Source organism: Gadus morhua, chromosome 16 (genome assembly GCF_902167405.1).
Source record: "Gadus morhua chromosome 16, gadMor3.0, whole genome shotgun sequence".
Taxonomy (NCBI): domain Eukaryota; kingdom Metazoa; phylum Chordata; class Actinopteri; order Gadiformes; family Gadidae; genus Gadus; species Gadus morhua.
The window spans coordinates 31517017-31589105 of record NC_044063.1 but is presented as its reverse complement, the minus strand read 5'-3'; the positions used below and the strand labels follow the sequence as shown (position 1 = coordinate 31589105).

Genomic DNA, 72089 nt, shown 5'->3' with positions numbered 1-72089 from the left:
TATTATTATTATTCTTCCCCCCGTACTTGTGGGACTACAGCCCAAACCGTAAATGGTGCACACGCGCCAATTGCATGGCTAGATCCAGGTCCGGCACCGCTACTCAGATAACCAAATCCAGACACGCCGGCCACTAGGTGGCGCTATACCAAGGACAGACGCGTTTGGGGCTATAACTCCCACACCGAATCTCCCACATTCAAAAACTTGTACGCACAGATTCACTGGAGTCTGCTGCATCTTTTGGCATAGGCCACGCCCATTTGCGTCTATAATTTTTTTTCGCAAAATCGAGAAAACCGCAAAACTGCTTTTTCCCTACTCCTCCCACATTTCTTGACCAATCGACACCAAACTTTGCACACGTCATCTTCAGACGCACGCACAAAGAATGCAGGAAACACTTTTTTGATGCGACCTTTGACGACGAAACGGTAGCGTTTTGAATATTGGTTTATTAGCTAAATTAGACGTGGAAAATCAAAAATCCAAAGAAATCCAAAATTAGACATCGGATCGAGTCCAAATTTTACACACAAGATGGTGCTAACCTTAATGTCGTTCAATAAAAAAATCTGAAAATTCTGCCATTAGGGGGCGCAATAAACGAGGAAATTGTATATCTTCTACAGAATTTTGCCGCGAAAACGCTACACTGACTTCGCGCTACTCCTACCACAGTCAAATCCTTTGTATCCACAGGTTCAGGGTAGCGTTTTGAACACATGCTTCGCTTTGTGCCGGCGAAACGCACATTTCTTGTCGCGTTGTGCCGGCGAAATGCACACTTCTTGTTATTATTATTATTATACTTCCTACCAAGAAAGTGCTACTACAGCCCAAACCGTAAATGGTGCGCACACGCCAATTACATGACTAGATCTAGGTACGTGAAGACTATGCAGACGACAAAATCCAGACACGCCGGCCACTAGGTGGCGCTATACCAAGGAAAGACGCGTTTGGGGCTATAACTCCCACACCGAACCTCCCACAGTCAAAAACTTGTACGCACATATTCACTGGAGTCTGCTGCATCTTTTGGCATAGGCCACGCCCATTTGCGTCTAGAATTTTTTTTCGCAAAATCGCGAAAACCGCAAAACTGTTTTTTCCCTTCTCCTCCCACATTTCTTGACCAATCGACACCAAACTTTGCACACGACATCTTCAGACACACACGCAAAGAATGCACGAAAGACTTTTTTTATCCGACCTTCGACGACGAAACGGTAGCGTTTTGAATATTGGTTTATTAGCTAAATTAGACGTGGAATAGCAAAAATCCAAAGAAATCCAAAATGAGACATCGGATCGAGTCCAAATTTTACACACATGTTGGTGCTAACCTTAATGTCGTTCGATAAAAATTTCGGAAAATTTCGCCATTAGGGGGCGCAATAAACGAGGAAATTGTATATCTTCTAATTGGCCAAAGGAATGTTCTTCAAACTCAAGGGAAACCATCAAGGGGCAAACCCGAGTCTATATAGAAAATATGGCCAAGAATTATTAATGTGGGCGGGAGTTATTTGGCAAAGGAAAATTGTCCTTGGAAAATTTCGCCACAGGGCGGCGCCAAAAAACGACGACATTGTCTATGTCCTATTTGGCCAACGTTCTGAAAACGCGTTTTAGGTTATAACTCCCACACCGAAGCTCCCACAGTCATAACCTTTATATCCACAGGTTCAGGGTAGCGTTTTGAACACATGCTTCGCGTTGTGCCGGCGAAACGCACATTTCTTGTCGCGTTGTGCCGGCGAAATGCACACTTCTTGGACCCCTGCATAACTGCTTGCAGTTCTAGTTATTATACTTCCCATCTAGAAGTGGTACCACAGCCCAAACCGTAAATGGTGCACACGCGCCAATTGCATCACTAGATCCAGGTCCGTGAACACTACGCAGACGACAAAATCCAGACATGCCGGCCACTAGGTGGCGCTATACCAAGGAATACGCGTTTTGGGCTATAACTCCCACACCGAACCTCCAAGAGTCCAAAAACTTGTACACACAGATGCACTGGAGTCTGCTGCATCTTTTGGCCTAGGCCACGCCCATTTGCGTCTAGAAATATTTTTCGCAAAATCGCGAAAACCGCAAAACAGTTTTTTCCCTACTCCTCCCACATTTCTTGACCAATCGACACCAAACTTTGCACACGACATCTTCAGACGCACACGCAAAGAATGCATGAAACACTTTTTTGATGCGACCTTTGACGACGAAACGGTAGCGTTTTGAATATTGGTTTATGAGCTAAATTAGACGTGGAAAATCAAAAATCCAAAGAAATCCAAAATTAGACATCGGAACGAGTCCAAATTGTGCACACATGTTGGTGCTAACCTTAATGTCGTACGATAAAAATTTCGGAAAATTTCGCCATTAGGGGGCGCAATAAACGAGGAAATTGTATATCTTCTACAAAATTTCGCCGCGAAAACGCTACACTGACTTCTCGCTACACCTACCACAGTCAAATCCTTTGTATCCACAGGTTCAGGGTAGCGTTTTGAACACATGCTTCGCGTTGTGCCGGCGAAACGCACATTTCTTGTCGCGTTGTGCCGGCGAAATGCACACTTCTTGGACCCCTGCATAACTGCTTGCAGTTCTAGTTTATTTTCTTTTTTCTCTGCTCCCTCTACTTCCTCTGCTCTCTCTTTCATTATTCCAGATGTGCCCACCCCCGCCCCCCACCCTGCTCACATGGCCTGTGGTGTGAGTCTATAGGACGACTTCCTTAGGACCCTATTTCTCGATCATTTGGGAGTAATGAGGAAAACAATTTCTCCAATTGGTCCAGTATTGAGCGAGAACGCTACAGCTGTAATCATGGAAAAGGGGCTGCGATTTAATCCTTTAGGGCCACAGAGCCCTGTCAATGCACCTCTAAAAGGGCTTTTTCTGGCGACTGACAGGCTCAGATTATATTCTAATATTATGGAAAGGATCCATACATAGGAATCATACTTGTTTCTTTACCTTTCGCATGATCCACTCTGTTTGGTATTGTGTACAACCAAGTCACGCTCAAGAAGTCTCACTCTGAAATGTTGCTGCTGCGTCGTTGCAGGATATTTCCCTGCAGTCATCACATCATCAACTCACCCAAATAGTCCATGTAACCCTGAGCTACGCTCAGGAGTCCAACACAAAAAACTCTGGTCTCTCCACCTCTGACTAGTTTCCACCCTGCTCTTCCTGCAACAACTCTGCAACCTAACAATAACTTCCGCAATCAAGCGAAAGGTGAAGAAACAACTTGTGTTTCTCTGCAGGGATCCTTCTATCATGATAGAATACAATGTGAGTCAGTGGCAGTGGCAGAAACAATCGATCTGAGAGGATGCAGGTTGACCGGGGGCAACTCCCTGAGGGATTACAGAGCAGACCCTCATAACGGACTGCAGCTGCAGCATTCCCGCTCAATACTGGACCAAATTCACAAATTGTTGTCTGCATTAGTCCTGTAGACCCATAATGGTCGGGAAATATGGTCCAGGTAGTTAAATCTGCGAACAGCAGCCAGTACTTTCACTCGAGTCCGTGTGTATCCATGTGTTTATGTCTGACGGGATGTGCGTGTGTATAGATGGGTGTTACGTGCCGGCAGCGGTAAAGTGCCTGATATGCGTTCCTCCCCCCTGGTCTTCTTTCTCTCCCTCTCATGTTTACGGCGGCAGTAGCTCAGGAGGTAGAGCGGGTTGGCTGGCAACCTGAAGGTTGCTGGTTCGATCCCTGGCTCCTCCAAGAGTGTCGAGGTGTCCTTGAGCAAGGCACCTAACCCTAACTGCTCCCGACGAGCTGGCAGTCGCCTTGCATGGTTGACTCCGCTGTCGGTGTGTGAATGTGAGCGTGAATGGTGAATGTGAGGCAATATTGTAAAGCGCTTTGGGTGGCCAATGGTTAGAAAAACGCTATATAAATGCAGTCCATTTGCATTTATTAACATTTGCTCTTTTATTCCTATAGGATCCTGACGACTTAATTGGAGCTCACCTGTAGAGCCTGATCCGGACCAGGAAATTGGCATAAAACCTTGCCGGTCGGCCGTCGCTGGCCCTTCCTTGTTTTGCTCTTGGCTGTTAGCCATATCTGTATTTGAATAGGGCCTACAGAATATTTTGGGAGAGAGAGAGGAGACAGAGACGGAGGACAAGTTAAGTTGGGGTCCTTATAGTCCCTGTTAGCCCAGCCGACATGCAGGCTGGGTTTTTTCTTGATGGTCGTCTGTTTGAAGAGCCAGGTGCTTCTGCTGTTCTCGATAACGAGGAACAGGCCGCAATGGCTACTTCTCCAGTTAACCTGGGACAATGTGAGAAGCCTCCCAGTACTTTGCCTCGTTTTGAGCCGTTCTCCCCAGAGTTCTGTGGATCCAGTGCGGATGCCAGACTGAAGGTTCGCCTAGCCCGACTTCAGCTGGAGACAGAGGAAAAGGAGATGGTGCATAGAGCGGATTATGACCTCCGAGATAGATGCTGAAAAATAAGTCAAGTTAAAGCAGCTTGAAGTGGAAGCGATGAGAATCTCAGCTGTACAGCCACATCCTTCGCAGGCAATTGGCTCCAAAGAAAGCTTTGAAGTCAGCAAAAATATTGCCTTGGTGCCAACGTTTCGGGAATCAGAAGTTGACTCCTACTTCAGTGCATTTGAAAAAATTGCTACCGCACTAGACTGGCATAGGGACTTGTGGCCTATACTACTTCAATGCAAATTAGTAGGTAAAGCACAGGAGGTAGTGTTGTCTCTGTCCTTGGAGGAAAGCTTGCAATATGATGTGCTTAAAGGGTCAATTTTCCGTGCCTATGAGCTTGTGCCAGAGGCCTACCGGCAGAAATTCAAGAACCATAAAAAATCGAGTGGTCAAACATTTGTTGAGTTTGCCCGAGAGAAAGGAGTTCTCTTCAACAAATGGTGCGTAGCGAATGATGTCAAGGACAGTTTTGAATCCCTTCGTCAGTTACTGTTACTGGAAGATTTAAGAGGGGGTTACCAGAGAAAATGGTCATATTCTTAAATGAACAGAAGGCGATTTCTCTGTCCAGAGCAGCTGTCTTGGCCGATGAGTTTGCTCTAATGCATAAAAATGTGTTTGTGTCTTCCTATCGCCCAGACAGAGCTTCAGAGTTGCATCCCATGAGACATGGTCCTGGCTACCCTCCTTTTTAAAAGGCTAAGGGACCACCATCGCCTCCACGAGGGGGTCGTGGATATAGGGAATGCTCCTACTGTCATATGAAGGGTCACATTATGGCTGATTGATTTTCTTTGAAGCGTAGACAACAGGGTCCGCATGGTAGTTTACCAAAGCCAAAAGACATGGGTCTGGTTAAGAGCGTGTCACTACCATGTATTGAACGGTCACAAAATGAGGACGATGAACCTGATCCCTGTTTCAAACCCTTCATTTCGGTGGGCTTTGTTTCACTAACGGGGGATCCTAAAGATCAGCAGCCAGTTAAGATGCTGAGAGACACGGGAGGCTCTCAGTCTATTATTAGAGAGGGCATCTTGCCTTTATCAACCAGATCATCATGTCGATCAAGAGCTGTTGTTCAAGGCGTTGGGATGGGTTTCATACCTGCCCCTCTGCACAATATTCATGTTCAGTCCTCTATGGTCAGTGGAGTTTTTAAAGTTGCTGTTCATCCTGCTTTGCCCATTAAAGGGGTTGATTTCATTCTGAGCAATGACCTAGCCGGGGGCAAGGTTATGCTAGTCCCAGAGGTACTAGACAGCCCTGATTTTAAATCTAGATCTGAGAACCCGGCACAATTTCTTCCTGAAATTGTTCCTGCTTGTGTAGTTACAAGAGCTCCGTCAAAGAGATACGGTCTTGCGAAATGTGTGTTCGGGAAAGGTACTGTCCTCTATCTTGGTCAACAGGTTGGTCAAGGAAAAGTGTGTCCTGTCGATGCAAAGGTTGCAGTTATGGCTGTATTTCCAACCACCAGGAGAGCGCTGCGCCATTTTCTGGGGATGATTGGGTACTATCGCCTGTTCTGCAAAAACTCTTCCTCTGTAGCTGCCCCACTGACTGCTTTGACCAGTCCCTTGAAGCCCTTTGTGTGGTCTAGTGAGTGCCAACAATCTTTTGAGAGCCTTAAAGGTATACTGAGTTGCACTCCTGTTCTCTCTGCCCCAAATTTCTCTTTGCCTTTCAAGCTGGAAGTTGATGCAAGTGCGGTTGGGGCTGGGGCTGCACTTCTACAGGAGGACGACCAGGGCATCGATCACCCTGTGAGTTACTTTTCACGCAAGTTTAATAAACAGCAACTCAGGTATTCTACCATTGAAGAGGAAGCTCTTTCACTAGTGTTTGCCCTACAACATTTTGAGGTATACCTTGGATCAAGCGTTAAGCCTATTAAGGTCTTCACAGATCATAACCCCCTTGTGTTTCTCTCCAGGATGTACAATCACAACCAACGACTTAGGCGTTTGGCCCTGATAGTTCAAGACTTCAACTTTGAAATCAGCCATAAAAAGGGGTCTGAAAATGTGCTGGCTGATGCTTTGTCACATGCTATTTAGTAACATGGTAGTTGGTAGTCAGAGGACATTCCAAACATTGTGTTTGGACTTATATGGGTGGGGGTGTTACGTGCCGGCAGCGGTAAAGTGCCTGTTAGGCATTCCTCCCCCCTGGTCTTCTTTCTCTCCCTCTCCTGTTTATCATTTTTTCCTATTGGATCCTGACGACTTAATTGGAGCTCAACTTGTGCAGCCTGATCCTGCTGCTGATTGGTTGCCTTGGACCAGGAAATTGGCATAAAACCTTGCCGGTCGGCTGTCGCTGGGCCTTCCTTGTTTTGCTCTTGGCTGTTTGCCATTTCTGTATCATATCTGAATATTTGAATGGGGCCTACAGAATATTTTGTGCAAGGTATGTGAGGGGAGACAGAGGACAAGTTAAGTTGGGGTACCCTGTGCATACATGCAGAAATCAACCACTGTTAGAAACACTAGTTAGTTTGGTCGTGCCATGTGATTGTTTTGTAAATTGTATTTTTAGATAAGCCAGATAGGCCTTTTTGTTGTGTTCCTTTTTGAGAGGTAGAAGAGGGCCAGGCCTTGTTTTGTTCTACTTATTTCTTTGTTTTGGCACGGTCACTATTCTTCCGGTCTCTCCCTCATATTTTGGTAACCTTTTTATGTTGATCATGATTTAAACCTTTGGAATAAACCCCTGTATTTGACACTTCTCCTCTGGACCCTTCAAAGATTTGGTTGTTGTGTTATTGTGTCCCGCATTGCCACCGCGGGGACGTAACAATGGGTCACACACACAGACATTTATATATATATATGTGTTTGCCTGTGTGCATTATACATTCGTACGCATTAAGAGTGCATAAGTTTCAGTACCAGTTGCCATCTGTGTACGTGCTTGTCTGCATAACTTTCAGTCTTTGTAAAGTCCCGTGACGTTAGCAGGCAGAGTTTGAGTCATGAGTCAATGGTTAGCATCCAAACCAGTAATTGGATGATGAATTTACTTGTTTTTCAGTGCTATGTAGCGCGATTGGTTTATCAAATACCACCTGGTACGGCCAGCTTGTATAGGTGACTGCCTTACTTCCCTGCATGGTGCCTCACTAGGCCGGAGGATTTATTATTGCCTGCATGTTTGTTTTTGAATAAAAACTGCTTCTCAAGGTAACTTGGTAACCCCTGCTTCCCTCCCACTCACCGTACACATCCCCCAGCACCATTATTTATGCATCCACTATTCTCCCATTACTTGTAATGTATCAAGGTGAATAAGGGTGTTTCAGACAACAAACTACAAACAAGAACCCTGTCGCAGTCATGTTCCCCATTCAGCTTTGTTATTACTACAAAGCTGACTCAACCGCTGCACAGGCAGCGGTTGAGAGGCTGAAAATAGCAGGTGTCTTGCTCACAGACACATTAACACTCTAGGAGTAGCTGTGGATTGAACTAGCAACCTTTCGGTTACAAGACAACTGCTCTACCTCCTGAGCTAAGCCGACCCCACAACAACAGCACACAAAAACAAAACTGGTGACAGCACCATGCTCTTTAATGTGTTTACGGTGCTGTATCATAACAGCAAGAATAAGGAAAACTCACATCTGCCTGTGCAGCGGTTGAAAGGCTGAAAATAGCAGGAGGCCTGAGGGACATGGGGGGGCCCGTAGGTTTTTCTGTTTTTTTTTTTTCACCAGCAGCTTGTTGCCTTTTGGTGAGTACATTAGTCATATCTCTTTGGTCATATCTCCACATGAGTCATCTTTCTATGGTCCTTCGGTGGCATTACATAACAGCCATTAGCCTTGCCTCCCGCCCGGTCCCCGGTGTTAATATCACCATTGTGTCCCACGTTGTTCATGGCAGCCAGCGATGTTCTGCAGCCGACAGGCTGGGGGCCACATCACGCATAATCTCCTGAACAGGTTTTCATCAAAAGCGCTGTTTTCCCAGTGCCCTGTGTCCTTTTTCTAAGAATGGAGCCCCACTGCCCGGAAGGGTTGCTATTCTGACCAAGGAAATCATACCCTCCCCCCCCCGCTTCTATTTCTCTTAAAAAAAAAAGGACATGGAGAAATCATTTAGAACGTTTTTTAACAACAAGCCCCGTCTAAAGGTCTAGCGTCTTACATATATAGTCTATAAAAAGAAGCTGTGCTCTCTGTTGCCAGATTGGGTGGAAAATCTTGCCCAATCTGGCAACAGTGGGTGTGCTTCCTACATTGATCTGCGGCATGCACTTCAATAATTGTCCAAAGTTTAATTGAAACAGTGAGCACGTTCCTGTTGGTCAGCAGATTTCATTGTGACGAATTGGCCTGTGACTCCCATTCGGCTCAAACATCTGTGTGATGGCACAGAGACAGCCCCTGTGTTTGAACGTACAGTATTTCACTCTCGTCCACACATACAAATATGCATTCAAAGACCCTTTACACAGATGCTTTGTGAAAATAATAATTATCACAGGCAATGAACTCAAAAATCGAGAATTTATTAAGCTTAAATATGCATAAAAAGAAAGTTGAATTATGCCGGAAAGTTAAGCAAACTCTGGTTGAACAAAATACTTGTAAATGTGGGTGAATTATCCCACCGTGACTTCAGATTTGTCTCACTCGGCGAAACATCATGAACTGAGGAGAACATTTCCCCTGCTGTTTTAATGGAGGATTTATTATGCAAAACGATTAATCAGAGGTGTGATGTTTTCCTTTTTGGAATGCTCTATTTTCTACGCCTTAAAATCTCCCTGCATGATGTATTGGATTAGTAATCACAGAAGAAGACTTCCAAATTACCAGTTCTCAATTAATTATTCGATAGTATTTCGAAACACAAAATGTCCCTAACCCTAATAATGGTTCACTTAATAGGTAATGGTTATGTAAGAAGTGGCAGCCGGGATTAAGCCATTAAGGTCACATTATGAATAGCCTTACCTTTTTCTGTGTGTCTACAGTCCAAGGGAAGAAAAATGCATTTAAGATGATGTGACATTTTCTCAGTGTATACAGGAAATGTGCAAATTAAAAAGAACAAATGCATTTTGCCATTACTAATATGGGGAAAATCACACACGTACAACTACCATTTAAACGTTGCATTAACTTGACATGTTTACCAAGGCATGAACTAAATCACCTCTATACCCCTTCAGGAACTAATTAAATATAAAACCTTCTGAGCTTCAAAAAAGTTCAAGTTCATCAAACAAGCCTCATCTAAATATGTGTGGTAAGATTGACCTTGTATTTCTTTCTCCATTAGTATAATGATTATGAGGTTTCCACCCAACCAAGGATAAAGATGAATTATAAAGTAATCAAAAAGTACTGTGAGACAATTTCTAGTTTTTCCCTATCTCTGTTCTGCCTCCTGCAGATCTCCGTAGTTCTTGTATTCCTCATCTCTAACCTCCTGGCCCTTTCTCTGCTCTTTCCTTCCTTTTCCATTTTTTCGGCGACATTTAGGGTTTTTAACTCGCCCAACTCCAGAGTGTTCTTTGGACCAAGGAGAACATGAGCACTAAAAAAATCCTTTGCATTATTTATCCATCTGTGCCGAAGTTGTGTCCAAGAGTGCTTTAAAAAGATGGGTGTGGCTGTCAGACAAATAGTATCAAACTACTTTCAAGGTCACCAGGGCATTGCCGTGGTTTAGCAGTGTTTTCAAACAACTGTTGGACCCAACATTTAAAATTGGATTCTGAGTAGAGGCTTTTTTCTCTCCTTTATGGAATAAGAAATCTGGTCCTGCAAAAACATCAAAACATAATTTGTCAAACATTTGAATTGAGAAATAAAAAAAATTACACATCACATCACAAATCTTAACGTAGACATGGAAATGTATGTATTGCTTACTGTATGTACTATTTAAGATATTTCAGATTTGTTTCCTTTTGGTGAACATGGCAGTGCAGAGAAACAGGAAAACAAGAGAGTGAATCACGCTCATGTTGCACTTGATCTCATGCCTGTTCCAAGGCCGTATGAGATGACTACATGGCAGTTGCTGACAGGAAGACTGGCCATTTTAAACATACTTTCTTGGACAGTACTTGGAAGGTACATTGTTTATGGTCAATGAGCACAGTGGATGCAGCTGGCAGAATAAAAAGAAGGATGCAAAATGAATGAACGTATCTATCAAGCCTGACCACCCCTGCAGTCCTGTCGCCCTTCACTCCCTAAATTCATTCCTACAAAAGAGACCTTACTCTGAGAGGCTGGAAGATGCCGCCCATTTATAATTTATTTCCATTTGTCTGTCCAGTGAACCTTTGTTGCTCAGGGACACAAGACTACACACACAGGGTTAGAATGCAGGAAGACACACACACACACACACACAAACACACACATACACAAACACACACACACAAACTTACACACACATTTGTCCACACACACTCAAATCACAAAAACACACAATAAAAACAAGCAGGCAATCACTGCAGCACGTAAATCCCAAATTGAATCTGTCTTTTATTTAGACTCCCTTGGGTTTGTTTGAGCTCCGTAAAAGCAGCAGAGGCAGCAGTTCACACAGAAGTATTTAGTTAGTAAGGTCCTGTGGGGATAACAGCCGCATCTCCATTACCTTCTGGAGGACCTGACGAGATTAACCAGAGATGGAGACATTGCACCAACACGACACAAAAGCACAGGAAAATAGGGGGAGAATAATGTGCCGGGCAGAACGGAGGGAGGGGAAGGGGCAGAGTGAGAAAAACACTCCTTGAGATTGGATCTGCAGTGGAACATATTCTGGTCACTGCTTTCATGCCTTTGGAAAAGGCATGAAAGCAGTGACCAGAATATGTCATATCTTGCTGCATTTTGATATTGTGCTAGAACCGCTTTCCCATGATTGTTGTTTTACTAAAGTCTAAATACTTTATCTCACGTTGTTGGCAGAGAATGGCAGCAGTCATACAGGGAACCCGGTTTTCCTCACACTTAACTTGAAGTGTGTGTGTGCTACCTTCCTGTGTGTATACGGTTATCCACAGGGATTTTTATTCAGTTAAATCAGCCCTGCGCTCAATTCTGCAAATGTGCAAATTTGAGCATTAATGGTGTGGGTGTGTGTGTGTTCCTGCAAGCAGGTGGTGTTAGTGCTGTTGCATGCATTGGATTGTGCATACCTGTGCCCTTGTTTGGCTGGTTTCGCATGCATGCGTGCATGTTTGGTTTTGCGTGCCCAGTGTGTGTTTGTTTGCCTGTGTTTGTGTGTGTGTGTTTGTGTTAAACAACCTGGTGAGAAGCATCTCCCAGGCTACGTGTTGTTTACCACATGACTGAAGAGAGAGAGAGAAACAGGGAGAGAAAGAGAAAATGGGTTATAGACGGGGATGAAAACTCAGATTGGGAAAGAGGACAGATTCACCGAATGGAAAATAAATGCATGACAAAAAGCCAGAGTAGTAGCGAATGAAAGGGCTGCTGTTGTGACCTGCATGACTGCACCCTGGAGATGAAGGATATAGGGCGATGGCGGGATGGAGATTCCACCAATAGCAATATGGGGAGAGGGGTGAAAAGAAGAGAGGTCGATTCAAAGATGATATAGGAAGCATAGTGAGAAGGAGAAAAAGCTATGTTGAATGAGTGTGTTATTAACTACACAAGCAGCCATAGGAAACGGAGACAAAGAGGACTGTGAGGCCTAAAAAATTGTTTTGTTTGGTTCCGGTTTCCAACCGACCCTGTCAATGTATGTGCGACCCAAATTATTTTATGAGTTTTATAAAAAAAATATATATATCTTTTTTTTTTTATGTAATTACGTTTTGGTACAGCACCTCTATAATTACGTTTTGGTACAGCACCTCTTCATTCTGTACAAGGATGAGCGAATTTTCTCGTTTTTAAATGAAAACAACCTACCTATCATTCGCTGCCGCTGGAAAAAATAAAATAAAAAAATAAAATAAATTCCCTACCTACCCATGACCTCAACTGACAACCAACAGGAACCAAACTTTTTTTTTTTTTAGGCCTGAGATGAAGGGAGAGGTTATCAGATGTCAGATGCAATTGGAGAAGAGAAACATTGGGCTTAGATGCATTCCATCAGCCAAACCCATCCAGAGCTTTATCACAAACAAGTGACAAATACTCTGATCTTGTTAGTTCTGCTTATAACTTGTTGTCTGCTCTGAGTTCCGCAGAGACAGAGACTTGTTTTATAAAAACCGAAGAGGCTTGTAAAAGGACATGCTGCCAGATAACGACAGGCGGATCTGTTGTACAATCTGACGAGGAATATGGAGGAAGAGCTGAAAACACTGACAAAAAGGAACCCAGTGGATGTTTTGTATTATAGATCATCCAAATATATATACATTTATACAAACCTCAATCATTCTAAATATACAATACATGATTCAATAAAAATATGTATAATATATATACTGTATATACTAGAGCTGTCAAGCGATTAAAATATTTAATCGTGATTAATCGCATTAATGTCAGGCTACTGCTTCTTTGTTTTGAGCCAAAGGAAAAAAATATATATATATATATATTTTTTTTTTTATAAAATAATTGCGTTAATCGTGCGATAAAAAATTTAACGCCGTTAAATTTGGTTTGCGTTAACGCCGTTAATAACGCGTTTAACTGACAGCTCTAGTATATACCTAACAATATAATATATATCAATCAATCTAAATATATATGTATATATTAGATTAGATTAGATTAGGCTTTATTGATCCTTTTGGGATGACTCCCTAAAGGAAATTGATTGTCCAGTAGTTTACAATATATATATATGATATATATATAAAAAAATCTATTTAAATATATATCCTAGAAAGAGGAAAGATGGGGCTATCACTGCAAGCCCTTGATCAGTGCTAATGGCGTCCGAGGGAATCAGGGCACTCATTGACTCTGTATGTCATTTACATACCATCACCCGCGGCAACCGGAGTGTAGGTGATGAGAGGGCGAATCAGGGCGAGTGTTTGTGGCTTTTCCTTTGAGGATGAGTGCATTGTAAACACTGCTAGAGCAACCAAATAATCACGCGTTTAACCCCAGCAAGAACTACTAAGCACACACACACGGCACACATGCCCACACATGACTGGAGAACAGGTTGAGCATGAGGTAAGAGTTAACAACGCAGAAGGAAACAGACGCATATAGCAGAAGGTTTTTAAACACATATTCTGTGTTTAAAAAACCCTGAAATCAAACCATTTACATGTAATTCATCTTATTGAATTAAATTATAGTGGCTACAATGCACTTTTATAATCAAGGTTGTCATGCAGAATGCTCACCGGCTCCCATTTCCAGATGTGTTAAAGGACAATTTTGGGAGTATTTATCTGGAGTGTATTCTGCTGTCATTTGGGGTCTTAGGGACTAATGCGGACAAAATTCTTCGACATCGGTCCAGTATTGTGCCAGAACGCTGCAGCCACATTTAGCTAAACTGGTCACAATGTCATCCTTTGGGGCAAATGCATCCTATGAATGTAGATCCTCTAATGATGTTTGTTTTGGAAGTGACAGGCTCAGAATTGTATTATAACTGTCTGACAACATTTTCAAAAAGATCCCTACAGAGGATTACAGCTTTTGCTTTCCCTCTGGCTTGATCCGTTATGTTTGTTATCGTGCATAACCAAGTCTTGATCACGGCAAAGCCCCGATCTGAGAGAGAGAGAGAGAGAGAGAGAGAGAGAGAGAGAGAGAGAGAGAGAGAGAGAGAGAGAGAGAGAGAGAGAGAGAGAGAGAGAGAGAGAGAGAGAGAGAGAGAGAGGCTGTAAGGGGGTTGAAAAGGATGATGGAAACGCCAGTCAGGGTTTGAGAGAATCACTGTATGGCAAGAGTTTTTGGTTACCCCTCCTTTTACAGTCCCCTAATTACTAGGTATTTAACTGGTAAATGCATGGTAAATAATAGTATATTATTGGGTAACTAAAAAATGCATTTCCTGCAGGAAATGTGGTGAGTGCTTTAGTGCAAAGTGAGGTTGAAAATATTTTTTAACAAAGCCAAGCCACATATATTAAGACATAAAGAAACGTTAAATGGCTTAAATTGTCTAAATGAGGTAAACAATGTACACCATTTAAGAAAAAGTAAATGGTTGGAAACAAATAAAGTTACCCCTGAATGATAAGCGCAAAGCATTGCTAAAAATGTGGAAAAAAATTGGGAAAAAACGCTAAATCTGGCAACACTGCCTGAACGTCCTCCAAAAGTAGCTCAATCTGGTGGTTAAAAACGCCCAAGCTGGCAACGCTGCTGAACGTCATCACACTCCGGTATGAAACTAAAACTGTAATTCTGAATAAAGTTTAAATGTTATCGAAATTCCGTATCAATAATACAAAGATACAAGTGTGTAGATTTGTTAAATGGTTTGAACGAAGGTAAACTGTTGGAATTTGACTGAGTTACGACGTCTTAAGTAATTTAAGTGTCAGAATGGGCATACGGCTTTAATGGGACCAACTGTAGAATATGACTGTTTGAAACTAAAACTGTGATTCTGAAGAAAGTTTAAATGATATCGAAATTCCGTTTAAATATTATTGAAGAAACAAGTGTGTAGATTTGTGGTGGATGAACAAAGATAAACTTGTTGAAAATTGATTTAGTTATGTCTTAAACTGTTTAAGTACCAGAGAACGGCTCTGCCATCCTCCAATTGACTCCCATGTTAAAAAAAAGATAATATTTTAAAGTAGAATTTCTTAAAAAGTATAAAATATTTAAAAAATAAGAAGAGAGCAATTCCAACATTTTAGTATTCGAATGGAGTCTCTCGGTGAAAAATTGAGGAAGGAGATAGGTCCCAAAGTTTGTAGAGAATAAGAAAAGAAAGAAAGAAAGAAAGAAAGAAAGAAAGAAAGAAAGAAAGAAAGAAAGAAAGAAAGAAAGAAAGAAAGAAAGAACTAGAAATTGCATTTCCTGCAGAAAACGCGTGTGAATGCTGACGGCGGAATAAAAAGCACCAAGCATTGCTGATAATGGAGAAATGTAAAATCAATTGAACTGAAGAATCTGAAAGTAGTAGTAGCCGAAGTAGTAGTAGAAGTAGCTGAAGTAGTAGTAGTAGCTGAAGTAGTAGGTAGTAGCTGAAGTAGTATTAGGAGTAGTAGTAGTAGTAATGTTAGTAGTAGTGGTAGGAGAAGTAGTAGTGGTAGAAATGTTGAATAGCTTTAATCAAGTGAGATATTAAATCAAATTGGAATAAAGCTGTGTATGTTTGTGTGTGTCTGAAATTGATTTAGTTACGTCTTAAACAGTTGAAGTTCCAGATGAAATGTAAGCTGAAAGTATGGTGGAGGAGTTGAAGACCAAAAAATGGCGGAAGAAGAATAATAACTTGCATTTCCTGCAGAAAACGCATGTGAATACTGACGGCGGAATGAGAAGCCCAAAGCATTGCTGATAATGGAGAAATGTAAAATCAATTAAACTGAAGAATCTGAAAGTAGCAGTAGTAGTAGCTGAAGTAGTAGTAGCTGAAGTATAAGTAGTAGTAGCTGAAGTAGTAGTAGTAGCTGAAGAAGTAGGAGTAGCTGAAGAAGTAGTAGTAGCTGAAGAAGTATAGTAGTAGCTAAAGTAGTAGTAGAAGCTGAAGTAGGAGCTGAAGTAGTAGTAGAAGCTGAAGTAGGAGCTGAAGTAGTAGTAGTAGTAGCAGCTGAAGTAGTAGTATTAGCTGAAGTAGGAGGTAGTAGCTGAAGTAGTAGTTGTAGCTGAATTAGTAATAGTAGCTGAAGTAGTTTTAGTAGCTGAAGTAGTAGTATTAGCAGCTGAATTAGTAGTAGAAGCTGAAGTAGTATTAGAAGTAACTGAAGTAGTAGGTAGTAGCTGAAGTAGTAGTAGTAGCTGAAGTAGTAGTAGTAGCTGAAGTAGTAGTAGCTGAAGTAGTACTTGCTGAAGTAGTAGGCTGTGTGTGTGTGTGTGTGTGTGTCTTAAGAGAATGGCGGAGCCGTTGCGTGTTTGTCTGTGTCTCTTTAAGAGAATGGCGGAGCTATTGTGTGTGTGTGTGTGTGTGCCTGACCGTCCACAATTTCTGACGTCAACGGAAATCAATGAGAGAAACTGAAAACTATGCCGGTGTTACACCGAATCCTGCAACCCACCGAAAAGTGTGACCCCAGGGGGCGCTGTTGCACATTTTCTGCAACATGCACGTTTGCATTATAACAAAAGACAAATAACACATAAGATCTCCCCCCACCGGTGGGTCTTTCTTTTCTTGATAATAACATTAATTCTAAACAGCGTTTTGCACAGTAGCCTATAATAGGCAATGCTCAATCAGCGTAATTTAACACTGACTTTAGCTTTTTATGGGTAAAGAAGCAACGTTGAAGGACCTTACTAAACGCCCAATCATTGTATGAGTCTGTCAAATGCTAATCAAATCAAAACAAATGTATTTATTAAGCACCTTTAATAAAAAGGTAATTGGTTGGGGGAGATCTTATGGTTTATTTATGTTTTTGTAATGCCTGTCTACGCTTCAAACTCGTGCATTTTGCAAAAAATATGCCCCCTGGGGTCACATTTTTCGGTGGGTCGCAGAATTCGGTGTAGCACCGGTTTGAAACTAAAACTTTGATTCTGAATAAAGCATAAATGCTATCGAAATTTCGTTTGGATATTAGTACCTATTGAAGATATAAATGTGTAGATTTTGTATCTTCAATAGGTGGTTTGAATGATGGTAAAAGGTAGAAATTTGACCGAGTTACGATCTCCGACGTAATTGAAGTGTCAGAATGGGCAGGTTTCAATGGGACCAGCTGTAGAATATGACGGTTTGAAACTAAAACTGTGATTCTGAAGAAAGTTTAAATGCAAATCGAAATTCCGTTTAGATATTTTTGAAGATAAAAGTGTGTAGATTTGTTAAATGGTTTGAATGGAGGCAAACGGTTGAAAATCCTCTGTCCTCCCATTGACTCCCATGTTAAAAAAAAAGTGGAAAAAGCTGAATAGTTAAAAAAGTTCAGAGAATTGAAAAACGCTGAATAATAGCCATCTTGTCGTTAAAGAGTTTAACTTTTTAATAGTTGGTTTCTGTAGCTGTAGTATGGCGGAGGAGTTGAAGACCAAAAAACGGCGGAAGAAGTATAAGAATAATAAAGATTTCAATAACTAGAGTGTGCATGCTGCAGCATTCACACTAATAATAACGATTTTAATATCTAGAGTGTGAATGCTACATCATTCACACTAATAAAGATTTCAATATCTAGAGTGTGAATGCTAAAGCATTCACACTAACTTGCGATTGAAATCCCTGTAGGTATTGCGGGGTGAATGCTGACGCTGAAATGCTCCGTTACACTGCAGAAGTTGAACGTAGAAGTATCATTACACTGAATCTAGGAAATCTGCTTAACATTTTGAATGTAGGATGAAGTCTGTAGAATGAAGTATGAAAGAGTTGAATGGCTTCGAAGTCATGCTGCTAACGTCTGCTGACGCTGAAATGCTCCGCTACACTGCTGAAGCTGAACGTTGAATGATTACACTGAATGAGTTGAATGGTTTTGAAGTCAGTGCTAACGTCTGCAGACGCTTAAATGCTCCGCTACGCTGCTGAAGCTGAACATTGAAGAATCATTACACGGAATTTAGGAAATCTGCTGAACATTTTGAAGGAAGAATGAAGTCTGTAGGATGAAGTATGAATGAGTTGAATAGAGTTCCAAACATAAAAAATGTGTGTGTGTGTGTGTGTGTGTGTTTAGATGTGTGTCTGTGTATGTGTGTCTTTAAGAGAACAGCGGAGCCATTGTGTGTGTGTGTGTGTGTGTGTGTGTGTGTGTGTGTGTGTGTGTGTGTGTGTGTGTGTGTATGTGTGTGTGTGCCTGAACGTCCTCACGTTCTGGCGTCAACAGAATTCAATGAAACCAACTGAAAACGATTCCGGTATGAAACTAAAACTGTGATTCTGAAAAAAGTATAAAAGCTATCGACATTTCGAACCACCTTCGTTCGAAATGGTTCGAACGAAGGTAAACGGTTGAAAAATGACCTGGTTACGATCAGAGGTGTCAAGTAACTAAGTACAAATACTTTGTTACCTTACTTAAGGTTCGTTACTCCTATTTAATTTCGGCTTGTTTTTATTCCGCCGGCGTTCCAAAAAACCTATCCAGATAATTCGCGCCATCGGATAGAGTGAATTTGATTGGTTGGATGAGAATAGAAACATATACCATTCTGACACCCTATTGGTTTATACGCGATCCATGGCACCTGCGCATGACCAGAGCCCGTCTACATTCTCTGACATGACATAAATCGCACCACATTCCAGCTACGAAATAGCAGACGATGAGCGAAATGTCCCAACCAAGCACCAGTGAGGAGGTTGGTAGCCAAGAAGACCAGCCAACCCTTCTACATCCCTGGCCGTACCTGGAAGAATTGTTTGAAATGGTTGGATGCAAAAACAACTCAGTTCTTACTCGTTACATCTTAAATTCCTGCAGCTAAGCTTGGAACATACTAGCTGCACTATGTTCCAATAAAAGTTTTTGATAACATGCCTCTGTTTGACTTTTTGCACCATTCCAATACTTACAGGGAACTAGTCATCATATCTTCCGCTCCATGAAACACATGTTAATGCTCAGTAGTACACATATTCTTTAATGTATTTGCATTGTACTAATATGCATTCATTTTCAATCAGTATAAATGTGTCTGAAACAGGTGCATCCCAATTTTTTCAACATTAACATTATAGTCATTAGATGGCCTTTAGAAAAATGTTTTTTGGGGAGAAGTGGCTGTGTGTGTCACTAATTCACAGATGGGATAAATGCAGAGACCAAATTCCTTGTATGTGTGAGCATATTTGGCAAAAAAAGCTGATTGTAATTCTATAGGCCCCTGTGGCACGGCCTACGCTTTTGTCCTTAATGGCATTTTTTTCACCTTGCATTACTTTTACTTTAATACTTTAAGTAGTTTTGAAACCAGTACTTTTATACTTTTAATTAAGAAAAAAGCTTGAGTTGATACTTCAACTTCTACAGAAGTATTTTTAAACGCTAGTATCTATACTTCTACTTGAGTAATGAATGCGAATACTTTTGACACCTCGTTACGATTTGTTGAATTGTCAGAGGTTGACCAGATGTCTTCAATGATACCAACTGAAGAATATGACAGTTTGAAACTAAAGCTGTGATTCAGAAAAAAGTATAAATGCTATGAACGATGGTAAACGGTTGAAATTTGACAGAGTTACGATGTCCTAAGTAATTGAGGTGTCAGAATGGGCAGATGGTTTCAATGGGACCAACTGTAGAAAATGACGGTTTAAAACTAAAACTGTGAATCTGAAAAAAGTATAAATGGTATCGAAATTCTGTTGAAATATTATTGAAGATACAAATTGAAATTTGACCAATTTATGATGATGAGTTTTTGGAAGTGTTGAAGAGGTTGAAGGTGTATTGTATCGTCGGCCAAGAAGGACAGAGTCAGGTCTTAAGGTAATTCCGCGTCTCATACACCGCACGACAGCAGAACCTCTATTTGAACAATGTCACACAACACACAGCCCACCGCACACCCCACCAACGGACATGCGACTCTGGGTTATTTGCATAACCGCGCATTTGCCGTTACCTCAGAGATCAGCAAGATGGCGACTTTGAGTACTGCTACCACTGTTTTCCTGTGAGTTCAGCTAGCCCCAAATCCAGTTAAGTCTTTTCTTATGAATCCCTTCGAAAGAAGAACATTTGCAGAAAAATTGCAAGTAAAAGAACTCAGAGCAGAAAAGCCAGAAGTGAACATAACCCAACAAGCAAGAGAAAAGGATAGAGCCTACAAGAGAAGTTTTTCCAGAGTTTGGTTCAGGCTTGGCTAACTAAAAGTGGGTATGCCAATGCTATTTTTTGCTTTCCTTGTATGCTTTTTAATACAAGTGCGTGTGATAGTTCGTGGACACAGACAGGGTTGACAGACCTGAAACATCTGTCAGAACGGATAAAAAAACCACAAGCGAGCAAGAGTGCATATGAACAACTGTGTGAAGCTAGCCATGCTAGAGGTAAGCAACTCCTATTTATTCCACTAGCACTAGCCTATATGTATTTCCCTTGAGATGGACACTGGTTGCAGACCCTCACAACCTCCCCCCATCCCTTTCAAGTGTACTGTATATAGTTCTCTGCAAACCTATGTCGGGACCAGGCCTTCATTGTGCATTTTGTATATAGTCCTCTGCAAACCTATTCGGTATACACACTGTATATAGTTCTCTACAAACATGGTGGCATCAGGACTTCAGTGTGCATATTGTATATAGTCCTCTGTAAACCTTCTCAGTGTACATACTGTATGTAATTCTCTGCAAACCTATGGTTGCTTCAGGCCTTCAGTGATCATATTGTATAAAGTCCTTTGCAAACCTATTCAGTGTACCTACTGTATACCAGGCCTATTCAACTAGCGGCCCGTGGGCCAAATGCGGCCCCTCTTAATTTTTTTCAAGAGAAACATAGTTGCATGCAAATCAGGTTTCTGTGTGTAGCCGGTGATACTAGCCAGTATCAGTACCCCACAATCAGGAACTGGCATCACTTATTCTGACAATGTTTGGCTCAACCGATACGTGTGAGTCTAGCTTTTCTCATATGAATGCCATCAGAACAAGGGCATGTTGCTCCATGACCTATAAAAAGCTGCATGAGTGTCTCATGATGAGCCAAACTAGGCAAACAACTAGGCAAACAAGGCAGTGCAATCTTTCTCACTGACTCACTGGCTCAAAATGTTTCATATGTACAGTAGTTCTATTTTTGTGATGATTCAAACAACATTAGTGAATTCTAAATACGTGTCCAAAATATGTGAGAACAAAATATTTTATAATGATACGATTAAAAGTGAAGAAGGAAGGAATGCGTCTGACAAGTTTATTCCATGTAATAGCACTATATATATTAAGTTAACACTACTTTAAGTACAATTTATTTGTAGCGATTCATTCACGTAGTTTTACTCGGTGTGGCCCATGAACACCCAGTTGTTTTCCTTTTCGGCCCACTTGTTAAGGAGGATGAATAGCCCTGCTGTATACAGTCCTCTGCAAACCTATGGTGGCATCATGCCTTAAGTGTAACCACACACAAAAGTTTTGCACATTTACATGAATTTTGTGGTATTCCTATTTCATTGTATTTGTCTAAATGCATACTAATGCAGACTGTAGATATATTTATGAGTGACGTTTACCAACACAATGGCTTGGCCGTAACACACTCAGCCATTATCTCTATCTCTCTCTCTCTCACTCACACACAGAGAGAGAGAATGTTACCTTGTGTGTAATTCAAAGTTATTGTTGATGTATCTGCACTCTTAATGTTTCTGATTTCTACAAGACAAAAAATGTACTTAAAACTTAGTTCCCTGGCCCAATTCGTCTTTGTAAGTAAATGTTCTTTTTTTGCCTTTACTATTTTGTCAGAATGCACCAGAATGCTTTGTTTGTTTGTGAAAATCACAAAAAAATCTTGTGGGAGAGGATGCCCCCAGACCCCCATACAGGGGTTTGGAATGCAAACGTTCAGCCCCCCTCAAATAAATTCCACCAGCCGCCACTGGTAGGCCTTCACCTCCGGTCCTCGTGCCGACACCTCCGGCCAACTGGGGCACTGCCCCGCCTCCAGACAGTCCGTCACCCGCGTCAGGGTATCGTCGGCCCACTGCTGCAGCTTCAACTGACGTGCCGACAGCGGGAGCCACCCCTCTGCCTCGCTGATGGTCTGGGCAGCCTTGGAGGTCTGGAGAGCCGCCACCATCGGAGACTTGTTGGCCCGCTCCTCCTGGCGCAGGCAGTAGCGGCACTCCAGGACTGCACAGGGCCGTCGGGAGAGTGCGTTGGTGTTGCTGTGGAGCCGCCCCGCCCAATGCTGGATCTCAAAGTCATACTCTTGTAAAACCTCCAGCCATCGAGCCACCTGGCCCTCAGGGTTCTTAAAACTGAGGAGCCAAGTGAGGGACGCATGGTCGGTGCGGATCAGGAAGTGCTTGCCATGCAGGTATAGCCTGAAATGCCGCCCGGCCAGAACCACAACCAACAACTCCTGCCGGGTCACGCAGTAAATGCGCTCCGCCCGACTGAGAGTGCGGCTGAAGTGGGCAACGGCACGTTCCTCTTCCCCCACCCCCTGGGTAAGGACCGCACCGACCCCCACATTACTGGCATCGGTATCAATGACGAAAGGGCGACCAGCGTCGGGGTAAGCCAGGACCGGAGCCTCGGTGAGGACCACCTTGATTCGGGCGAAGGCCGTGCCGCAGGCGTCGTCTCAGACATACGGCCGGCCCGCCTCGGTTAGGCGGTGGAGGGGGGTGGCGACCGTGGCAAAGTCCTGGACGAACCGGCGGTAGTACCCCGCCAGGCCCAGAAAACTCTGCAGTTCGCTGGTGTTGGCGGGGGTCGGCCAGTCCCGGACCGCTGCCACCTTGTCCGGGATAGTTGCTACGCCATGTTCGTTCACCACGTGCCCCAAGAACAACGTTTCCCTGGCCAACAGGGAACATTTGGCAGGGTTGAGCCGCAACCCGGCCCGGGCGGGTGGCCTCAAGAACCTCCCGCAGGTTTGCCAGTGCCCCGCCGAAATCGCGGGCGTGCACCAACAAGTCATCCAGGTACACGACACAACGACTCCGGGGGACGCCCGCCAGCACCCTCTCCATCATCCGCTCGAACGTCGCCGGTGCGTTGCATAACCCGAACGGCATTACCCGAAAACTGCCACAACCCCTGCCCGATGGTGAACGCAGTCTAATGTCTGGCCTCGGGCGCCAACTCCACTTGCCAGTAACCACTACGCAGGTCCAGGGAGCTGAACCAGCTAGAACCCCCGATGTAGTCCAGGGCGTCGTCGATCCGTGGCAGCAGGGAGTCCTTCCGCGTGACCTCGTTGAGGCGCCGGAAGTCCACGCAGAACCTCCAGCTACCATCCTTCTTCCTCACCAGGACAGCCGGAGCTGCCCATGGACTGGACAAGGGCTCAATTACCCCCCCGGCAGCCATCACGCGGACCTTGTCCTGCGCCGCCTGGCGTTTGGCCAGTGCTAATCGGTGGGGCCGCAGGCGGATGGGCCGAGCAGAGCCGGTGTCGATGGCATGCTGCACTAGCCCTGTCCGCCTGTAATCCTCATCCCGAGCCGCGAAAATGTCCCCATTCTCCTCGAGTAACAGCCTCAGCTGCTGACTCTGCTGCATGAGTCCCGGATGTCGGCGAGCCAAAACTCATGCATCACCTCCCGGTCACCCACCCGGCCGTCCATCCTGCAGTGGAGGTAAAGACCCCTGGGGCGGCCCGGGCCGCCAACCAGAGCGCATCGACCGTGGAGAGGGGTAGGAGCGGTGGTCCCCTCACTGGGCCACTCCGCCGTAGTTTTCCGCCGGTCGAGATGGTCTAGCCCGTGGTGCCGGTGCAGGGCAGTCACGGGCCAGATGGCCTGGTTCTCCGCACCGGAAACAACTAATGTCAACTCAAATGTCAGCGCTAAAATCAGAGCTAATGGTGACGTCAATGCTAACTTCAGAGCTAACGCTAACGTCAATGCTAAAATCAGCGCTGATGCTAACTTCAGCGCTAATGCTAAAGCGCTAATGGTGACGTCAATGCTAACTTCAGCGCTAATGCTACCTTCAGCGCAAATGCTAACATTAACCCTAACGTCAGCGCTAATGGTAACATCAATGCTAGCTTCAGCGCTAATGTTAACGTCAGCGCTAACGCTAATGTCAAGGCTAACGTCAGCGCTAACGTCAACGCTAATGTCAATGCTAACGTCACCGCTAACGTCCATTGTTGTAGTCCACTATTGTAGTCCACTATTGTAGTCCATGACCAAGACTACACTACCCCAGTGTTTCCGCTAGAAAAAAATTGCTGCCGGTCATGTGACCTGAAAGGTTTCATTTGAAGGTTTATTTATTTTTAGGGGTCCAAGCCAACAGGTTGGATCCCTATTGTTTTTGTAAGGATTTTTATTATTAGGGGTCCAAGCCAACAGGTTGGATCCCTATTGTTTTTGTAAGGATTATTATTAGGGGTCCAAGCCAACAGGTTGGATCCCTATTGTTTTTGTAAGGATTATTATTAGGGGTCCAAGCCAACAGGTTGGATCCCTTTAGGGGTCCAAGCCAACAGGTTGGATCCCTATTGTTTTTGTAGTGTTTATTAGGGGTCCAAGCCAACAGGTTGGATCCCTATTGTTTTTGTAGTGTTTATTATTATTATACTTACCTCCCTGAAACTGTGCCCACAGCCCAAACCGTAAATGGTGCCGACACGCCAATTGCATGATTAGATCCAGATCCGTGGGGACTACGCAGACGACAAAATCCAGACATGCCGGCCACTAGGTGGCGCTATACCAAGGAATACGCGTTTGGGGCTATAACTCCCACACCGAACCTCCCACAGTCAAAAACTTGTACGCACATATTCACTGGAGTCTGCTGCATCTTTTGGCATAGGCCACGCCCATTTGCGTCTAGAATTTTTTTTCGCAAAATCGCGAAAACCGCAAAACAGTTTTTTCCCTACTCCTCCCACATTTCTTGACCAATCGACACCAAACTTTGCACACGGCATCTTCAGACGCACACGCAAAGAATGCTAGAACACTTTTTTGATCCGACCTTCGACGACGAAACGGTAGCGTTTTGAATATTGGTTTATGAGCTAAATTAGACGTGGAAAATCAAAAATCCAAAGAAATCCAAAATTAGACATCGGAACGAGTCCAAATTTTACACACATGTTGGTGCTAACCTTAATGTCGTACGATAAAAATTTCGGAAAATGTCGCCATTAGGGGGCGCCATAAACGAGGAAATTGTATATCTTCTAATTGGCCAAAGGAATGTTCTTCAAACTATGAGGGAACCATCACGGGGCAAACCCGAGTCTATATAAAAATTATCGTCAAGAATTATTAATGTGGGCGGGAGTTATTTGGAAAAGGAAAATTGTCTTTGCAAAATTTCGCCACAAGAGGGCGCAAAAAAACGACGAAATAATACATCTCCTAATCGCCAATGGAATGTTCCGAAAACGCGTTTTGGGCTAAAACTCCCACACCGAACCTCCCACAGTCAAAACCTTTGTATCCACAGATTCACTGGAGTCAGCTGCATCTTTTGGCATACGCCGTTTCTCAGTTTCGAACACATGCTTCGCGTTGTGCCGGCGAAATGCACACTTCTTGGACCCCTGCATAACTGCTTGCAGTTCTAGTTATTATTATACTTACCTCCCTAAAAGTGTGCCCACAGCCCAAACCGTAAATGGTGCCGACACGCCAATTGCATGACTAGATCCAGATCCGTGGGGACTACGCAGACGACAAAATCCAGACATGCCGGCCACTAGGTGGCGCTATACCAAGGAATACGCGTTTGGGGCTATAACTCCCACACTGAACCTCCCACAGTCAAAAACTTGTACGCACATATTCACTGGAGTCTGCTGCATCTTTTGGCATAGGCCACGCCCATTTGCGTCTAGAATTTTTTTTCGCAAAATCGCGAAAACCGCAAAACTGTTTTTTCCCTACTCCTCCCACATTTCTTGACCAATCAACACCAAACTTTGCAAACGGCATCTTCAGACGCACACGCAAAGAATGCTCGAACACTTTTTTGATCCGACCTTCGACGACGAAACGGTAGCGTTTTGAATATTGGTTTATGAGCTAAATTAGACGTGGAAAATCAAAAATCCAAAAAAATCAAAAATTACACATCGGATCGAGTCCAAATTTAACACACATGTTAGCGCCACCCTTAACGACGTTCGAATAAAAATTCGGAAAATTACGCCCTAAGGGGGCGCTATAAACGAGGAAATTGTATATCTTCTAATTGGCCAAAGGAATGTTCTTCAAACTCAAGGGAAAACATCAAGGGGCAAACCCGAGTCTATATAGAAAATATGGCCAAGAATTATTAATGTTGGCGGGAGTTATTTGGCAAAGGAAAATTGTCTTTGGAAAATTTCGCCACAAGGCGGCGCCAAAAAACGACAACATTGTCTATCTCCTATTTGGCCAATGGAATGTTCTGAAAACGCGTTTTAGGCTGTAACTCCCACACCGAAGCTCCCACAGTCAAAACCTTTATATCCACATGTTGTTCACGGTAGCGTTTTGAACACTTGCTTCGCGTTGTGCCGGCGAAATGCACATTTCTTGTCGCGTTGTGCCGGCGAAATGCACACTTCTTGGACCCCTGCATAACTGCTTGCAGTTCTAGTTATTATACTATACGCCTTAGAAGTGGTACCACAGCCCAAACCGTAAATGGTGCCGACAAGGCAATTGCATGACTAGATCCAGGTCCGGCACCGCTACTCAGATAACCAAATCCAGACACGCCGGCCACTAGGTGGCGCTATACCAAGGACAGACGCGTTTGGGGCTATAACTCCCACACCGAATCTCCCACATTCAAAAACTTGTACGCACAGATTCACTGGAGTCTGCTGCATCTTTTGGCATAGGCCACGCCCATTTGCGTCTAGGAATATTTTTCGCTAAATCGCGAAAACCGCAAAACTGTTTTTTCGCTACTCCTCCCACATTTCTCGACCAATTGACACAAAACTTTGCACACGACATCTTCAGACCTACACGAAAATAATTCCTGCATTACTTTTTTGATCCGACCTTCGACGACGAAACGGTAGCGTTTTGAATATTGGTTTATTAGCTAAATTAGACGTGGAAAATCCAAAATCCCCAAAAATTCAAAATTACACATCGGATCGACTCCAAGTTTTACACACATGTTGGTGCTAACCTTAATGTCGTACGATAAAAAATTCGGAAAATTTCGCCATTAGGGGGCGCCATAAACGAGGAAATTGTATATCTTCTACAAAATTTTGCCGCGAAAACGCTACACTGACTTCTCGCTACTCCTACCACAGTCAAATCCTTTGTATCCACAGGTTCAGGGTAGCGTTTTGAACACATGCTTCGCGTTGTGCCGGCGAAACGCACATTTCTTGTCGCGTTGTGCCGGCGAAATGCACACTTCTTGGACCCCTGCATAACTGCTTGCAGTTCTAGTTATTATTATTATTTCGTACGCCTTAGAAGTGGGCCCACAGCCCAAACCGTAAATGGTGCCGACACGCCAATTGCATGACTAGATCCAGAATCGGCACCGCTACTCAGATAACAAAATCCAGACACGCCGGTCCCTAGGTGGCGCTATACCAAGGAATACGCGTTTGGGGCTATAACTCCCACATCGAACCTCCCACAGTCCAAAAACTTGTACACAGAGATGCACTGGAGTCTGCTGCATCTTTTGGCATAGGCCACGCCCATTTGCGTCTAGAATTTTTTTTCGCAAAATCGCGAAAACCGCAAAACTGTTTTTTCGCTACTCCTCCCACATTTCTTGACCAATCAACACCAAACTTTGCACACGGCATCTTCAGACGCACACGCAAAGAAATGATAGACACTTTTTTGATCCGACCCTCGACGACGAAACGGTAGCGTTTTGAATATTTGTTTATTAGCTAAATTAGACGTGGAAAATTAAAAATCCAAAAAAATCCAAAATTAGACATTGGATCGAGCCCTAATTCTACACACATGTTGGTGCTAACCTTATTGACGTTCGATAAAAATTTCGGAAAATTTCGCCTTTAGGGGGCGCAATAAACAAGGAAATTGTATATCTTCTAATTGGCCAAAGGAATGTTCTTCAAACTCAAGGGAAACCATCAAGGGGCAAACCCGAGTCTATATAGAAAATATGGCCAAGAATTATTAATGTGGGCGGGAGTTATTTGGCAAAGGAAAATTGTCTTTGGAAAATGTCACCACAGGGCGGCGCCAAAAAACGACGACATTGTCTATCTCCTATTTGGCCAATGTTCTGAAAACGCGTTTTAGGCTATAACTCCCACACCGAAGCTCCCACAGTCAAAACCTTTATATCCACATGTTGTTCACGGTAGCGTTTTGAATACTTGCTTCGTGTTGTGCCGGCGAAACACACATTTCTTGTCGCGTTGTGCCGGCGAAATGCACACTTCTTGGACCCCTGCATAACTGCTTGCAGTTCTAGTTATTATACTTCCTACCAAGAAAGTGGTACCACAGCCCAGACCGTAAATGGTGCCGACACGCCAATTGCATGAATAGATCCAGGTCCCTGAAGACTATGCAGACGACAAAATCCAGGCATGCCGGCCACTAGGTGGCGCTATACCAAGGGAAAACGCGTTTGGGGCTATAACTCCCACACCGAACCTCCCACAGTCAAAAACTTGTACGCACATATTCACTGGAGTCTGCTGCATCTTTTGGCATAGGCCACGCCCATTTGCGTCTAGAATTTTTTTTCGCAAAATCGCGAAAACCGCAAAACTGTTTTTTCGCTACTCCTCCCATATTTCTTGACCAATCAACACCAAACTTTGCACACGGCATCTTCAGACGCACACGCAAAGAAATGATAGACACTTTTTTGATCCGACCCTCGACGACGAAACGGTAGCGTTTTCAATATTGGTTTATGAGCTAAATTAGACGTGGAAAATCAAAAATCCAAAGAAATCCAAAATTAGACATCGGAACGAGTCCAAATTTTACACACATGTTGGTGCTAACCTTAATGTCGTACGATAAAAATTTCGGAAAATTTCGCCATTAGGGGGCGCCTTAAACGAGGAAATTGTATATCTTCTAATTGGCCAAAGGAATGTTCTTCAAACAATGAGGGAACCATCAAGGGGCAAACCCGAGTCTATATAAAAATTATGGTCAAGAATTATTAATGTGGGCGGGAGTTATTTGGAAAAGGAAAATTGTCTTTGGAAAATTTCGCCACAAGAGGGCGCAAAAAAACGACGAAATAATACATCTCCTAATTGGCCAATGGAATGTTCTGAAAACGCGTTTTGGGCTATAACTCCCACACCGAACCTCCCACAGTCAAAACCTTTATATCCACAGATTCACTGGAGTCAGCTGCATCTTTTGGCGCACGCCGTTTCTCAATTTCGAACACATGCTTCGCGTTGTGCCGGCGAAATGCACACTTCTTGGACCCCTGCATAACTGCTTGCAGTTCTAGTTTTACTTCTTTCGATATTTTGCAGCTGTTAAGCGTGCCGCTGCTGACTTAAAGTCAAATGTATCGAGAGTGTCTCTGCTTCTTGCAATGCGCATAGCGCCTGATTCCAACCAGGGACGTACGCGCACGGAATGGCTGCGAACTGCCCTGCGTCAATCCCCACTGGGCGCGTAACGGCAGCGTAGCGCTGCCTTGCGAGACAGCCGTATTCACGCGATATCACGAGATCACGCGATAATCCTAAACCTATACTCACCTTCCACTCCCAAAACTACTGCAATTAAATGACAGGCTTTGTCCTTTCTGACATTGTCCTTATAAAAAGGACGATTTATTTCATAAATAATTTTATGTTGGTCCAATTCGAACATTCAGTCTCTCGTCGTCCATGTTGCCACCCCTCTGAGACCCATTGATTGATTGACTGCTGACCTAGCCACTAGTCATGACGTCACGTTGATGTGAAGTTGTGATAGGATATCAGCTGAGTATACAAAATAGTTTTATTTTGAAAATTGACCGGATGCTCTATGGATTTTACTTTTTCACTTCCTGCCCGGCTCGATCTGCTCTGTTGAAATTGACGCGGTTCAGCAACGGCTCGCGTCAAAAATAGAAGTGCTTCGGAATGATAGCGCTCCGGTGGAAATCAGGCGTAAGCCTCGTGACTCTTCCTTCCCCAAGGCGGCTTGGCCGAGCAGTCTTTATAAGAGCTTAGATCGGGCCCAGAAAATTAAGCTTGCACCTGCCCGAGCCTGTGCACGTTGTCTGAGCCCGGTCCAGCCAAACATATTAACTGTAATTATGAGCCCGAGCCCGATTTCAACCCAATTTTTTTTTTTTTATACATATATGTAAGGAAGGAATAAGGAATAATGTATAGAACGCCGGTCATTATCGGGAAAATAAGCCCCAGACAGGGCGACAGGACACCGACGCGCAGCGGAGGTGTCTTGCTTCACCCTGAAGGGGCTTATTTACGACAATGACCGGCGACGTTCTATACATTATCCCGCTTATCACACTGCTACTTGCCAAAACGAAAAAATAACTTCACATGGTGTGTCTTTTTACAATTTATTCGTTACCAGTAGCGTTCTAAATCAACACCCGCCAACCCGCCAAATGCGGGTTAAAAATAATTTTGCCGGGTGTTAATAAAAACGTACTAGCCAGTTTGGCCGGTGATGAATGAGGCAATCATGTCAGTCAGAGCCACTCTACTGCTCTTGGTTACCAGCATTCGTAGTGTTGATCAGCAGTGAAATAGTCCGCCAAAGACGTTGACGTCGCTTAGCAACCGAAGACGCTGGGGTTGACCGGACTACTACCCATGCAAGTGAACGGAGCGTTCCACGGCATTGAGAAGACCTGTGTAATAAAGGCCTATAATATTTCTGTTTATGGCATAGATTTCTCCTCAGATTAGGCCAATAAAGCAATAATTAAAAAAAACGGGTCGGGTCAATCAAAACCCTCAATGTTTAACATGAATTGGCTAAACAAATGACCATTGTAGCATATTTAAATTCAATTCAAATTGTGCAGAGAATTATTTCCATTGGTCATTCTGACCGGAGACATTTAGGCCCCGTTTACACAAAGGGAAAACGCAGATATTTCCACGCGGTTTACACGAAACCGCATGGAAATATCTCTCATTTACACGAAAACGCTGTTTTTGTCACAGAAAACGATCATTTCTAAAAACTCCGGCCAAAGTGGAGATTTCTGAAAACGCCGGTTATGCGTTGTCGTGTCAACGGGGAGAAACGGGGTTTTAGGTTCTGGAGCGTCACATTATGCGCCAGGAAATGCTTAACGTCATATGAGCGCCCTATGTTTACAGTTTGTTTGATACAGGAAGACGCTCGTGTTATTCGTTGTTGTTGATTCTGAGGATTCTGATTGGCTTGCATGGCTTTATCCTTCTCCCTACTAGAGTTTAGATTCTCTGCCCGAGCCCGGGCCTTTGATCGACGATATTTTTATAAATTTTTATCATTGGTTTATTGGCCTAATCTGAGGAGAAATCTATGCCATAAACAGTAATATTATAGGCCTTTATTACGAGGGTCTTCTCAATGCCGTGGAACGCTCCGTTCACTTGCATTGGTAGTAGTCCGGTGACTTGTCAAGCCCAGCGTCTTCCGTTGCTAAGCGACGTCACCGTCTTTGCGGACAAATTATTTCTCTGCTGATCAACACTAAGAATGCTGGTAACGAATAAATTGTAAAAAGACACACCATGTGAAGTTATTTTTTCGTTTTGGCAAGTAGCCTTGTAATAAGCAGGATAATGTATAGAACGTCGCCGGTCATTGTCGAAAATAAACCCCTTCAGGGCGAAGCAGAGACACCATCGCTGCGCGTCGGCCGGTGTACTGTTCGCCCTGTCGGGCCTTATTTTCCCGTTAATGACCGGCGTTCTATGCATTATCCCTTACATATATATATTTAGCAGAGTAGGCCTAGTAACAAATGTGTACAATGTTACATATGTATTAAAAAAAAAAGTCGGGTTGAAATCGGGCTCGGGCTCATAATTACGGTTAATGTGTCGGGTCGGGCCGGGCTCGGACAGAACGTGCACGGGCTCGGGCCGGGCTCGGACAGAACGTGCACGGGCTCGGGCCGGGTCGGCTTGATTTTCTGGGCCCGATCTAAGCTCTACTACACTGCCACCCATAGGTTTGGGCTAGTTATAATGGCGCTCGACGGCGTATTTATGCGTTTTGATGTAAACGACAACTTTTTCGAAAACGATGGTGTGTGCACAATGTTATTTTTGAAAACGGAGGGGGGGAAATATTTGTTTCTATAAATACCCTGCTACGTATAAACGTGGCCTTAGAATTTTCGGTCCTCCTCATTTTTTTCCGGTCAATGAAACTCTGCAGTACCCTCCACCACACTGACTTTAACCAGACTCTAGAGTGGTGTGTTGGCCACTGATTGCTCAATGAGCAACAGCTGAGGCAAGCGGTAAAAGTGAGACCAACTGAAAATGAATCCGGAATACGATCCTGCAGATTTGCACTTTACAACATCCGCAGAATCAGGCCCTTCCTCAAAAGGGAAGCAGCTCAGCTTCCAGTCCAATCACTGGTCATCTCCCGCCTCGACTACTGCAACTCACTCCTAGCTGGACTTCCTGCCTCTGCGATTAAACCTTTGGAGCGCATCCAGAATGCGGAAGCGAGCCTCGTGTTCAACCTACTATGTGACCCCCCTCTTCCGGGACCTCCACTGGCTCCCTGTAGTAGCTCGCATCAAATTTGAGACGATGGTACTGGCATACAAGGCAGTCGATGGAACTGCCCCTGCCTACCTCCAAGCATTGGTAAAGCCACACATCCCAGCTCGATCCCTCCGCTCAACTACCTCAGCTGGACGTCTGGTACCGCCATCGCTAAGAGCTAGCAAAGGTCGATCAGCAAAGTCACAACTTTTCTCGGTTTTGGGACCTCAGTGGTGGAACGAGCTCCCTGCCGTTCTCAGGACCGCAGAGTCGCTCACCTACCGAATAAGACTCAAGACTCACCTGTTCAGAGTCCACCTCGACTCTGCATAGCTACTCTCCCCCTTCTGGCCACCATTGTATATTGTATTGTATTGTGTTGAATTGTATCATAGTACTTAACTCTGTAGCAACTGCAGTAGCTGCTATCATTAATGTAACACTGGGAATTGGTTAGCGATTGTTGTACTTGCACTTGGTTCTATGAACATCCTTACTCTACCGACAGCGATATATTGTTGCACTTCTTATGACAAATGTACTTATTGTAAGTCGCTTTGGTTAAAAGCGTCTGATAAAAGCCCTAAATGTACATGTAATTGTACAACTAAAACTGTGATTCTGAAAAAAGTTTGAATGATATTGAAATTTCATTTGGATAGTTTTGAAGATACAAATGTGTAGATCTGTTTAATTCTTTGGTTGAAATTTGCCAAGTTATGATGTCTTAAGTTGTTGGAAGTGTTTAAGAGGATGAAGCATGAATCAGCGTTTTTTGAATATTCCAATGGGAATGAATGGGGGAATTTTGGGTGAATAACCTTGAATATCTCTGGGATTATGAATAATATGAATACAGTAAATAATAGCAACATGGGAGTAACAGAGCTGAACGTTTTAATGTTTGAATGATGTTTCTACGTTGAAGTATGTTGAAGGAGTCGTGTTCTTAAAAAGTGGCAGAATAATACAATATGTAGCATTTCTAAGATGTGAATGCTTACAGCATGCCCAACAAAAATAAATATGTAGCATTTCTAAGATGTGAATGCTTTCAGCATTCGCACCAATGACCAGTGGCGCTTTCTCCCGGAGGCCAAAGGAAGCCAGGCTTCCCTGTTTTTTAGACATCCAGTAAAAACATTTATATTAACAGTTTTGGTTATTCTTTGGTGCTGTGTTGCTGTCACTTCTTCCACATTTTCTCATCTCATTGAGCATTTCAAAATGCTCGAAACAGCGCCCCTCTAAATCTTAAATACTGAATACGCGTAAAACACGCCATTGCACATTGTATGTCCGCGAGGAAGCAAGCCCGAGATGGCATCCCTTGGTGAAAAAAAAAAGGATTAACCAATCAGGTGAGGCTACTGTCATGACACTGCCCTCTTGGGATTAGTCAGCATGGTGCCAAGGGAAGCCAACGGGCCCTTGGCTTCACAACAATCAAATCAAAGCGTCAACGTAAAAAATAGCGGGAGATTAGCGCGTTTGCATTTTTATCATATTATCGTATAAGCAAGTGCAGTTATGGATGGTCGAGATTTAGAGTATTTAGTAAAATTTAACCAAACTGCCACATGGGCAGCAACTAAAAATTTAATCTGACGACAGGCCAATGCTGAAGCTTCAGCTGTGTGGTGAGAGAAAGAAGAGTGGTTATCGCACTTTTAATGAGGAGAATATGTCCGCAACGAGTGGCTAGCAGGTAGCGCTAAACTTCAGTTATTATTTTGCTGTTAATGTCTTCTTTTTGGCAAAGATTCATGCTCCCTGAACAATCCCTGGGTCTCTCATTGACCTCTTCGCCACCATGAAAGACTGGCCTTCCTCTACAAATAGGATGAGTAAAATACACACCTCCCGGTGCAGCAATACTGTTCCCTGGGCTGTCAGTTTATTATTTTTTGTGTTATTATATTTCTAAATGTGCCCTGATTGCTGGGAATAAGTTGCATTGGTCAATAAAAATAAGTTTTTTTTTTTTTTTTGAGTGAGTGAGTGAGTGAGTCAGATTACAGCCGTGTGTAAATCCTGGTAAAATTACCAGGCGCTGAAATAGCTCTTTATAGCTGAAATAGTTACTTACATTTAATAGATACAAACTGCGACGTACACTTTTCTGTCCCCCACCTTCAAAAAAGCATGTAGATTAAAGGTTTTGTCTCATTTGGCTTCCTCAAAAAAAAAAACACGCCACTGCCAATGACACACTGAAATAATAAAGCAGTATCATGCTTTATGGCTCTACTTCTTCTTCTTTGGCAAATGTACATTGAGGAACACAAGTGATCTAACCTTTTTAACAATATATTAAAATAGAAAAACCTTTACAAAACAAGTTTCTTTCAACACTGCAGAGGACTCCTAAACGGTCCTATTTCTAACAGATGGAACTGATGTTGCGACAACGCAAAGCCTCTTAGCCATGAGCTTGCTATGCCTGGGGTAGTCGTAGCGAGGCTCGACTTTTCCAGCAGGATCCGCGTTTTTTGGAAGAAGAGGCTCCTCTTGGTAAGCCTGCACCTCCATGATGGCGTCTGCTGTGGGATTCCTGCTTCCAGTTGGCACTGTTCCAGCTACCTGCTGGGAGACATAACAATGGGGTTCGAGCTAAAACAATTTTACAATGAGATTGTGATATTAGACTGACGCCGTCCAAGATTCAGAGAAAAAATGTGTAATTTATTTTGCCAACCTTACCTGCTCATGGAAATAGCTCCAAGCAACTGATGCAGCACTGTCTGCACCCTCCCCTTGGATCGGTTGCTGGATGGGTTCGCTGCTGCTCAGAGCGAGTCTTGCTGCTGAAGTTGATATTCTCTGGAAAGCATCGTCTGCAGCTCTGCCATCCGTGAATGCCATCCTTTTAAATCTTGGGTCAAGCGCAGCAGCATCTGCAAGGGTGTGGTTGGCATCCATTCTGCGCCATCGAACTGACATGCTTAAAGTGTTGACCATGTCTTTTGCTGCCTGTGTTGTTGCCCTCCTCTGGACATCTGTCGTGGCTATCTGCAGTCCCCTGGCCAGCAGCATGACCTTGGAGGCAGTCAAGTAGCTAGTGAGAAAAATATGAATAATATTATAGTGATACAATTATAAAGTTATACCAAGAATGATTTATTACACATTTATTTATTAGGTATCTATTATGGTTTTAAATATTCTTAAGTATCAGGTCACTATCATGGATGATATAGAAATCTAACGCTGACCAGCTAAACTACATGCCTTTCTGCACTGAGTTCAACAGTGACCTCTTCAAACAGCTTCAAGATGGTGCACATCTCCTCCATTACAGTCCATTCTTCCAGGGATAAAGGGCTGACAGGTGCATTGGTGATGGCCAGGGTGGAGATGATGTGGTTCTTATTGGTCAAAAAAGTTCCATCTTGTGACACAGTCCTGTTTTGGTCGTAGTTGATCCATCTTCATATGGAGCTGTGTTTCCTTCAGCTTTTTTGCACCCACTGTGCTTCTATGAAAGTATTCAACTGCTGCTTTAACTTTATCTATGATGGGTTGTGGACCTTTGAGGGCATCTCTCACCACAATATGAATTGTATGTGCCAAGCCTGGAAGGTGGGTCCACCCTGTTATCTGAATAGCCTTTGTGATGTTTGCAGCATTGTCAGATAAGTAGCACACCACTTTCTTATCAACCTCCCACTCTGCTGTAACACCGAGAAGCTTGGTTGCCGGGTTGTCTGCTGTGTGCCGCTCACTGAATCCAAAACACTCCGATAGGCAGGAGGTCATTTGGAAATCTTCAATAAAGTTCTATGTTACAGGCGTGAATGAGGTTGTAACCCTTGACGTCCAACAATCAACAATCATTTTGGCCAGCTCTTCATCTATCTTTGCCTGTCTCAAATACAGTCAAGGCAGGTGCAAATTGAAACTGACTTAGAGATGTCTGTTTTAGTTTTGGTCTTGTTGTAGCAGGAATGGATAGACTAAAGCTAGGTGCCTGGCTGACAGGCAACAATGTGGCCCCAGTTGTGTCAGATGTAGCGCTGGGTGCTGCTGTAGCTGCAGTGATAGTGGCTTGAAAACCTGATGTAAAGGCAGACGCACTAGCGGTTTCATTGATGGAGACTCCATCGTCGCCTTCATCAGTTGGTCCTCTTCCCTCACACTTTGAATGTCGGATGTTTAGTTTTAAGGTGGCGATGCAAATTATTTGTAGAGCCAAACTTAAAAGAAATATTATTTTGGCAGGCATTACATTTGGATTTTCCGTTAATTGGTTCCGAGAAGTGCATCCAGATGCTGCTGCGCTTTCTTTGGCTCATAGTTGCAGTACTCTCCACCACGGAAGCACTCGCTTGCAACAAACAAACGCTTGTTCCCGCTTCTGACTGACATGTGAAATTTGCATATCAACATTCCACCACGAGTGCAATCTGCATGCTCTCTGTCTCAGTGGAGTAGGAGGAGGAGGTTGTGTACGCATGCTGTGAGCGTGACAGAAAAAAAAAGAATGAAAATGAACGTCTCACCACTGCGACTCGGTTCCCATCGTTCATATTAAAGGGCCGTTCAATAGATTCCGTTCATTCGTGAATGTCACAACTTTAGCAGGAACGTAGATGTTGTTGCACAGACATCGATAGCAACAACATGTCTTTGAGATTTTTCTCGATACGGTGTCCTAAACTGTCCTCAACATACTACACCCTTAATGTAGTGCAATTGTGTTGTTGAATCCGATTGCGTGGTAAATCAAAACCGAATACACGGTGAATATCAAACCGGCTGCTAACTTGTACCTGCTGAGGCAGCATGGTCCGGTAGAGCTGCTCTTTAGCGTCGCACTAACTGGGCAACACATTCTCACTCCGAGCGCGTCAATTTTTGACGAACGGTCAGTGACTTTGGCTTCAGCCTCTGACGCAAAAGGGTACCCTTGTGCTTCTTTTTTCGACACATGGGGTTTTCAACTCGTTACAATGTAGGCCTACCCTCCACGGCAATATGAAGCTATGAGCACTCATCCCATTGGCTAACGGGGGACCCGATGGCTGCACATAGAGACGCTATGAGCATTCATCCCATTGGCTAACGGAGGACCTTGTGCTTCTTTATTCGACGCAGGGGTTTTTTCCCTCATTACAATGTAATCTCTCCACGGCAATATATGAAGCTATGAGCATTCATCCCATTGGCTAACGATAGACCCGATTGCTGCACATTAACGGCGAAATCTGTGACATTACTCAACACAACTACACCAACGTGTCCTTGTTAATTATACAACATGTATGGGTTAAGGCTATGGACATCAGTTGTCATGTTTTGTGCTTTGATTGAGAGAAACAGTGTTGGGTAGCTGAGGTCGTTGCTATAGAGACCACGTCCGTCCGCTTTTTTTGACAACTGACAGAGCAACCCTTTCTCATCAAAATTACGTTCCCAGAGAACTATTCGGCATTCTCAATTACGTTTGTCTGAAAAACGTATTTTGTCCGTGATTACGTTTTATTGAACATATCGCAAATATGAATTAGTTCTCAGCCTATTTTTTGCCATTTAATTACCGTGTTACTATGGCAGAATAAAGAATAAATTCATGCATTATGAATTTATCATTCAACTTGAACATTTGTTTTTACATTATGGAGTGGCGGAGGGATGACGTATGTTGGCCAACCAGGAAGTGAGCGTCGCCCTGGGTTCCCTTGACAACAAGCCAACAGGTTTTTCCATTGGATTTTGGATGATGCAGAACATTATGCATTTTTCAAGCACCTCCTCGAAAACTGAAAATAAATAAATAAATAAAAATAACGGTGCTCCAAATATCGAAATTTAAACCAATGCATTCTGAATGGGAGTGTTTCTCGGATTTGACCATGCTACACAGAACGAAATGCAAACCCATGCAAATAAAGGCTCCATGGTCATAATAATTTAAATATAATTAATCTCCTGAGTGTGTAGGGTATGTATTATATTTTTTTCCAATGGGGCTGCGTTCACGTCACTTGACTGTCGTGGTTGCTATGGTGGTTGCTATCGACCGCCCCCTCTAATCCTTACATTGTCATGGCCACTGTTGTGGTGCTGTGTATTCTGCCCCTGTGTTGGCCACGCCCCCTGTCTGTCTCTGCCTTGCCTGCCACTCAACTGCTCACACCTGGCCTGCATCGTCTCATCAACTCCCCTACAAATACACCTGGTTTCCCTGCAGTCATCGCCAGATCGTACTTCGTGTTACCGTGGTAGTTACTCGTTCCTGGCTCCAGTGTATCTCTCTAGTGTTCTCTCTTGCGGAATTCTCGTGCCTCACCTTTGTTTTCTCTCACCTTTAGTTTTTGGATCGTCACCTCCAGCTTGCAGTCTTCACTCCCTCCAGCCCGATACGCCCCACTCCAACCAACCTCCTGCTTCACTCCTAGCTGAACTAAATAAACCTGTTCACCGTCACTCCAACTCCTGATCTGTCTGTGTTCTGCTTCTGGGTCCAGCAGCTAACGCTACCCTAACATACATGGCTCTAAAAACCATGCGGCAAAGGAGCTGCCGTCAATTGTTTTGTTTTTGTCGTAAACTAAGGTCCGATGGTTAAAAAAGAGAAAGATATTCCAATGTATCCTTAAAAGGCACGTTGGATGTTTTTATCTTCTGCAGTTTAGACTTCGTCCATCACCTATTTTTTAAAGCAAAACAGCAAGCTCATTGATTTAACAAGGCAGGGTTATTTGAAATAATTAATTAAATATGTGTGAGAGGTCAGTCCTCCTTCTGAGTTTGCTTCCTATTTATGTCTAGTGTACATCCCTACTGTCGACAAGCACCCCCCCGCCCCTCTCCATATGGATTTGGAGAATTGTTGCCACGTCCCAGTGGTGGCGGTATCATATATGAAAGAGGGCATACAATTATACTACAATGATCAATTAGGAGGCCGAACCCTAAAGGAACTGATGCAATAGGTGACTGCGGTCTCTTATATATCAAAGGTGGTCTCAATGGACGCATTCGCATCAAACTGTGGCTCCAGCCCTACAGAAAATGACTCAGCAAGTGCTCCATCTCGTTGCACCTCACCCAGCCGCTTGCTTTCAAGATTTCTTCCCAGACCTCGCCCTAGCCATCCAACATGCCTATCTGAGAATCAGGCCTCTCTTTAATAATGACAAAAAGTTATGAGAGAAATACACATTAACTTTTTGTTATCTCATAAGCGGTGTTGTGCCGGCTCCTTTTGACTCCAGACTTCCATAACGTGGCCACAGGCAAACTGTGTCTGCACACTTTAAACCAAAAATGTACACCTCCATCCCACAAAAAATGGGGACGATAAACTAAACTCCGTCTTATACTCTACTGTTGGAGGTCACGCCCCTTTTCCGGCCTTTTCGAGATAGCTAGGGATGCTAAAATGTTTACACACATTTCCCCGGCTCCCGAGAACGACATATCTGAGATTTGGAGTTCTAGCCCTTAGAGAAAAAAAGTTTTCGCAAATGGACTGTTATTTGGACAAAGCCCCTCAGAAGTGTTGCCTTCAAGACCTAGTTGTTCAGAATGTGGTGGAAAAACAGTTTTTGAGATAGGAAGGTCCTACCGCCCTGAAATTTGAATACCTTATTCGCACCGAAACATTGGCTTTTTGTCAAGGGAACCAAGGGCGTCGCTCACTTCGGTGTTGGCCAACATACGTCATCCCTCCACCACTCTATAATGTAAAAACACATGTTCAAGTTGAATGATAATGCATGAACTTATTCTTTATTCTGCCATAGTAACAAGGTAAATACATGGCAAAAAGTAGACTGAGAACGAATTTGCATTTACGATATGTTCAATAAAACGTAATCACGGACAAAATACGTTTTTTAGACAAACGTAATTGAGAATGCAGAATAGTTCTCTGGGAATGTAATTTTGATGAGAAGGGGTTGCTCTGTCAGTTGTCAAAAAAAGCGGACGGACGTGGTCTCTATAGCAACGACCTCAGCTACCCAACACTGACCAAAAAAACGATTGTTTCTCTCAATCAAAGCACAAAACAGGACAACTGATGCCCATAGTCTTAACCCATACATGTTGTGTAATTAACAAAGACACGTTGGTGTAGTTGTGTTGAGGAATGTCACAGATTTCACTGTAAAATCGCCGTTAATGTGCAGCCATCGGGTCTTCTGTTAGCCAATGGGATGAATGCTCATAGCTTCATATATTGCCGTGGAGGGATTACATTGTAATGAGTGGAAAACCCCCTGCGTCGAATAAAGAAGCGCAAGGTCCTCCGTTAGCCAATGGGATGAATGATCATAGCGTCTCTGTGTGCAGCCATCGGCTCTTCCATTAGCCAATGGGATGAATGCTCATAGCTTCATATATTGCCGTGGAGGGATTACATTGTAATGAGTGGAAAACCCCCTGCGTTGAAAAAAGAAGCGCAAGGTCCTCCGTTAGCCAATGGGATGAATGCTCATAGCGTCTCTATGTGCAGCCATCGGGTCCCCCGTGAAGGGGTTACATTGTAACAAAAATCGAAGCGCTCGGAGTGAGAATGTGTTGGGAAAGTTGTTCCCCCGCCTTGCCAAGTTAGCACGGAGGTATTTGTGCATCACGGCAACGTCTGTCCCCTCAGAGCGGGTGTTTTCGGTGGCTGGACTGACGGTCACCAGGCTGCGATCGCGTCTGACCCCAGAGCATGTCAACATGCTCATCTTTCTGAACAAAAATCCGTAGACTGGTTGGTTAAGTTATAACATGATTGTTTTTTTGATATTATTATTGTTATTATTTTGGGAAGAAACTAGGGTTGTGTTTATTTTTAGTTATGTTTATGTATGAGCACCGGCTTCGAGCTGCATGCGCCGTTGCTTAGAGCAAAGTAGCGCATAACTGGAAAAGGTAGGGGAGGTTAATTATGGAGTCCGACAGCCGGGAGTTAGGCGCCCGACTCAAATTTACCATTCGAACCATATGAACCCTAGGTGCCCCTAGAAGAACAGCTGAGCCCAGCACAGAGGCAGGAGCTCATGGAGTTTGCCGACCGGAACCAAGATGTTGGAAGCGGGAGTCATTGAGGAGTCAAACAGTGAGTGGTGCAGCCCCATAGTGTTGGTGCCGAAACCCGACGGCACCATACGCTTCTGCAATGACTTTAGGAAGCTAAATTAAATATCTAAATTTGACGCCTGCCCCATGCCCCAAATAGAACTACTAGGGACCGCCCGGTATATCAGCACGTTCGACCTGACAAAGGGTTATTGGCAGGTACCCTTAGCTCCCGAGGGGCGGGAGAAAAGCGCTTTTGCCACTCCTGACGGGCTATTCCACTACAGGAAGCTACCCTTCGGATTGCACGGGGCCCCGCCCACCTTCCAGAGGTTGATGCACCGGGTACTCTATCCCCACCGGGGTGCGCAGCGGCCTATACTGACGATATAGTCGTCCATGGGAGTGAGACAATTATTTACTCTGTGAATAAATCACCCGTTTCGACTGCTCTGTGTTGTGTTTATCATTTAACTTTATCATTTTACTCACCTTTACAAACTGGATAGATCAAGAGCAACGTCCAACCTACTTTATTCTATAATTTTAGGAATTCACTTTAAATCCACCCTATATAAGAAATGTATTGCATATGTTTTCAACCGCAGAGAGGTAGCGGCGGTGGCGTAGTGGATTAGTATTACCCTAACCCTAAAATATAATTGCATAACCTTTAGTGAATAAGTATTTCATATGCATGAGAATTGGGACCTTTTTACGCTTCACATAAATGCACGTCAGCACACAGAAATTCAAGACTGACGCGCTACCTCCATTCTTCCACTCTCCCACGGAGACACAATGTGCAACAGCAAGCATTGTCTACATAGGGTCCAACAAGGAAGATCAAATACCGAATACCCTCTGATGAGAACCTGTATCTCTCATAAAGAATATTCTCAGGCTAAGGGATCGGTCCCGAAAGAGCCTCTGTCGGAGAGAACCCTGTACGAAACGGGCGCCGAGGTCCATTTTTTGTCCTTTGTCCTTTTGTACAGCCAGAAGTCGTTACATGACATTTCACAGTTGTTAAGAGCAACCTGGCTCACTGAGGAAAAATCAGACAATCCTGAATATGTTGATCAAGTTGGGTTTCCCTGTGTATTAGAAATACTTCCTCCCACTTCTCACTGGTGTATTTTGTGTCCGACATGTCAAATACATGTCTGTCATTCTGAGGGCAGCCACCAACAGCTCCAGGTCAGTGAAGGAGAGCTCCTCATGGGAAATCAAACCACTTGTCAATGTATGCAATGACAGACCCCTATAGCTTCATGTAGTCCTATTGCTGCATGGACCTTTGTGCCGGCCCTTGTTTTTCTATCAGCTGCTCGATCTGGTATCCAAAAATGCTGTCCTGTTTCTGCACACCCCACATCGTGTTAAAAACACGATGATCAATCTCAGCCGATCCAGATGTTTCTTCATCCTCGAAATATCATCTTCAGTGCCACACGACCTGAATGAGAGCAGGCCAGTTTTGCAGGAGGCAATCGACAGCTGGATGAAGAGAGAGCCATCGTGAGGAAACGTCACCCAGAATTTCACACCACTCAATATCCAGAGAGACAACAAAATGCACGCAGTACCTCTCTTCAGGAAGCAGATCCTTGATAAGGAGCTGTAGATCTTTAAAACAATGAACTCAAAATCCACTAACATCTGATCGCAGGCGTGCTTGCAGAGCTGGGCAATTATCTTTGAGAATGTGACTGTTGCTGCTCATTAACTGGTAAACAGAGTGCTGCTTTCCAAAGTTGAGATTGACATTATCTGCTGCATAGGCTGTGATATGTCTCATATACAGTTCATGCTTTTCGTTAGTCGGAGCTTGATCTACATTTGCAGATTCATCACTGTCTTCATAAAGGTCTAGTAGGTTGAACTGCATTCTATGAGAGAAAGAGAGATATCTCACGCACATTGGAAACATTCTTCTATTTCCCTTGTTTGAGGCCTTGTGGAAACTGAGCAATACTCACGGACAGATCAGAACATGGTAGTATGCCTCAAATGACATGTTTTTGCCAGTCTCAGCAAAACTGTTTTTTGAACATTTGAATGGAAGTAACAGTGTTTTAGTGACCCCGAAGTGCCTCGTAGTATACTTTCTAAAGTCACAACTACGACCCCAAAATATTAATTTGTGGCCTTGAAATACCTATTCTATGGGCAGAAATTATTCTGTGGCCAGAAAAAATACGTTTTTAATAATTTTAGTAAAACTTTCGAGGGCTCGGAGGGATGTTGTCACTTCCATGTCCAGTGTAAGATGCACACATGCCATTGGCAATGGCCAAATGTCAGTGAGCGACATTTGTTTCAATATCCTATTGTTGCAAAAACCAGGTGTGCAGTCCCGCTGGGATATTTCCCCAATGCCCATCTCTCTCGCTCTCCTTGTCCGCTTTTCAATACCTAGGAGCTCTTCCTCCATAAACTCTGGTCAAACAAACACGGGTGACCACTGAAATTAAGTAGTCGAAATCCGGCAGACAAAATAGTCCAACTGTAATAATAGGTCATTTTTCCAAAGTATGAGCTTTACCATCAGGGACACTAATTTGAAGCAGGTGAGCACAGTATTGCAGGCCTTATGGGAGGCGGGGCTTACGGCTAACCCAAAGAAGTGTCAGCTCGGTCTGCAGGAGGCGGAGTACCTGGGCTACACCATTGGGAGGGGATGTGTGAAACCCCAGATGAAGAAGGTGGATACGATACCTGACTGGCCACGGCCCCTGACCAAGAAACAGGTATGCACGTTTGTGGGGCTTACCAGCTACTACCGGAGGTTTATTCCCCAGACAGAAACACATGTTTCAGACAGAAACACATGTGTTTCTGTCTTCATTTTCATTAATAGCCGAAGACAAATTTGACTTATCTCCCCTGATAGGATATTGACTGACAGGCCATCTTCCAACATGGCAGGAATAAACAAAAAATCTTCATAACATGTAAACTTATCCTATCTTATCCACTCCTATCTCAAGAAGTAGATAAGAGATCACGTTGCAGGCAATCTAAACACACTATTAAATTGGTTCTAGGTTATTATTAAACAGCATGTATTTAGCAGCGAAGAGATAAAGGGATACAAACCGATTAAAGGGTAATTAAGGTGAGGCAGAATTACTGAAATGAGGGGAAGAACCTGCTATCAGCAGCCTAAAAAGAGCCACCAAATCCCAGCTCATCCCATTCCTGCACTAATCTGTCAACAAAGAAACGATGATGCAGGGAATAATGGGATTAGCCGACTGAAAGCAGTGCGTGCTCATGGACACACACCTAGAGTACGTACACACCACCATTTGATGAAAGAAGAATGCGCTGAATCTTGGTATCGTACACCATTTCACTTCTACCACCAATAGGCCTAATATTGGAATGCAGATCACCAGAGCCCGATTTCAAATGTAGAAAATGACTCCCGTTTTCTAATGAGAGCTACAGTTTCATTGGTGCATTGTAGTTATATGGTATACAAAGGTATTTCACTGTGTTCACAGGGCCCCTGTTTTACCGCCATTTGGACGTCGCCATTACAAGCTAATAGAAAATGTCCCTTCTACTATAATCCAAAAGTGGGTAGTGTCCACCTTGAAGTATGATGGACAGATCAGCCGACTAGTTGATACAGTCCGCTGGCTAGGCTGGTAGCTTGACCTAGACGGAGCCCCTTTGATAGGTTAAGTCAGTGTGTGTGTGTACTTTTACATTAAGTGGATCACATATTATGGTATGTTTGTATGCATGCTTATAGCTGGCAAGGGATGATGAGAGAGAGGAAACAAACAACACAAAAATACTAACAAACAAGAAATACTGAAGAAAACAAAACCAAAAACACAAAAAAAAATTAAAACAGCCTAAAGCAACACATCTGTAAAGGTTATGTCCAGGTCTTTCAAAGAGAAAAGGATGCTTCCATTGTCCCAAACACCCTAAAACGTGTCCACATCCTCCATCTTTGCATAATAGTTATACTCACCGTATTCGGGCTCTAACAAGACACTTGAAAATTGACACACAGTCACATCTCTGGCCTCTATCCATCCTTTCCCTCCTGCTTAAATAAATGGCCATCTTGGCTTGACCAAAAAGGAAATTCAGGAGCTTTCCTTTATACTTTTTGTTTTCCCGTAGGAAAAACCAAATATGAACATCTGCCTACTAAACTGTTCTTTGAACAAAAACAACATAGACCTCAGGATTTGAAACAAGGGAATCAGCCGTGAACAGTCAACAAAACAGTGAAAAATAGTTTCTCTCAGGTTACAGAAAAGACAACCCTCTTCCTTATATCATCTTACTGGGTGAGCTCCTTCCAATCAGCTGATCAAATACAATGAGAGAGAGAGAGAGAGAGAGAGAGAGAGAGAGAGAGAGAGAGAGAGACCATTATTTCTTTCTAAATTAAAGACAATTTTTGAAGGACGATCCATTTCTACAAGGTTTCTAAACCTAGATCGGACCAATGCACCCTGGGCCATTACCCCCAGCAGGTCTGCCAAAACAACCTTTCAACCTTAAAGCCTTAATATGTGATTGGTTTCCAGTAGTATTACTCAAATCCTGGAGCTCCACAATACTGGTCTCTAGATTTCTAATAGATTGAGCCGCCTCAATCTATTAGAAATGATGATTCATTTTTCAGGATCATGTAAACCTACCTTCTGAAACTTAGTATATGCTTTACATGGGCTGACTTACAGCCGGAGGAAGGCATTTTCATAGTTGACACTATATGCCCATGACCAGATAGCTCCCTTTCTAAAGCCTCATTACTAATAAACGGTGGCAGATTGGAGAGTATTACTTTCTTTGCAGGATTAAGCAGAGGGAAAAGATCAACATGTGTATTTCTTAAAAGCAATTCCCCGCTCCACCATGGCGTTTACTTTGTCCAGCGTGTCTACAAAAAGAATGGCCGCACTGTTCACCCTGGATGCAGCTTTCAGACTGTCATATCCCACCAGTTCACCCACTGCCAGACAGCATTCCTCTATGGAATACTCCGCTTGGACCGGGACTTTAAGCCTGTGTCGGCGGGGGAGGTTTTTGAAAGCCCCGTTGCCATAACGGCCCGGTAGAGACGCGAAAGACGGTTTATACTTCCACCCCCTCAGTCCCTTGTTCATGTAGTAACACATGGTCGAAGGGTGCCTGTCCCAAAATGGAAAAAAATGTTTTTAACAAGTATACCCTGATCCTGTGATAGGGAAGGAATATAGACACACTTTTAACAAATACGTAGGTGTTCAAGGAAAAGAGGAAGGTGATGGTAAGCGGTGTGGTGGGGGGAGGAGCCGCGTGTCTCTGCTGTTGTTCCTGAGCTCCTCTCTACTCCTCGTCTCTCTGCTCCTCGTCTGTCTCTCCTCGTCTCTCTGCTCCTCGTCTCTCCTCGTCTCTCTTCTCCTTGTCTCTCCTCGTCTCTCTGCTCCTCATCTCTCTGCTCCTCCCCCCCCCCCCCCCCGCGTCTCTCTGCTCCTCCCCTCTCTGCTCCTCATCTCTCTGCTCCTTCCCCCCCCCCGCGTCCCTCTGCTCCTCGTCTCTCTGCTCCTCGTCTCTCTGCTCCTCATTTCTCTGCTCCTCGTCTCTCTGCTCCTCATCTCCCCCCGCGTCTCTCTGCTCCTCGTCTCTCTGCTCCTCGTCTCTCTGCTCCTCATCTCCCCCCGCGTCTCTCTGCTCCTCGTCTCTCTGCTCCTCATCTCCCCCCGCGTCTCTCTGCTCCTCATCTCCCCCCGCGTCTCTCTGCTCCTCGTCTCTCCTCGTCTCTCTGCTCCTCGTCTCTCCTCGTCTCTCTGTTCCTCGTCTCTCTGCTTCTCGTCTCTCTGCTCCTCATCTCTCACCATCTCTCTGCTCCTCGTCTCTCTGTTCCTTGTCTCTCTGCTCCTTGTCTCTCTCTCTCCTCGTCTCTCTGCTCCTCCTCTCTCTACTCCTCATCTCTCTGCTCCTCCTCTCTCTGCTCCTCCTCTCTCCTGTCGGCCTGGAGGTCACTTCCCGTCAAACGGCGTGAAAATAATTATGTCCAATTACGTGTATACGTGTGTGTGCATTGGTTTGTGAGAACATGTGTGTGGGTGCTCAAATATAACCGAGTGAATCAAAGGGCAGGGAGGGGTGATTAAGAGTTGCCGCATTACTCAAACACACGCAGACACACACACACACACACACACACACACAAACTGAATGCACGTTTTCATATTGAAGAGCCTGGCCGATAACATGTGGTTTCAGGGACATCCACACATGTGTTGGTGTTAGAGTCACCAGGCTTCCTCACTCCCAAGTAGAACAGAACCCAGCAGTACACAACAAGGCACAATCTGTTGGAACAGCATGCTCCTCCACAGAGACAAACACAGGCTCACACACATATGTTGGAGACCTATTATGCACACCTTGGCCCACTGACACCTAATTTACCCTGGTGTGCAAATGGGTGGGCATTTATCTTTATGTCCGTCCGTCCGTCTGTCTGTCAAGCAATTTAAAAGCACACATGCCCAGGCACGCAAACACACACGCACACACGCACGTACACAAAGACCATCTTAAGTCTACAAAAGTGAATGAGCTTTTGAACCAAAGGAGTGGTGAGGGGAGAAGAGGGAGAGGAGAGGAGGGAGGGAGGGATGTAAACAGGGTCGAGGAGAGAAGAGGTGATGAGAGGAGAGAGTAGGGGAGAGGGTGGGAAGAGGTGAGGAGGAGAGAGCCGAGAGGAGAGGGGAGAGGATAGGTAGTAGGGTAGGATAGAAAGATGAAGAAGAGGGGAGAGCAGAGGGAGGGAGTGGAAGCTGTGGTGAGGAAGCCATCGCCACAGCGCTCGCTGACGGGCGGTAAGAGACATGTGCTGGTTAGTGACAGGTCAAGTCCCAAAGCACTTGAGCCCTGCTGAGTGTGCTGCGACCAAATTGAAATCCCCACACGTTGTTCCATCGGTAAGTCCATAGGCCCCTGCGTGTGTCATACAAGTCTCCATCTAGCCTGATAATCATCCTGCAGTTCTGTTCCGTTTCACTTCACAACTCAGCCTGAGGTTTCCTACTGAGGCGTGCAGATAGTCACTCAGAGAGTGGGTGGGGTTGCTTCCACCTGATCACGAAGCGGATAACAACTTAGTTTGAGTTTAAGGCTCAGCAAGATTTTTCAATAGCAGAATCCATAGACGTTTTGTTAGGATACTTTAGAGGCAGTATCCAAACCTTTAACTATGGGAGTGCCATGTTCTATTCCATGAATATATATACATTGATTGACGAAATGTGTTGCAATGACATAACCCTGTTCAATGTTGTATTAAGTGTGCACATGTTCATCCACACAAACACACACACGCACATGAATTTCCACAGCCAAACAAAGTGATCAACCACAAACATTCATTCAAGCAACTCTTAACTCTAATAATAGTAATGATAGTGCTAAAGAGGACCTGAACCTGTCCCTGGCAGTGTTCTCCTCGAGAATAATCCATTCCCCGCTCTCCATTTGTCAATCAGACATCAGCAGCGCTGCGGGGTGTGTTACCATCACACACACAGACACACACACAGGAAATGGAGATGCACACGCAACGCCGTACAAGTACAAACAACTTGTGCGCACACATCCTCACACCACGTGACACGTGGCGGTGTCAGTCACTGAGTCACACAAATACAAGCATGCTGTTGGTTGCACACACACACACACACACACACACACACACACACACACACACACACACACACACACACACCCCTAACCACACAAACACACACAGCAGGTGGTATGAAACACTCACGGGTGACTAACAGGGCTCCTGTCAATCAAAACCATATTTCCGAGTTAACCTTTTTCTTCAGTCTGGTCCAACTATGGTGAACAAAATCAGCCATAAATCACTGCATACATAAACATTGGTAACATATTTACACTTGGGAACAGATGGCTGTCGGGATCTACCACAATTCCAATTCAAACTGTTGTCTTTTGTCGTGGGGATCCTGAATATCTCATACTAAGGGCAAACACTATTAAGTTGAGCATGTACAATACTAAAACCACTGCCTAGGACTCATTTGGTTTTATTCCCTGACAGTCTCGTAAACAAAAATAAAGAATGTTAAACATTGTAAAATATATCAATATTTTAGAACGTTTTACCCATACATTTTTCATCTGCAACTTCAGCTCTGAGCTGATTTATGAGGGGATTTAAAACCCCTTATGATTCATATGCCTATTTTACTCAATGGGCAATGATCTATCTGTACACCATGCTAGAAGACTCTCTAGTGGCCATGGGGGTTATCAGCAGAGATGTGCGTCTGTTTGCGTTCGGGTGTGTGTCTGCGTTGTAACCCCTCCAACTAACCAAATATAAAAAGCATCCAGGGATGGATTTAGATTCCTCTGGCCACACAGGGCATCAGATACAACCCTTAATGAGTCCAGACAGCAGAGAGGGGATCATTTGCAGCGTGTAAATCCTGCCTTTAAGACCCTCTCTGAACGTGGCGGCCTGCCGGCTAACCGTTCGCCCGCATCTGAAATTAAGAGGCTCCGCTAATGTCAGCCTTTGGTAGCGGCTCTAAGTGAGTTAAGCGATGTGGCGATAACAACGTGGAAACGCTTTAGTCCCCCTTGACCGGGCGGGGACCCAGCGAGTGGCCCCCAGCGAGCGGCCCCCAGCAAGCGGCCCCCAGCTTCCTGCCCCCAGCCAACGCCCCAGCTGCGTTAAGGAACAGAAAAGCGGTTCTACCACCGTTGTCCTCTGACTGGTGAGATTGCTGCAGTCCTCTTACCAGATCCATAATGAGCAGAGTGATATGATGATTGTGATGGTGATGATGATGATGATGAGCCGTGCTGTGTTGTTGTTGCGTTGCTTGTCTTCCAACGGAGGTCAGATGCTGGCTCACAGCCCAGAGGGGCATTATGGAAGCCTTGTGAGTTACTTTCTGTTCCTCTGAATCTCTAATCGTTGCGGCAACGTGATCCACAACCCAATCGACAGAATAGGTCGTTTGTCATTAGTCGTGGTCCAAACGACACTGTTTTTATGCACATTTTCAAGTATCACATTACGAGCAGATGCCGGCCGCATAATTCATTTCCCCAGGAGGGTTTTGAAATCGCTTGAGGTGGATTTTGCCTTTTTGGAAGAAAATGTCATGCTTCCAATTAAATTGCCGATGGAAACACCTTTGACGAATCAGATGTGATGTAGTGAACATTTAACTCTGATGACTGTAAATAAATGTGGTCATGTCTATGTTGATCCTTCTATAAGTCTTTATTGATTGCATTTACGCTTCAAAACCTTAAAAGCGTATTCATGTTTTATGATTATCTTATATACAATTTCCCTAACAAATTTAGTTTTTGGCAAAGCAATGGCAAACATAAACTTCTGGATTGCCCTACATATGACGTCTGTTGTAAATCCATCCTTCAGCATTCTAACCCCTATGTTTTATTGAAGGACCAAGCAGATCCATTAAATAACAAATAACACAACAGCTCAGATATATCCATAAGGCAAAGACAATGAATTAAACAACATGCAGTGTCCATAGCAACCACCAAAGAAAACGTTGCTACCATTGAAAATTCGAAATTAAATATCCTTTACATTCACTGTACAAAGATTATGAAAATAAAATTTATTTCTCCCTTGCATTTGATCAAAAATGCATTTAAATGCCGACACCAACTTAAACTAAAAAATAAATAAAATGCAATCCATTTTGTTTTTGAATATAGAACCTCACAGTCCCCTGATGTATTGCTAGTTTCTTTGACAAACCGGTGTTACACCGAATTCTGCGACCCACCAAAATGTGTGACCCCAGGCCGCTGTTGCAAATTTTCTGAAGAATGCAAGTGTGTATTATAACAAAAACATAAATAAAACATAAGATCTCCGGTGGGTCTTTCTTTTCTTGATAGGCTACTAATATTAATTCTAAACAGCATTTTACACAGCAGCCTATAATAGGAAATGCTCAAAGGTAAATCAGCGTAATTTAACACTGACTGTAGCTTTTTATGGGTAAAGAAGCAACGGTGAAGGACCATACTAAACGCCCTACCCATTGTTGTATGGGTCTGTAAAATGCTAACCAAATCAATCAATTGTATTTATTTAGCGCCTTTAATAAAAAGGCAAATGGTTTGGGGGAGATCTTATGTTTTATGCATGTTTTTGTCATGCCTGTCTACGCTTCAAACGCATGCATATTGCAGAAAATATGCAACAGCGCCCCCTGGGGTCACACTTTTCGGTGGGTCGCAGAATTCGTATTGTAACACCGGCAGTAAGGTAGAAAAACGTTAAAATGTTTGTTTCCCCTTCATGCATCCAGCAAGGGCACCTCTGCAGGGTTAGTGGCACCAATGCAATCTGCTGGGGAGATTTATATTTTTATAAAAAATACATATTTTAACCCCAAAAATATATTACTATAAATACTTACTTTTTGTTTCTTTTAAAAATGTATACGTCATAGGTGACCTACGGAACCCGTAAAGGGACATGAAAAAAATAAATAATAATGTTTAGTGAAGTAATGAACGAGTCCGGTTGTGTGTAAGTTTAAAGTACCCAGCCTGTCAAGAATCGGTGGCAGCTTCATTCCATCATATTCCGACCTATAAGCAGAATCACTGTCGGTCAAAGAGAAGGGTGTTGCCCCCGAGAGAGCATCGGCCCTGGAGGGAACGTATCACCTGTGCTCCTCGGTCTGGGAGCCGACAGCAGGAAAGATGAAACTAACCATCTCGTATTTGGAGGCGGAGCGCAAGAGAGTATACGTGATCCAATAATTTGAGATAAAAATAAAGCACATTAATTTGAATGATTTTAGCTTGTGTGTGATTTATCGCGGGCACGGGCACACACAAACTAAAATCATTAAAATGAATGTGCTATATTTTTATCTCGCACTATTGTAGCGCGCATACTCGTATAATCGAGATTTACATGTGCACTTATTCACATATAAAGTACACCCGCACGCACACACAACCACAAACACACACACACACACACTGCCAGTGATATGCGTACGATACTTTCTCGCGCGCACCAGATACTTTCTCGTGCGCACGAGATACTTTCTCGTGCGCACCAGATACTTTCTCGTGCAGAAAGACGGGGCAAGTTGGTCAGAATGGAACAGGTGGAAGTCAGAGATGAGTCGGGCGTCCACGATGAAGTGAGCCGGGATCCAGGAGCGCTCCTCTGGACTGTACCCCTCCCAATCCACCAGATAATGGACCCCACGTCCATGGCAGCGGGAGCGGAGGAGATGCAGGGGAGGAGGGGGCGGAACGGGAGGAACCAGAGGGCTTTCCTGGACGGGTTTGACCCTGGAGACATGGAAGGTTGGGTGGATCCTCATGGAAAGAGGAAGCTGAAGGCGTACCGCCTCTGGGTTTATGATGCGGGTAATGGGAAATGGTCCTATGAACTTGGGGGCCAGCTTGCGACTCTCCACTTTAAGGGGCAGGTCACGGGTGGAGAGCCAGACCTTCTGGCCAAGTTGATAGGCAGGGGTCGGCGTGCAGTGTTTGTTTGCAGCAGCGTGGCAATCTGAAGACTTGGAGAGAGCAGTGAGTGCCAGGATCCAGGTGTGTCGACAACGATGGATCAGGGCTTGAGCCGAGGGACAGGAGGACTCCTTCTCCAGGTTGGGGAATAGGGGTGGCAGATACCCGTAGGTGCACTGGAAGGGAGAGAGGCCGATGGATGAGCAGGTAAGGGTGTTATGCACATACTCTACCCATACCATTTGGTCGGACCAGGAAGCTGGATTGCGGTTCACCAGGCATTTGAGGGTGGTCTCTAGATCTGGATTGACCTTCTTGGTCTGTCCATTGGACTGCGTGTGGAAGCCGGAAGATAGGCTGGCGGTAGCCCCGACTAGGCTGCAGAATTCCCTCCAGAAGACCGAGTTGAATTTGGGCCCCCGGTCAGAGACGACATCCGTAGTTAACCAATGGAGGCGGAAGACGTGGTTGAGGAGCAGTTCCGCAGTCTCCCTGGCAGAGGGGAGTTTAGTAAGGGGGATGAAATGGGCCAAGTTACTAAATCGATCTACGAGGGTAAGGACGACGGTGTGGCCCTTGGATGCAGGCAAACCAGTCACAAAGTCCAGAGAGATATGCGACCAGGAACGATGGGGAATGGGCAAGGGGTGCAGGAAGCCGGCAGGTGAGTGGCGAGAGGTCTTATTCTGGTTACAAACAGGACAGCCGTTGACGAAGCCCCGGACATCCTCTTCCAGTGACGGCCACCAGAAGCGCCATCGCAGGAAGTCCCGGGTCCGCTAGATGCCGGGATGGCAGGTGAACTGGGAAGCATGGCCCCGCTGGAGAACGTCGGATCGGCGGTGTGACGGGACAAACAGGCGGTCAGAGGGACAGGAACTCAGAGCTGGCTGGTCCACAGTGGCGGTTCGTACTCTCTCCTATCTCCCAGGTGACGAAAGCGACGAGGCAGGAAGCTGGGACAATGGTGGAAGGCTTGACCGTCTCATTGGGACACTCGGGGAACTGTCGGGAGAAAGCATCAGATTTTAGGTTACAAGAACTGGGTCGATAGGACAAGGTGAAGTTGAACCGGTCGAAGAACAGTGACCAGCGGGCCTGTCTGGAGTTCAACCTCTTGGTGGACCGGATATACTCTAGGTTCCGGTGATCGGTCCAGACCAAAAACACAACCTTGGTTCCTTCTAGCCAGTGCCTCCACTCCTTCAAGGGCAGCTTTACCGCCAGAAGCTCCATGTTGCCGATATCATAGTTTATCTCCGAGGGGGTTAGACGGCGAGAGAAAAAGGCGCAGGGGTGGATTTTCTGGTCGGTGGAAGAACGCTGGCAGAGGATCGCCCCTACTCCCACACCGGATGCGTCCACCTCCACAATGAACTGCCGGTCGGGCTCGGGGATCGGTGGTGAAGCGGGTCTTGAGGGTCTTGAAGGAGTTTTGTGCCTCTTTAGACCAACGGAAGGGGACCTTGGGCAAGGTGAGGGCCGAGAGGGGGGACGTGATGGAGCTGAAGCCTCTGATGAAGTGCCGGTAGAAGTTGGCGAACCCCAAGAAATGCTGCAGCTGCTTGCATGTTTCCAGGGGGGCCCAGGAGGTGACAGCAGAGACCTGGCAGGAACCATCCGCAGGTTGCCCCTTGCTAAAATGTATCCCAGGAAGAAGACAAAGGGTGCATGGAACTCGCACTTCTACGCCTTGATGTACAGGGAGTTATCTAGGAGGCGGCGGAGAACCGACTGGACATGGGTGACGTGTTCCTCTAGGGTGCAGGAGAAGATCAGGATGTCGTCCGGATAGACGATAAGATAAACTTATTTATAAACAGATAAACTTATTTAACATGTCCGGCAGAAGGTCATTGACGAGCGCTTGGAAGACTGCCGGGGCATTGATCAAACCGAAGGGCATCACCAGGTACTCGTAATGACCTGTAGGGGTGATGAAGGCCGTCTTCCACTCGTCTCCGTCTCGGATGCAAACCAGATGGTAACCATTCCTTAGGTCGAGCTTGGAGAATACCGTTGCCCCCTGTAGCATCTCGAAGGCAGAGCAGAGTAGTGGAAGGGGGTAACGGTTCTTTACTGTGATTTCGTAATCGATGCAGGGCCGTAGGGACCTGTCCTTCTTGCCCACAAACAAGAAACCTGCCCCAGCGGATGACGAAGAGGGTCAGATGATCCCCGCTGCTAAGGAGGACCGGATGTACTCCTCCTTGGCTTGTCGCTCGGGGGCGGAGATGGAGCACAAACGTCCCTTGGGGGGTGAGTGCCCGGAAGGAGATCAATGGCGCAATCATATGGACGGTGAGGAGGCAGGGAGGTGGCCTTAGCCTTATTGAAGACGTCCCTCAGGTCATGGTAGACTGCAGGGACCCCGGAGATGTCTGAGGCTGGAGCAGGAGTGAGGGGAGAAGGCGACGGTGATTGCGTCTTAAGGCAGGAATGCAGACTGGTCACTCCCCACTCCCGGATGGAACAGGTAGACCAGTCAATATTGGGGTTGTGCCTACGAAGCCAGGAGTGACCCAGGATGACATGTTGGCTGGGGGTAGGCAGAAGCATGAAGCGGATGGTCTCCCTGTGACCCCCCGGTAGGAGCCTGTGCACAGGATTGGTTCGGGAAGTTACCCTCCCCAACACGTGTCCATCCAGGGCTCTGGCAGAGATCGGCGACGGTAGTCTCTCTGGGTGGAGTCCCAGCCGAAGGGCAAGGGACCGATCCATGATGCTCTCGTTGGCCCCTGAGTTGACGAGGGCGGTAATGGGAGGGGAACTAGAAGGCAACAGGAGCTCACCGGAAAGAGTGGGTCTTATGGGAGAGGCAGAGTCTGCGACGGAGCTCACCAGTATGCCTCTGGTTACTGGTGAGCTCTGGCTTTTACCGGGCATCGATCCGCGAAGTGTCCTGGCTGACCGCAGTACATTCAGAGATTCTGCCTCCATCTTCTCTCCTTCTCCTCCGGGGGAAGATGGGTGTGACCCACCTGCATTGGCTCCGGATCCCCCCCTCCTCAAGGGAGCGGTTGGGGTCAGCGGAAGGAAGGCGGGGATTACTGGGGACCAAGGGTGAGAAGGGCTGCGTGGCGGGACCTCAGAATGCCTCTCCCTCCTGCGAGCCCGGATTCGGAGGTCGAGGCGGGTAGCGAGCTCGATCAGGGCTTCCAGTGAGGATGGCGGGTTGTGGGCAACAAGCTCATCTTTGATGTACCCAGCCAGCCCTAGTAGGAAGACACATTGGGGCCCTGGTGCGGAATTCGATAGTGTAGTCCGAGACAGAATGGCTTTCCTGGGACAGGGCCAACAATTCTCGTCCGGCCTCAGCTCCCAGAGGACCGGTTCCGAAGATCCTCCTAAGCTCTTTGGCAATGGAGCGGAAGGAGCGGCAGACGGGGGTCCCCCTCTGCCATTCCGCGGTGCCCCAAAGACGCGCCCGACGGAGAGATGGTTTATGGTGTAAGCCACCCGGGCTTCTTCTGAGGCAAAGGTGAGTGGCTGAAGGGAGAAGATTATGGAGCAATTGCATAGGAAGGCGTTGCAGGTGGTAGGGTCGCCATCGTAACGTTCGGGGGCTCCCCCTTTCTATCTGCCAGCCTTCTTCAAATACAGTCCTACATAGAATATTTGGGAAAATGGTAAATACTGATAAATACTGGTAAATAATTCAATGGTAGAGATGATTGTCTTCCATGATTATCATTACCAGAGCGGAGCATCTTCAAATACGTTTTTGAAGTCCCCAGAGATATTTAGGGGGATAACTTAATCAAAACTATCCTATCACAGATTAGCAGGCCATCTAACCAATCAGGACAGAGTTGCAAAAGAGACTTGATTGAAATGATATCGCCTGTGGCTGAGTTATTGCAATCATGTGTGCATGTTCGGTCGTTGTTGTGGGTGTGCGTGTGTGCTATAGCAAAAATCATTGTTATCGGCAATCAACGCTCTTTCGGATCTCTATCTTTAATAAAGTTTTGGTACATCTACTGTCGCCTTATCTCTCTCATCACCTCACTGGCCTTTAAAAATATATTAAAAACTACTCCGCTGGGTAACCATTTTGTTAAGGGTACAGCTGAGGTGATTTTTTGCTTTGCTTACATAATACATCCGGGTTGCGTTAGAGAAAACCTTTTATTTATTTCCCATTTTTTGTGGGAGCGTGTCTATGTTCCCCGGGTCCTATGTTCCCCGGGTCCTAAGTTCCCTCCTTTGTATGAGACTGGGGAACATAAGACCCTTTTTTCTAAAAGGGTCCTATGTTCCCCGCTTTTCCCGAAAAGGGTCCTATGTTCCCCGATATCATTACTGCCAAATTCCGGCCGAGATAACTACCATTGCATGTCTTTACCTTTTGTGGAAGAGGGAGGCGCACAGAGCTTTTGGCCGTGATATTATTATACAATTATATTATATTATATTATATACTATCATATAAAGAGCTACGGGAGTCGCAAACGGCAACAATCACTTTCTCCTCAATGCTGCAGTTCACCCCGGAGTTGGCCGGTTGAACGCTGATTGGCTGTTACATTACACATGTGACCCTTTTCCCAGAAAAGGGTCCTATGTTCCCCGCTTTTCCGATAAAGGGTCTTATGCTCCCCGGTATGTATGGCTACAGGGGAACATAGGACCCATTTTGGGAAAAATGGGGAACATAGAACCCGGGGAACATAGGACCCGGGGAACATAGGGATGACCCCTTTTTTGTCATGCTAGACCCAAATGCGCTAGCTAAGTTGTAGAGAGGATATGAGAGTTTGAAAATGGCTAACAAAGGCACAGCAGATTATTTACAGTACACTTATCCAGTTGTACTCAAGCTTATCCAGAGGTCAAATAACTTGCCGTCTTATTATTTTTTAGGCGAATGCTTTGATCAAATAAAGCCATTATTTTAAACTTTGTCACAAACTATTTTGTTAGAAATTCTATGCAATAGTAGTCAGATTAACAGAGTAGCCTGATAAAAGCAATATCTTAAATATTGTTTAAAAAGTAATCTAATTAATCAAATGAGCTTTTATAATTTCTGGAAATACAAGTCCCTGTTACAACTAATGTGATGAAAATACATGCCCCTATGTAAATGCAATCAGGCTCTGTTCAGTTTCCAACCTGTACTGTTGGCCTTCACCAGTGCTTAATTTGAGGGGGAGCAAGGGGGAGCGCGCTCCGGAAGCTCTGACGCGCGCTCCGGAAGCTCTGACGTGCGCTCCGCCAGCTGGAGTGTGTGTGCAGTGGCGGTTTTAGGCACGGGTGAACCGGGCAGTCGCCCGGGGCGGCATATTTGTGGGGGGCGGCAAATCACATGGGTGGCGCCACGAGCAGTATAAAAAAAAAATGCGCTGCGTAGCGGTTATCAATGAAGTACGACATAACATTGTGTGGGGAATAGGTACTTTGGCGCCCCCCCCCCCCCCCCCCCCCCCTGCAGGCGTACACCCCCCCCCCCGTCCTCAGCGCTCCGGGAGCTCCCACTTGACAAATTAAGCACTGGCCTTCACCTAATGGATCTCTATTGACTCAACCAGCTCAATATGACAAATCCTTAATAACAATTCCTCAGGGTCCATGTAGAGACTAAAGACAGCAATTTGCTAGAAAGGGCATTAATAGATTACATATCACATTTGCGCAAACTGATTGGCATTTGGCGTGATAGCATTTATGGTTTTGACCATTAGTTTCAGATGACTATTTTCATACCACCATCAGGGATTATTTTGTATTTTATCAATGTTCTGCTGCAGTTGAAACGGTTTCATTTTCTGCGTCTATTTTCCTCTGCAGTATGACCCACCTTAAAAGCATGGTGTCATTCAATGACATCCAATACTGACAATATTATACTTTACATGTTAAGGGTTCAGACAAAACGGTCAACGTATGACAAGGAAGAGGACCCTTTGACCCGGTGCATTCCAATGATTGTTCACTATAGCTGCTATGGGATGCTGGAACTTATCCCTTGTTTAACACAGTCTTCAACAGATCACCTATCATTCCACATGCACATAAGACCCCTTGAAACAGCAAGCATTTCACCAGAGATTGCGTCTGTTAAGGGCATGCACAGCATACAAGGAAATAGACCTAAGAGCTGCTAACATTGGATGATGTAAAAGTGCAGTTACCTCAAACATCATGGTACCACAATGCAGGTACCACAATCAAAGGGACAGTACATATGATTAAAGAGGCCTCAGATAGATGGTCACATGGTTCAGTCAACTAGCTATTTGGCTTTGCTGCTGAGCGCATGGCAGAGGGCTGTTATGGATGGGAATTGGGATGAATTCTGCATACAAAATGAAGTGCAAAAGTAAAAACAATAGAATGAATAGGTAGCATAGAGTGGAAGCGTTGAAAATAGCCAAAGTACTGTTGTGTCGGAGAAATGTAGGTTAGTGGTTAGCAATGGGTGGAGAGGAAAAGGAAAAATAGACTTGGATATTGTCAAGAAAGTTATGAAGTACGGCAAAGAGAAAACTTGTCAGGGATTGATGGAATGTACCCCAAGGACACTTCTATCTGGATTGAATAAAATAAAATGAAATAGGTTTCACTGAAGGAAAACAAGACACAAGTTGATAATGGAACAATGCTATTAATAACACAGGAAAAATATTCCTATTTCAAACAGTAGAGCTTTTTTTTTTTTAACGCTGTGGTTTATTCTGATGGTGTTATATGATTTTTGTCATTTAAATTAGATATTTGAACGTGACATTTATTATTCATGTTCTTGGTTCATTAGCATGTAAATAACACAGAATAAAATCATAAAATAACCTCACTTATTCTTTAAGGTTAAAAACCAGGTTACATACTTGATGTTGACACCATGTTTATCCTTTTGCGTTTTTGATTAAATCATTGATGGTACAGAAAATCTAAATGTGTTTTATGTGAATATCAATCACTATCCCCATCCCCATTGACCATCAAAACACATCAAATACAACATAACAGTGATGATCCTCTATTGATCAAGCCAACAACACTAATAATTAATAGCGTTCTATAAATAATTGATTAATGACAAAATTCTAATTGCTGTGTTCAATCTTACATCTTGCCGAGTGTGTTTCCTTTATTAATGCAGTCGGTGCATTCTGCACTCACTATGCATCGGATCATCAGGGAACAACTTTTCAGTCCCTCCTCATACAGAACGCATTAATTTACAGTGCATGTTCGGCTCAATACAGAACTGGATTATCTGTAGAGTAGAAGTACAGATTTTCTTTTTCTTAAGTAAAATTGGAAAAGTGCAGGCCCTGAAATGTATTCAAAGTATAAAAGTAAAAGGTAGCCCTGTCAGATTTCCACCAGAGGTTTCTTTGCCAAGCTAACTGAACCTCGAGTAATATTCATATCATTTGATGAATGCTAAAGTTAAAAAATTCCAACCTCAAAGAAGCTAAACGATATATACTGAACATAATGAATAATAACTTTGTTCCAATGTGCTAATAAGTTGTCCATGTCAGCAACAGAACATGAAACATTCTGAGGAAAACTAGCACACTTCTGGTTTAATCTTTTGTGAGAGATTGCATTGGCAATGTTGGCTGGTTCACTTTCATCCATCCTCCATGTTCTCGCCAGGTCTTTCTCTTCTCTCCCCTCCGTCCTCATCTCCTCTCCGTCTCCTACAACCTTTCCATCTTGTTACGTCTGTCGTCCATGATATGTACCCAAGGGCGTAACTTTGGGTCTACCATTGGGGGGGTTAAACTCGCGGCATATTTATTTATTTATTGAATCAATCATCTTCTTGTGTAAAAGGTAACATGCCAATTTGCCGTTCCTGTATTAGAAATACATTGCGATACCTTTACTGATTTTGGCTTCTTTTTGACTATTTATGCCATAATGACACAGTAGTAAAAGTCAGTGTTTAAGCATTAGTCAGCAGTGGCAGCTTCCACTTAATTGATTTTGTGTGTGTCTATCTTATGAAAAAAACACGCAAGAACTTAAAGATGAATCAATTACATCACTGTATTATTGACACCTACATCCAGCAAATTCACACAATTCAATACAAATGCACAATTCAATAAACATATTGTCGGGCATCACCAGCTCAAACTATCAACATCTAAACAAAAGCAGGTAAATACAAAAGAAGTATAAAAGCATTTCACATAAAAGCACCAAACACCTGTTTGCGTCTTGATGTAAAAGAAATGAACTGTGCACAAATTGACTTCTTAGTTAAGAGGTCCAATTTGTCCTGATGGATGTTGCACACTGCAACATGGTTCAGCCTCTGCTGTGACATACTTGTGCGTAACCAAGTTTTTAATCGTCGAAGAGCACTAAAGCTCCTCTCTGCCTCAGAGGACGAGACTGGTACCACAAGGAGTGATCTCATCAGAGTTTCGACTTCGGTAAATAATCCTCGCACCTCTGCTGGCAACTCTCTGATAATGTGTGTAGCCTCTCCACAGGAACGGTACATGTAATTGTGTTTGAACATCGGTAGCTGGATTTCCAGCAGCTGGGCATTCATTTCTGGGTAGTCATGAACCACCGGATCAATATTTCCAGAAAGCAAGGTGTTCTCCAGCTTTTGGAGGGTAAGAAGACCACCCTGCTGGAAACGTTCAGTGAACTGTGTGTGAATGGTGTCAAGTACCTTATAAAACTCAACTCTGTAATATTCTATAGGAGTTTTAGGACTGAATCCACTTGATTCTCCATAGCACTTGGGTGGTTGTCGAACTCTTGGCATTGTTATGGGTTCTAAGTCTACAGAATTCACAACTGTAGATGCCCCTTTCAAAAAGGTGTTGGAAGGCCTCATCACTCCTCTTGCCATTGAGAGTAGACTGAACCTTACAAACAGCAGCCCGCATACCAGAAACAGTCTCTGTCCTTCTCTGAAGAGACCTGTTGAGACACTCTAGCTCTCCAATAACTGCTTGTGCCATCACAAGACCAACTACAGTGCTGCCTCTCATAAACTGCTGAAATAGACCATTTGCAGTGGTTGCAGTGGGAGAGTTAGTCCCTGCCATTTCCTCTAAGGCAGTGAGGATTGAGTCATACTGTGTTAAAACAGAATGGATGGCACCGTGTCTGACGGTCCACCTAGTTGCACAAAGTGGTTTCAGGGCACTTGAGGTTCCGTGGTCAGATATCGCTATCGTATGAAACATATGTTTGAATTTGCCACACTGTCCACACAAAACTCCTAATTGATGAACCCAGTCAAGGGCATCTCGCACAACTATAGAAGCTGTGCATGCCTTCTGTGCTATCAAATTAACACAGTGTGCTCCACAGTGCACATACAAAGCAAGTGGTTGTTTCTTCCTAATGTGAGCCTGTGTTCCAGAATATTTGCCAGACATATTTGCTGCGCCATCTTATGTCTGCCCACGCAGAGCTGACAATGGCAAATTTAGTCTGCAGATATCATCTAATACTACATTTGCAAGAGATTCTCCTGTGGTCTCATGCACTGAATACATCCCAATGAATTCCTCATGAGGATTTAAGTCATGATCCACATAGCGAAGACATACAGATTCTTGTTCTTGACCTGAGATGTCTTGTGTCCCATCAACAATCAAGGCAAACTGTGTCACTGGGAGGCATCTAATAGTGTCAGCTATTCCTCTTATAATGTCTTTGCTCATTATGCCTAGTACCTCGTTTTGAATGAGAGGACTTGTGTAATCCTGCTTGCGTGTCTCTAACCACTTCTGAAAAGCAGGGTCATCCTCTGCCTTTTCTTTCAGATGTTGGGATAGATTACCCTTCTCTTCCACATGACCTCGGTGCGGTAAACCTTGCCTAGCTAAGTATTTGATTGAGCCTACAATCTTCATCAATCCATACCTTGCTTCCTCCTGTTGTCTGGCAACAGCTGAAGAAAGCTGTGAAGCTATAGTGTTACCTTTTTGTGCATAGATGTTCACGGCATGGATATGCAACTGACTTTTTGCATGTTGTGAGAACTTCTGGATAGCTTTTTTCCAATTTCTAACGCCTACACTCACAAAGGCAGGGACACAATTGCTTCCATATGTTGGCCTATTCAAAAAAACCTTGGCACAGTGGAAACATATGACTCCTTGTAAAGTGGCACTGTAATGTAACCAAGGAAAAGTTTTGAACCATTTCTCTTGAAAAGACAACACACAGTTATCTCGCTTCTGCACTACTATAAGCTTAGGGTCAGGTTGTGCAGGCTTTGTGCAGGTGAGGATGTCTGAAACATCAAATCCCTGGGGCTCAATATCCTGTAACATATGACATGAAAACTTGTCACTCTCTGAAATAACAATCCTATTAAATGAATGTATTGATCAATAATGCTCTTCACAGCTAAATTATGTTCCTTTGTGTTCTCACCTGCTCATTTGCCTGACTGCTGCCCTCATCATGTGACCCTCTGTGAGGAAACCACAGCAACCAAATTATTTACTTTACACAAGATCTCTCATTCAAAACTAAATACTAGGCACAATGAGCAATGTCAAGATAAGTCAGCACTTTTTGAAAGGGCATCTACAGTTTTATTTACACTTAAAACCCATAACTGGGATTATGGGATTCCTCAGAATTAAGAGTATGTTACAAATTAAATGAATTATTATTAATATTATTATTATAACAATGCCTAGAGTTTGACAACCCCCCAAGTGCTATAGTAGAGAATCAAGTGGTTTCAGTCCTTAAACTCTTATGGAATACTACAGAGTAGTATGCAGTTCACAGAACGTCAGTGTTCTGACAGTGTATGGCATGCACAATTTTGTTTGAGGTCTCTTACCTGGTCATCTGTGCCTCCTGCGCTGCCTGTCTCTGTGCTCTCTCTCCCTCACTTTGGCCATCTGACCCTTTGTCGCCTCCTCTGTCTCCTTCTTCTTCTCTCTCTCTCTGGTCACCTGACCCTCTGTCTCCTCCTCGCTCTCCTTCAATTGCTCTGTCACCTCCTCTGTCTCCTTCTTCTCTCTCTCTCTGGTCACCTGACCCTCTGTCGCATCCTCGCTCTCTTTCAATTGCTCTGTCACCTCCTCTGTCTTCTTCTTCTCTCTCTTTCTGGTCACCTGTCCCTCTGTCGCCTCCTCTCTCTCCTTCAATTGCTCTGTTGCCTCCTCTGTCTTCTTCTTCTCTCTCTTTCTGGTCACCTGACCCTCTGTCGCCTCCTTGGCCATTTCCCTCTCTTTCCCTCTTCTCCTGATATATAAAAAAATATTAAATGGGTTGAGAGAGGTGGTATCGATATCAGTTCTGGAGAATATGCGTTTTCCCTCACCAAAAAGTTGTAAAGCATTTTAAACTCCTTTTGCCCACTTACTAGCACATTTAGACTGCTACACATTTTTGTATAAAATAATAATAATAATAATACCATTATTATTATTATTATTATTATTAATAATAATAACAATAATGCTGTTTCAATGTTTCCTACGAGCAAGCCTACTCACATGCACCGTCATTAACCGTTGTGTGTGTGTGTATGTGTGTGTACAGTACAGGAGTGCACGCTCAAAAGGAGTGGTGTAACCTCTGAACTAGCCCACAGGAGCTAGCTGTCAATGGATGACATCTCTAAGTAAATTAATGCATTCCCCCAAAAAACTGTATGTGTGACTGTGTGGGAGCAAACAGCAATTTGGTCTCTGTACTCACATTGCATTTTACCCACCCGTAACCGAGTACGTTTGAGGCAGTGGGTTCTAGAATCTTAGTTTGAGGACGTCTATCGATGCCATTACAACGTAGCCTATGCTAATCATATAAATTTCACATAGTTAGCTAGCTAGCTCTTACAAAGCGGGAAATAAATATCTGGCATGAATCAGGAATTATTCCGATCGTCTGGTTTTACTGCATATAGCACACCAACGATACTGTTTGAATGTGAAATTATGCTCTCAATCGAAAATTATTTTGTTTCTCCACTGATACCTCTTTATTCTGAGGGTTTGTATGGGGAAAGTGAAGGTCCCTCTCCACTTTAAATGGAGGCGTAAACTATCCAGGTAGTGAAAAAATATAGAGTGGATGATAACACCTAACTTAACAATACGGGTATTTACCTCCTTATCGTCAGGATTTTTACTCCTTTTGGCTTTTGGCTCCTTTGACGACCAACAATTAAAAATTGTTGTCTGGCCCTGGCTGCCTTTCAGTGTCCTTTTCATATCCATTCATGTACAGTTAGCATTAGTCTTCTCTTACTATTCATCCCAGCGACCTTGCGAAATAGTTCGGGTAATACCAAGTAGTCGGTGGGCTGGGGGGGGGGGGGGGGGGGGGGGGGGGGGGTACATTACAGATGATCAAAACATGATACTATCTTGCTGACAAATTAAATTAATAAAGAAAACAAACAAGGTATTAATTCAGAATATTTCATTTTTTTGTTCATCTGAATTATGTGTGATGATATCGAGGGGGTTATATTAGCTGGATCTGATTATTGAGGGGGTTATAACCCCTCTAACCCCTCCGTAAATTACGCCTATGTATGCACCGATGGATACACCAAGGGAAGTTTTTTTCTATGGGATATTTTCCCTTTATGTTGAATGATGATGCAAAGCAATAACATAATCGATAAATCCCATCAAATACATGAAAATTAAAGACATTTTTGAAATTTAGAAAGTACAGAAATTTAGTAGAAAGTACAGAAATTTGTGTTTTGTACTTCTATACTTCCGTACTTTGTTACTTCCCATCCAGGCTCAATATAGAGCAATTGATTTACAAGTGTTTAAAAGGGTATCAGACATATTAAGTAAGGAGTTGAAAACTAGATCAAATAAATAAATCTTTTCATTTAGCAAAATATGTCTTTTGCTAAATGAAGACATGTTTAAGTGAAGATGAACATATGCCGATATATCTAGCCGTTTTTTGAAGTTTTGGCACGGTTCCCATTTTCAAAACAATCCCATCCCAATTCATCAGACGAGATCACTGAAGCAGCCGCGCTTGCTGGGTGCAAACAGTCGATCTGTGTCTCTGCGTCTCACCTGTCCTCGCTCTTCCATGAGAGGACAGGGAATTCTGTTCACATAAAGAGGTCGACCGCTCAGGGGCCGTGGTTAGTGGGTTAGCCATTGGTCAGCCAGGGAAATATATGAAATGCACATACACACACACACACGTATGCAAGCACACATGCACATACATACACAGTTGCATGTGCAGAAAGAACAGAGGCTTGACATAATAAAAGTTTGCCAACAGGGGTGTCTGCCAGAAAGCCCGTTCTGCTTGAGGCTTTCTGCTTGAAAGGCTCTAGTAAGTTAGCTGACGTATTATGAAGAGCGAGGTGGTTGGACTTATAGTTAAGAACTCAACTGTAAATCTTCAGTGCAACAAGAGATATACAGTAGAGTAAAGCTCCGAACATCAGGTGGATAGAGATATACAGTAAAATACAGCTCTGAATAGAGTCATCAGGGGGATAGAGATATACAGTAAAATAGAGCTCTGAATAGAGTCATCAGGGGGATAGAGATATACTGTAAAATACAGCTCTGAATAGAGTCATCAGGGGGATAGAGATATACTGTAAAATACAGCTCTGAATAGAGTCATCAGGGGGATAGAGATATACAGTAAAATAGAGCTCTGAATAGAGTCATCAGGGGGATAGAGATATACTGTAAAATAGAGCTCTGAATAGAGTCATCAGGGAGATAGAGATATACTGTAAAATAGAGCTCTGAATAGAGTCATCAGGGGGATAGAGATATACAGTAAAATAGAGCTCTGAATAGAGTCATCAGGGGGATAGAGATATACAGTAAAATAGAGCTCTGAATAGAGTCATCAGGGGGATAGAGATATACAGTAAAATAGAGCTCTGAATAGAGTCATCAGGGGGATAGAGATATACTGTAAAATAGAGCTCTGAATAGAGTCATCAGGGGGATAGAGATATACAGTAAAATAGATCTCTGAATAGAGTCATCAGGGGGATAGAGATATACTGTAAAATAGAGCTCTGAATAGAGTCCTCATAGATAGAGAGATATACCGTGAAGTATTTATCCCTCGATTTCTCCTAACCCTCTGTTTAGAGGCCTTAAACAGATTCAAAGGCCTCCTGCATCAAACTCATAACACAGTGATGCCTCTGGTTTTACAAGAAATGCGGTGAGCCAATAAACTTGTTTTTGCGCAATGCAGTGCTAGCACAGAGTTTAGAAAATACACCTGCTTATGCAATTTGGAGTCATTATTCATAAAAGGAATGAGCACAGAGTTATGAGGCATTTCTTCAGTTGAAAGCTTGAAATGAAAGTTATCATTGACAGTGAAAGCAGTGTTTTCACAGAGTACTCATTTGTCCTCCTTTTTCTGCTCTTCAAATGGTGTGTGTACACGGCACACACGGTGTGTGTGTGTGTGGGCATGCATACGTGTGTGTGTGTATGTGTGTGTGCTTTATATTCATTTCCACTGGGAGAGCCGGACTGGCCAGTGGCTGACCCACTGAGAAGTTGACCTATTTATATGAACTGAGAGGAGAGAGAGGATAGGTGAGAGAAACTGAAATCTTCCCTTTCAGTTATTCAGCCATCCACCCATCAATAGCCATCCATCCATCCATCTACCCAACCTCCAAAGATCCCACTCTCTATATGCTAGTGTTTGTTCTCCTTCTCTTACTGCTTCTGGGGGTCTAGGGGGCTCTGCTGGACCCTCCTATCCACCACGGCATGTCCAGGACCAGTTGGCGGGAGGCTGAATGAGGACAGGCTCGTGACTTCACTCTTGTGTGCACCTCGGCAACTAGCGCTCTTCTGCACTTACCTCCCACCTCCCTCTCCCATTTATCACTCTCGCTCAGCCTCCTCTTGTTCTTCCCCCCATCTCCTGATCCCCCTCGCTCTCGTTATTCCTTTCTCCTGTGCCCCGTATCCTCCTCACAGGCTTCAACACACAAGAGAAAAGAGAGAAAATAGCAGAAACCATGTGGAATGAGAAGGAAGGCGGTGTTACACACATACATCCACATGCTCTGGTCTCTGCAGTAATTGCCATTCAATACATGAATGTACAGCCTTGCGTCTAACCAGTTTCTTAACACACGATGAATAATCATTCTTTAAACGGCCTTCCTTTATCACAGTATGCACATGCAAGATGTGCAAGGCTAAAAGACCAAACGTAGCCCTTTTCCCCCCAAATGAGCTGTGGTTCTGCTCAGGAATCTATTTAGTTAACCCGGCCGTGCCTCCTCCGGTTCTGAGCGGAACCATCGCCATCAGGGATGAGTCATCAACAGTGCACGTTGCACAGTGGAAGTAAATGGCAGTGGAACGCTCTCTGTTTCCATCCTCTCTTTCCAACCTGTTGAGTACGACACGCCCCCTGATGTCGTCAGTTTTCCTACCTCAGGTCACGGAGAACCTGCTAATCTTTGGTTCCAATGGTTCGAATCAACATTTCGAGTTCCGAACCAATACAATTATGGTCTAAATGCTCCAAACGATTATCAAATAAGGTGTGCAAACTCAAACAAAAATTGTACCATATTGGTGGAAAAGTGGTAACTGTGTCATGTTGATCCCTCTGCTTATCCCCCGCTTGGCATTACAAGGCTTGGGTTCAGAGCTCCAAAGAGATCCTGGTCTTGGCTGCTTTCTGCCGGTCACCCTCCCAGAGACTCCCAGAGAGGGGTGAACGGTAAATGGAGTGCATTTATTAAGCACTTTTCTAACCTGTTCTCACTCAAAGGGCTTTAACTCAAATGATTGCCTCACATTCACCCATTCACACAAAGACAGCAGTATCAGCCATGCAAGTCCAGCCAGGTTGATTGGGAGAAGAAAGGCCGTCCTCAGTAGGAAGGTCGTCCGTCCGAAGGAACGTATCGTCATCAGCATAACCAAGCGGGACGCGATCCACCCCTCTGCGCTGGGATTCAACCCCTCGGATGATAGGGCGCCTCCGTGGTTTTGCGGAGATTAACCGGCGCACTGGAGTTCTAGGTGGTTCAACAGAGGAAACTGATAATGGAAGGTAATGGAAAGAAATGCAAGCAAAGCAAAGAGAGGACCGGAGGTTGTTGTTGAGACAAATACGTGAACAGAGTTTGGAGGTATGGAGAGGAGAAAAGACGCGGACCACCAGGGGGCTCATGCGGCTGATTAATTAACCAGGTCAGAGAGGAATCCAAAAAATTGCTGCCTGCTGGATGCCTTCCCACATTAATCTGGCACATCAAACTTATTCATATGCACACACACACACACTTGCACACACAAACGCACACACACATGCCAACACACGCACACACACACATACATGCACGCAGACACACACACAGACACACACACACACACACACACACATACTCGTTGACAGTGTTGCCTCTCCACTGCAGTGATGCAGATATCAGTCCATGATGAAGCGTTTAACCTCCATCTCAGATGGTCTTCCCTTGAGCCTCAGAGGGAGGGAACATCTGTGAAACTCCCTCCTCCGTCTTGGCTCGGTATCCTGTTCAGATGGACCCTGTGCATCCTAATACCTCAGTCCTTATTCTGGGAGAAACAAACGTACAAGCTCTTTATTAGAAGCCCGCTGGAGCCTTGAGTTTATTCTTATTAGGGGTCCAAGCCAACAGGTTGGATCCCTATTGTTTTTGTAAGGATTATTAGTACTATACATGTATACGGGTGTGACTCTGGTCTACTGAACAAGCGCTAACTAAATATTCCTCCCAGTAAATTGGTCTCAGTGACTGCACCGCAGAACAATCACTCATAATAACAACAGTGTTAGTGGCAAAAGGGGGCTGCATGAGGGAAGCTGGGGGTTTAAAGGGGAGGCATTAGCCCTGATAAACTTTTGGACAGGGTTTATTCACAAACAAACAACCCTGTCATTTTCTCTTCTTTTTAATTGTCAGAACCCAGCTCGGTACGGCTCTATCCAGAAAAGGTCCCTGGTTCAGCAGGGGCCCCCTCTCTCATCACAAGGCATTCTTTCAGCAGAGGCCCCTCGTGTAAAAGAAGAAGAAAAATAAGAGATGGTCCCTATGGTGCCGGCCCACCATAGGGACGATAACTTTGGGTTTAATTAGTTCATGGAAACTTGATGAGGTCTTGTGGTGCGCATCCAAGCTTATATAAAAACCATAGGAGAGGCCGTATCTTCAGCTCTTCATCTCTCCCCACGAAACCACCCTCATTATCGGGCTTGGTCTATAGTCGGAGGATGATTAGAGAAGTTGAGTTCTACTGATTAAAAACTATGGCCTTCAACTCCCTCCCTGGCATGCCAGAGAGCTCGGGGCTGTCTGAAGAGCCTCTTCTAGAGGTTAAGCTATCCACTAGATCATAATTTAACCCACCCAAATCATGTTGGCATCCTCCCCTCTGTTTCACTCGGGAGGGTTCAGAGGTGACACTAGAGTAGACCGCTGGATCACGTAGAGTGTACTTATATCATGTTGACCTTGTAATATCATTGATCGCTTTGAATTCATGGTCATTAATGATCCCATGATGTCCAGATCGTTCACGTGTTCTAGGTTGCATTGAGCAGCTCTATGCTCGAGAGAGATGAGACCGTTTCAGTGAATCAGACCCTGGCCTTTTTCCCAGCTTAATGATGACTGGACTATCTTTTAATTCCTACCAAATCAATGTTCACACTATATGCATGAACCCCGTGGGTAATCACCGCTCTAGTTAATGCAAAAAACCTTAAACCAATGTTTGTTGACCTTCAGTGTCAAAGCTTTATAAAAACAAGGACAAACTGAGTTAAAATAAAATTTAATTTGGTTTTACAATTCATTAGTAATGACTGAAAAACAGAGTGGCTTATAGCTGCCCTGCTGCAAACATCAAAATGAAAAGAGGTCAAGAAAAACAAAAGCTGCGTTCTCCGCACCAATCTTAATGTGTTTACATTTTTCTAATGCGGTTAATCGATTTGTTTAAAGCCTGAATTCGACCATGCTAATCCTACAGATGTGAATGGATTTCACTAATGATGCTATGGCTTTAATTATCAACCATGTTGCAGTGCTTTTTTTTTTGTGCGTTGTTTCGGTCGAGCTTCGTGTGTAATTGGTTTTGTTGTTGACGAAGCCTGCTTTTTGATAATAGCCAGATGCCATAGTACAGTGTTTGCCTACACCGCACAGTGCAGATTAATCATATTTGAGGTGTGACTTTTTATGCAGCTCTCATCTACTTTAATATGTACTGGCTGGTCCTCATCAACATTTTGAATCATAATCAACCTTGAAACTAATTCCATTTTTTTGCTTTTTTGATTAAATCAAGAAATACCCAGAGGAGTTCTTAAACTTTTAAACAAGCTTGTAAAACATATTAAAAGATCAATCGATGAATACTGGACCAGTGTTTGTATGTGTGCAGGTGTTTGTTTGTGTGTGTGTGTGTGTGTGTGTGTGTGTGTGTGTGTGTGTGTGTGTGTGTGTGTGTGTGTGTGTGTGTGTGTGTGTGTGTGTGTGTGTGTGTGTGTGTGCGCGCAAGCTTGCGTGTGTGTGGGACATTTCCCAGCCAACTACTAAGTCTCCCCACCAGAAAGTAAACTTGCATTTACCTGCAGATGGGCTCCATCCATCCCAGCTCTCGGCTGCTGCATCATAGTTGAT

At 44.2% G+C, this 72089-nt stretch overlaps 1 pseudogene; it reads left to right on the top strand.

Moving 5' to 3' along the window:
• Positions 1-23792: 23792 nt before the first annotated feature.
• On the top strand, positions 23793-33208 carry LOC115561609 (uncharacterized; annotated as a pseudogene).
• The last annotated feature ends 38881 nt before the right edge of the window (positions 33209-72089 follow it).